General features: G+C 39.3%; 2 protein-coding genes across 2 annotated transcripts in view; both read right to left on the bottom strand.

Moving 5' to 3' along the window:
* Positions 1–26,724: 26,724 nt before the first annotated feature.
* bub3 (BUB3 mitotic checkpoint protein) lies at positions 26,725–53,388 on the bottom strand. The gene is made up of 8 exons (XM_003218582.4): positions 53,244–53,388; positions 48,021–48,215; positions 45,394–45,463; positions 41,915–42,066; positions 40,211–40,369; positions 39,081–39,258; positions 38,464–38,680; positions 26,725–28,273 (listed from the first exon to the last, which is right to left on the bottom strand). Exons 2-8 carry the CDS (start codon positions 48,213–48,215, stop codon positions 28,264–28,266), a joined length of 981 nt encoding a protein of 326 aa, XP_003218630.1. The 5' UTR covers positions 53,244–53,388; the 3' UTR covers positions 26,725–28,263.
* Positions 53,389–61,776: 8,388 nt separating this feature from the next.
* Positions 61,777–72,089, bottom strand: part of hmx2 (H6 family homeobox 2) — an 11,428-nt gene continuing 1,115 nt past the window's right edge. The window contains exon 2 of the mRNA XM_003218601.4: positions 61,777–62,933. Within this exon, the coding sequence (XP_003218649.2) occupies positions 62,353–62,933 (581 nt within the window). The 3' untranslated portion in view covers positions 61,777–62,352. The remainder of the gene's footprint in view (positions 62,934–72,089) is intronic.

Raw genomic sequence — 72,089 nt, 5'->3', positions numbered from 1 at the left:
ACTCCCTCCTCCCCAAACCAGTACGATTTGGGTGATTCCATGCATCAGCTTTCACAGTGAAGGATGCCAGAAATCTCTCTGAAAAGCAAGAAGTACCTTTTATAAGATACATTGGTTCTTATGGAATTGGCTCTGCCACCATTGATCTTGTACAGTGTGTTGATAACTCCTATTTCCCCATTAATACCAAGAAGGGAGATGTCAAAGATAATGTTTGTTAGCAAGGTTCAATGGCAGAAACAGTAGTATTTGCAAGAGAAAGAAGATATTTCAAAGCCTTTCCAACAAATGTGCATTTTCAATATGGTTAAAAATCAGTAATCAACTTACGGAAATTTTCTTGACATTTATATAAGGAAGCATTATATCAACAAGGTAAAGGTAAAGGTTTTCCCCTGATATTAAGTCTACTTGTGTCCGGCTCTGGGAGTTGGTGCTCATCTCCATTTCTAAGAGCCGGCGTTGTCCGTAGACACCTCCAAGGTCATATGGCCACATGTGTGTGCAGTTGTGCACGCGTCTTGACAATGATTTCTTTTTTTATAATATAATCTACTTGAATTCATTCAAATTAAACTAAATTGTATACTTTATCAAAACATTTCTGCATTGTAAAAATCATACAAAGAAAATATTTTCCTACAAGCCACTCCTAAATCACACTAGTTTAATATTTTGTTAAGGCAGAAAGACAAGCCTCTGTTTATTTTTAACTGCATCCTCATTATATTTCTCCTATTTTGTGCTGAACTTCTAATTCATCTCCATTTTGGAGTACAATTTTTCAAACTGCGCAACATTCTTAGCCTGATAAGACAGACAGACTGTCTGCACTAAAACTATTTAATTTGAGCTGGTTGCCCTTTTTGAAAAATGATGTCGACAGAAGATAAGGAGACAGGCACTTCAGATTTGTTCCTTCAGAACCAGTGGCTTGTTATGAAGCTTATTTAAGGCAATTCAAAGCTGTTCACTTTTAAAAGCCAATTGTCCATCTTGAAGACTGTTTGTAACTGAAAAACAGACCAAAATGGTTTATAACAGCATCAGAGCTTCCGCAGGGATGAATGTCATTTGGTAACTTTACTATACGTGCATATTCTTGGATTCCATTTGTTATCTGTTTGACTTCCGGCTTTTGTCAATAGCACTAGGTGAGTGAAGTCCTTCAAATCCTGTTCCTAAACAACTTTCTTTTATTTCTCTAACCATAGTATCTTGATTTGTGATCACTGTATATGTGCATGTGTGCATGTCATACAAATATGTCAAAAATTCTTGTTCCATGATTATGAGTCTCTCCAAATTTAGACAATGTGGCTCCATTCCTTAAATCCCTTTACTCAGTAAAAGTGATGGAATTTTCAGAATAAGGATTTGAAGTCCTGTGAAGAAGGCATACATAGATCCGTGGTGGGAAGGGTCTACCACTTGTTTGGGAGCACTTGGGTGTGTTGTTGTTTTTCTGGGCAGCAACACGCTATTTGTTTCATTAGATCGCAGTACTCAGTGGGTCTCTTCGGGTGCCGGGTGCCCACTGGGAGGGATGAAACACAGGCTGGCACAACAGGCATGTTCATGTGCTGGGTGCTCACTGGGAGGGAAAAGTCTGGGCTGACCACCTCTCACCCCTCCTGATGGGCACCCAGCGCTTGGAGAAGCCTGCTGTGCATTGCTGGTAAACAGCTGTTTTTCTAGGCAGCAAAGTGCAGCGGGCCTCTCCAAGCACCGGGTGCTAGCTGGGAGGGAAAAGTCTGCGGCAGCCACATCTTTCCCCTCCCAGCAGGCACCCAGCACTAGCAGAGGCCCACTGTGCATTGCTGTCTAGAAGAACAGCTGTTTCTCAGCAATGTGCAATGGGCCTCTCCAAACGCCTGGTGCCTGCCAGGAGGGGCAAGACACGGCCGGTGCAAACTTTTTCCTCTGAGCAAGCACCCGCCACTTGGAGCATCCTGCTGCACGTTGCTGGGAAACAGCTGTTTTTCTAGGCAGCAACGCACAGCAGGCCTCTTCAAGCATCGGGTGCTTGCCAGGAGGAAAAAGTCTGCACTGGCCACATCTTGCCCCTCTTGGCAGGCACCCAGCACTAGAAGATGCCCTCTGCGCATTGCTGCCTAGAAAAACAGCTGTTTCTCAGCAAAGCACAGCAGGTCTATGCAATCACCAGACACTGACCAGGGGAGGCGAGACACAGCCGGCACTGACATTTCCCTCCCAGTGAGCACCCAGTGCGCAGATAGTCCTGCTGCACTGGCCCCGGCGTGTGGAGAGGCCCTCTGCACCAGCCCATTGGATAATACAGATAACAAAGACTCTACTGTATATGAATGCAACTGTGACATTGTGGTTTGGGTCACAGAAAATTGCTGTGGAGTGCTGCCAAATCTGAGATAGAATCACAGAATCATAGAGTTGGAAGAGACCTCATGGGCCATCCAGTCCAATCCCCTGCCAAAAAGCAGGAAAATCACATTCAAATCACCCCTGACAGATGGCCATCCAGCCTCTGCTTAAAAGCCTCCAAAGAAGGAGCCTCCACCACAGTCCGGGGCAGAGAGTTCCACTGCTGAACAACTCTCATAGTGAGGAAATTCTTCCTAATGTTCAGGTGAAATCTCCTTTCCTATAGTTTGAAGCCATTGTTCCGCATCCTAGTCTCCAGGGCGGCAGAAAACAAGCTTGCTCCCTCCTCCCTATGACTTCCCCTTATATATTTATACATGGCTATCATGTCTCCTCTCAGCCTTCTCTTCTGCAGGCTAAACATGCCCAGTTCTTTAAGCCGCTCCTAGAATCATAGAATCATAGAATAGTAAAGTTGGAAGAGACCTTATGGGCCATCCAGTACTCATAGGTCTTGTTCTCCAGACCCTTCATCATTTTAGTCATTTTAGATATACAGTAGAATCTCACTTATCCAACATTCGCTTATCCAATGTTCTGGATTATCCAACACATTTTTGTAGTCAATGTTTTCAATACATCATGATATTTTGGTGCTAAATTTGTAAATACAGTAATTACTACATAGCATTACTGTGCACTGAACTACTTTTTCTGTCAAATTTGTTGTATAACATGATGTTTTGGTGCTTAATTTGTAAAATCATAACCTAATTTGGTGTTTAATAGGCTTCTTCTTAATCTCTCCTTATTATCCAACATATTCGCTTATCCAACATTCTGCTAGCCCGTTTATGTTGGATAAGTGAGACTCTACTGTAAGTGGTCTTGGCATGAAAACAGTTTCCACCAGAGTTCACAAGGAAGTAATGGACAGCATATAATCTATACATAATATGGCTTCAATCTCAAAACACAGTCACATGGAGATTGTTCCTAACTCCACCTGTGTAGATTGTTGGTAGTGCACATTCCCAGTTCATAAACCTTCCTTATTCTGAGAAGCATCTTCCCTTTGGAGTCCCTCCACCCATTTTATGGGAGAAGAAGTTTCCAACTCTCATTTATGAATTTCCCACAACGTGCAAAGACCAAGTAGGTCAAAGGCTACCATTTTCTGCAACCAGGACCATGCCCCCAATACAGAAGAGAAATCCTACAAAGTTAGTTGCCATAGCAACTGCCAGACCATATTATAACCCCTTGCAGCACCCAGAATGGCCATTACAGACATCAGTAGCCCTTTATATGGCTAAGGTAAGGGCCTTCGTTGATTTGTCATATATCCTTGGCCTTTCTTATGACAAAGTCTATCTTTTTAAAAGCAGTATAATTGAAGCCCTGGATAAAAGCCAAATCGATCGACATAAAAGTCCAACCTTGTACTTGCTGATGTCAGTAAGAGGAAATTGAAGAGAGCAACTTTGGTCCATGATCTTTCCGGTTCAGATGCCTGCTATTAATTTGGACAGCCATTATTTGATTCAAAAGAAAGGCAACAGGAGCAAGTTAAACAGACAAAGATATATTAACTTATCCTTAAAGTGGGAGACATACCAGAAACTGATAACCTAAATTAGATTGAGGCAGCTCTATCTCTAAGTGGGATCTATCTTTCAGAGCAAGGAAGTGAATTTGTGAGAAAGAAATGAATTAAGAAAGGAAACAGTCCAAGCATTCATTCCAACCAATAATTTGAATTTTTATCCATTTTTTTCTTTAGAGATCTCCTCCTCCTCACTTTCATTACCATGGTATCCAAGAACATCTAAAGCTATCCAGAAGTTTTTTTTAAAAAGTATTTCACTTGAAGTACTGAGGATACCTAACTAATTAGCCAAACGACCTTTGCGTCATTTTCATTTCACATCTTCTTACATAAATATTTCATGAATTACATGTAATCATTAGTAACATCAACTTGAGTGAATTAATTACTGCCAATTTCTATTAATAAAATGCATCTTGTAATAAATAATGTTGGTTTATTATGGAGTATTAGTCTCATGGGCATTCACATATGTCAGTTGTCTTCTACTTGAGGCTAGGAGAAAAGTAATCAAATAAGTGTAATTATTGTACTAAATATATCACCGTTTGTTTAAAATGTCAATGAGATGGGATCGAAGCATTTATAACACTCGAGACTAAATATTACAATGCAGATTAGTGTGGGTGTGCAACAACAAAAAGTGGAATTGAAATACAGGATCAGACTACAAAAACGGATGTCTTGGTTGATTCAAACATGTCAAGACACAGATTGAGGATGAAATACCTTTCAATGTAGTTAACTGTATTGACTCTGGACCCAAACTAGTGGTTTCAAGATCTGGGTCTAGGCCAGGGGTCCTCAAACTTTTGAAGCAGAAGGCCGGTCCATAATCCTTCAGACTGTTGAGGGGCCGAATTATCATTTGAAAAAAAAATACAAACAAATTCCTATGTGTACTGCACATGTCTTATTTGTAGTGCAACAACAACAACGAAAGAACAATACAATATTTAAAAATGAAAACAATTGTAACCAACATAAACCAATCAGGATTTCAATGGAAAGTGTAGGCCTGCTACTGGCCAATGAGATAGTCAAGTTAATTAGGATTGTTGTTGTTGTGTGCCTTCAAGTCATTTCAGACTTTGGGCAAGCCTAAGTCTAAAATTAATTATTTATTTACTGCATTTGTTTACTACATTTATATCCCAACCTTTTCACCCCGAAGGGGACTCAGAGCAGCTGTATGTACATACAATATGTTATATTATTAGCATAGCACAATATTAGCATTATATATTACTATATTGAACTATACCACTATACTATTATATAATATGTAATATATAACATATAATTAATATTATTATATGGTATTATTATTAATATTATACTGTATAACATATTATTATCAATATTATATGTATATACAATATATTATATTATTAAAACTCATATAACATATTATATTATAAAACTGAGGGCGGGGGCCAGGCAAATGACCTTGGAGGGCCGCATCCGGCTCCCGGGCCTTAGTTTGGGGACCCCTGGTCTAGGTCAAAAGTGGACACAAAAGCAACAGAGCTTTGAAAGTTATTTTGAAAATAACTAAGGGCCCTTCCACACAGCCATATAACCCAGAATATCAAGGCAGGAAATCCCACAATATCTGCTTTGAACTGGGTTATCTGAGTCCACACTGACAGTTCAAAGCAGATATTGTGGGATTTCCTGCCTTGATATTCTGGGTTATATGGCTGTGTGGAAGGGCCCTAAGTAATGTTATCATTCCAGTGGTTTCTCAAGTTGCTCCTGACACACACACAAAAATCCAGTGGTGAAAAACAGTTACCATTGTAATTACCTTTCTAAAAAGCAACATTTTAAAATTTCTTTAAAAAGATACTTGGAATAAATACTTGGAAAAAGACAATTCACAATGGTCAAAAGTTGGTCAACAATACAAGGCAACAATATGTGTTTTTGGTTAGATTAAAGGTTTTCCTCTGACATTAAGTCTAGTTGTGTCTGACTCTGGTGCTCATCTCCATTTCTAAGCCGAAGAGCCAGCGTTGTCCATAGATGCCTCCAAGGTTATGGAGCTCCGTTACCTTCCCGCCGGAGCGGTACCTATTGATCTACTCACATTTGCATGTTTTTGAACTGCTAGGTTGGCAGAAGCTGGGCCTTACAGCAGGAACTCACTCAGCTCCCTGGATTCAAACTGCCAACCTTTTGGTCAGCAAGTTCAGCAGCTCAGCAGTTTAACCCGCTATGCCACCGGGAGGGGGGGGGGCAATATGTATTAGTATGTAACAAATAATTGTATAAAGCAGGGGTCCCCAAACTAAGGCCCGGGGGCCGGATGCGGCCCTCCAAGGTCATTTACCTGGCCCCTGCCCTCAGTTTTATAACATAATATTTTTATATCATTTTTAATAATATAATATATTGTATATACATATAATATTGATAATAATATTATAATGTTATACAATGTAATACTAATAATAATACCATATAATAATATTAATTATACATTATATATTACATATAATATTACAGTATAGTGGTATAGTTCAATATATATATAAATATATATAAATATAATGCTAATATTGTGCTATGCTAATAATATAATATATTGTATGTACATACAGCTGCTCTGAGTCCTTCGGTGTGAGAAGGATAGGATATAAATGTAATAAATAAATGTAGTAAATAAATAAATAAATAATTTTGGACTTAGGCTTGCCCAAAGTCTGAAATGACTTGAAGGCACAACAACAACAATCCTAATTAACTTGACTATCTCATTGGCCAGAAGCAGGCCCACACTCCCCATTGAAATCCTGATAGGTTTATGTTGGTTACAATTGTTTTCATTTTTAAATATTATATTGTTCTTTCATTGTTGTTGTTGTTTTGCACTACAAATAAGACATGTGCACTGTGCACAGGAATTTGTTCGTATTTTTTTTTTCAAATGATAATTCGGCCCCTTCACAGTCTGAAGGATTGTGGACCGGCCCTCTGCTTTAAAAGTTTGAGGACCCCTGGTATAAAGAATACTTACTTAGGCGATCCCTCATTGTCCGAGTATGATAGCCTTCCAAGTTCTTGGAAGATGCCTGTGCATGAGTTTCTTTAATGTGTGGAGGTTGGTCCACAACCGAACACACACAGTCTTCACAAAGTGGGGGTCCCAACCAGTGACGTGGTTAACACGATGATGGTGGTTTCTCAACCTGTTGTAGTCTTCTTCCACCTGATCCATCATTGAGGTATTTGGATTGTTCTCAGTCTGGAACCTCTCCTGCCCCCCCCCCCCCCGGGTGGGGGAAGAATTGGTGGTTACGCCTGCAGGTTCATTGGAACACACAAGCCCCCTCACCACCACAAGATAACAATCCATCGAGAACAAAAGAACAACAACTCTAACTACATCATGTCCGTTTGCATATCTCCTTTGACCATATAGATTAGAAAATGATGGATAAGTCCCTAGAGTAGTGTATTGTGTAGGCATGTAGCTACAATTAATAGGAATTAGGCTTTCTAGCTTTCTATTGATTTTTGTGCCCTTGCTGGCGCAGTGTGTTAAAGTGCTGAGCTGCTGCACTTGCGGACCAAAAGGTCCCAGGTTCAAATCCCAGGAGCCGAATGAGCGCCCGCTGTTAGCCCCAGCTCCTGCCAACCTAGCAGTTCGAAAACATGCAAATGTGAGTAGATCAATAGGTACCACTCCAGCAGGAAGGTAACGGCACTCCATGCAGTCATGCCGGCCACAGGACCTTGGAGGTGTCTACGGACAACGCCGGCTCTTCGACTTAGAAATGGAGATGAGCACCAACCCCCAGAGTCCGGTCACAACTGGACTTAACATCAGGGGAAACCTTTACCTTTTTATATCCTTTGTAGATAAGCAAATATTATTTTATACTACCCACAGCAACTTTCCTGGCTTTCTTAGTTTTTTTGGCTGTGACATTCAAGCTACTGTTTCTCATCAAGTAGTTAAAAGACTAAGTAGTCAGCTGCTCACTTGTTTCCCATTTTATTTATTTATTTATTTATTTCAGTATATCTACTCCACCCTTCTTACCCAATAAGGGGATTCGGGGCAGCTAACAAATATGAAACACACATATAAAATTACAATAACATTTCAATTCAATTTAAAATTAAGTTACATTAAAACATTCATGAAATACACATATAAATATACATTTAGGTGCGTTTCAAATCCGAACCGGGTCTGTTATTATATCCTGAGACATATAGTTGTAGTTGATGCAGCTACTATTGTTCAAAGGCCTGATCCTACAGCCAAGTCTTAAGTCTTTTACAGAAGGATAGAAGAGAGGGAGCCTGCCTTGGGAGGGCGTTCCATAGGCGGGGAGTCACCACTGAAAAGGCCCTGTCTCTCTGCACCTGTGAGGCTGGCGGGACCGAAAGCAGGGCCTCCCCTGAAGATCTTAAATTACGTGGTGGGCAAAAGCAGGAGACACGTTTGGACAAGTAAGCTGGTGCCTGCCACACAGCCATATTACCCAGAATATCAAGGCAGAAAATCCCACAATATCTGCTTTGAACTGGATTATCTGGGTCCACATTGCCATATATTCCAGTTCAAAGCAGATAATGTGGGATTCTCTTCAGCTGTGTGGAAGGGGCCATAGTCTATCTTTAAAGCTGCCATTTCTAAATACAATATACATCCAAATAGTGTCATCTAATGCTTCCTAAAATTATAGCAATTAGTTTTAATAATGCATTCAGATAGCTTCATCCATATCCTGTTCATTTGCAGTTTTTAGGCAAACACAGCACTGCCTTCATTTTTGGTTTTGTGCTAGTGGCTATCCTGAGAGATAATTTTTATGCCATTCTTGTACCTTCCCAAAGCCATCTGGCTGCAGTTGAGATGAAAACAGAATGATGACCTCATTAATTTTGCACTTAATTAAGTATACTTGATTACTCGGGAACTAATACAAAATACTGGCTGTAGCCATGTAGATGCCCTGATATTCTAAACCACATGTGTCAAACTCAAGGCTTGCCATGTCACTTTATGTGGCCCTCCAAATGCTGGATTACAACTTCTGTATTCCTTATAAGTTGACACAGAAATGCTTGACCACTCCAACAACTATCATGTCAGACTACACAGAGAAGTCATTGAAATTCACAAGCATGTGGACAACTTCAACAGAGAGGAGGAAACCATGAAAATGAACAAAATCTGGCTACCAGTATTTAAAAAAAACTCAAAAATCAGAACAGTAAATAAGAAGCAACACTCTGAAAACAGAGGAGTTCCAGACATGGGAACCAGGGGCAGCTAATGACTCTGAACAAAGGATGTCCCCAGGCAAGAAGAAGCCAGGAGATGAAGCTTTTCAATGCTAATTTAGGTGATTAACTACAACATTCACACTGCCCTCCTACTGACAAAGAATTCTTCTCTCACCCTGGACTTTCCACAAATATATATAAACCTTCCTTGCTTAGTTTCTCCATACCTCACAACCTCTGAGGATGCCTGCCATAGATGTGGGCAAAACATCAGGAGAGAATACTTCTAGAACATGGCCATACAGCCCGGAAAACATACAACATTCCTGTGATCCCAGCCATGAGTCAGTCCCCTTTTCCTAGTGATCAACTCTTTTTCATACTTAAGAGATCTAATGGAAAAAGCATCCAGAAAGGAACAATTGGTAAGACATGGATCTCAGATGGTCAAGTAGTCAAAGGTTTCCTTGCCTGATTAACTTCTTGTTGCACTCAATGTATTTGAACATCCATATGCCTATCTCTTTGGAGATGCAAAGCTGCCCTAAACAGAGCAATGGATCCATCTGTGTAAATGATCAAAAATAGACTGATAGTCTGTTGAAGACTTAGATCAGCATAAACTCCACTTTATATTTTTGTAAACTCTGGGGGAATCATTGTGGAAAATAAAGTTTTCGACTGACCTTATTTTAGCTGCTGCAGCCCTTCCCCACCACAAGTTCACCTGATGAAGACCAGAAGAATAACTATGTTCCTATAGCTAAATGTGGAGCACTAATGCATCCAGCTAAAATGACAATATAGTTGGATGCTACCATGTTTTCCGAAAAATAAGACTTCCCCATAAAATAAGACCTAGTAGAGGTTTGGAGAAATTTCCAAATATAAGACACCCCCTGAAAGTAAGACCTAGGAAGAGGGAGCCAAAGAAGGTGAAGGAGAAGGGAAGGCACGCCTTTCCCTCCTTCTGTACCCTCCCCAGCGGTGACATCCCCCTTCCCCGCTCAGGAAGGCGAAGGAGGAGCCCTTCTTCACCTTCACCAGCAACGACGGTCCCCCTTCCCTGCCTGGGAAGACCAAGGAGAAGCCCTCCTTTGCCTTCCCTGGCGATGACGGCCCCCTTCCCCACCCAGGAAGATGAAAGAGGAGCCCTCCTTTGCCTTCCCTAGTGGCGACGGCCCCCTTCCTCACCCGGGAAGGCGAAAGAGGAGTCTTCCTTCGCCTTCTCTGGTGGCGACAGCCCCTTTCCCTGCCCGGGAAGGAGCCCTCCTTTGCCTTCCCCAGTGACAGCGGCTCCTTTCCTGCCTGGGAAGTTGAAGGAGTAGCCCTCCTTTGCCTTCCCCGATGGCAACGGCCCACTTTCCCACCCGGGAAGGTGACGGAGGAGCTTTCCATCGCCTTCCCCGGCAGCGGCAACCCCTTTCCTGCCCAGGAAGGTGAAGGAAGAGCCCTCCTTCACCTTCCCAGGTGGTGACGGACCCCTTCCCCAGCGGCGATGGCCCACTTTCCTGCCTGGGAAGATGAAGGAGGAGCCCTCCTTCCCCTTCTCTGCTGGTGACAGCTCTCTCCTCCTTCTCCTTCATGCCACAGGCACCTTCCTTGGTAGAGAAGAGAGTGAAATAAGACATCCCCCTAAAATAAGACCTAACTTGTCTTTAGGAGCAAAAAATAATATAAGAAAATCTCCACTGCCTTGCTTTCCAGTGGCCAGTAGACTTGTGCATGGATTCAGTTTCCTTCGGTACCCACAAAGAAAACAAGCGAGAGCTGGTCTTGGCTCCAATTCCCCTAATCCGCATCACAGTTCAAACTTTTTAGTTTTCCTTTATTTTCTTGATTCTTTTTATTTAGTGGGATTGACTGGGAGTGGGCGACCTTAGGGCCAGTGCACACGCATGAGTTTAGGGGCTTTCAGCTTTTTAGCTTCTTCTTTTTCCTTCCCTTCCTCTCCTTTAGAAAATACTTACAAAAGATATTTTTATTAATAATAGTAATCCCAGAAAACAAAAAGAAAAGCCTACCTCTGCTCTAGAGTAGAAAGAAGAAACAGCTTTAAGGAAGCAAGAGCCCAAGGAGAAAGGAGATTGCCGGCAAGAGAGGGGATTTTTAAGGTAGTCCAGGGAGGATAGCTCCACTGAGCTCCAGGTCATCATCATCGCTCTTCCTTCCCTGGGCCTCCTTATAATGTCTTGGAAAGAGGTGTGGCATGCTGATAGAAGCATAAAATCTGGTCTCCTCCGCTACAAACAGAAGGGAATGGACCAGAAACTTAAGAGTGATAGCTCTGATGCTTTTTTTAATCCAGGTCTTAATGAAAGATATGGAAGGGGAGCTTGTGGGAAGGCCCACCCCCCATAATGAGCTTTCTTAACTCCATTGCTGACACCCAGGCTCCCTTGAAGGGAAGAAAGGAAAGCTCCCAGGGGAAAGAGGAACCTCATAAGTTCTCCATTTTCGCCAATAGGCCAAAAGAGCCACTCTTTTTGAATGCAAAACTAAAATGGCCATTTGGCAGTGTACCCGTTTTCAGGAGGTGCTGGAAAACGGATATGGGGAGCTTATGGTATCTGGCAAACAGAAACAGATGCAATTCACCCGAAATGCACAAGCCTAGTGGCTAGTAAATTAGCACTGAGGTGCATTGGGGAGTGCATTTTGCAATTTTCCCTGTGCAACACTTTCGAATACAACTCCTGACACTAGATCCCTGCCATCAACTCCAGACCAAAAATCTTGAGTTTCTATTTTTAAAATGTCATTTCATCATAATCTTCCAATTGATGTCCCATATCAACATGTAGAAATGTGCTGATCCAACAGATGTGTCTCATAATACTTCACATTTGATAATGTTCTTATGGACTAGAGCAGTGTTTCTCAACCCCAGGTGTTTTGGCCTACAACTCCCAGAAATCCCAGCCAGTTTACCAGAGAACATCTGGGAACCCACAGGTTGAGAACCACTGGACTAGAGCAAAAGTAATTTTCAGAATATGATTTAACGGGAAGGGAAAATTTCCCAGATTTCTGGGAGTTGAAGGCCAAAAGATCTGGGAACCCACAGGTTGAGAACCACTGGACTAGAGCAAAAGTAATTTTCAGAATATGATTTACGGAAAAATTTCCCAAATTAATAATGAAAGCTACCAAATTATGCAATTAAAGCCACAGATTTTTTTTGTTTGCTGTTTTTAACAATTCTCCCACTAGCTAATGAGTTAACATAACAAAAAAGATTAATGTTAGTGATGTAGGAGTGTTTTTGTATACTTCACCATCTCGTTTGAATGTAAGGATTTTGAAAAAGATCATTAATAAAATAAAACTCAGCAGGTATAAGGAAGGTTAAAAGAAAGTGCTGCTTAACTTTACAAAGATAATTAGCTGACAGGACAAAAGAAAAAACGGCTAATAAGAAAATTTGGCTTGGTCGTCATCCAAGGAAATTAAACCCATGTTGCTACCACGCAGCCAACAAATACTGAAGATTGGCAGAAAAACATCTATTTTATTATAAATAATAGCCTGGCAGTCTCAGAAAGACATCAGTAGATGAATAAAGAAGGGGCTGGGGGTGGGAGAATATAGAATCTCAAACCTTTTTCCAAAATAGTGCTAATGCTTCTCTGAAACTTAATTTCATAATTTACTGGCAGTCAAGATGGCAGGAAATAAAATAATTTGCTATATTCTGCACAACAAACCCCACTTTCCTGGGAAGGCTAATTATCCCTTTAAAAAAAGACGACATCTCATATTAAGCTAAAGTCTCATCAAGAAGAGAAAGAGTGCCTCATTACATGTAATTACCAGGGAATTAGAAACATCATTTAACTAAATGAGCGAATAATGCTCAGGATATTGAAGAAACTTGCCTGCACTTCTGCAGAGCACTCTAAGTCCCATTACAAAAATTGCACCTCTTTAATGGAATAATTTTAGGCCTTGTCTGCCTTGCTTTAAAAATAAAGAGCCTGCGAGAGGCAGAAAGAGGCTGAAACTACCATAAACAACTGTTGAAAAGAGCTGCTGAGTAGGAGCAGTCTCTACTGGATACCATGATTTAAAATGACTCATAATCTAACATAATCATGAAAATTAAACCTTAGGACTTGGGAAGGAGGTGGAGGAGTATTACCATTTTTTTATAAAAATACGTATATATAATGTACTTACCGGAAGATGCAATGTGTTTGTGATTCTATATTGCAAATGATGAGGAAAAGATTTTTGAGGTTAAAACTAACTCCTTTTGCATTTGCTTAAAAAGGGGCTGTTGTATGAGAAAGTGTGTTGAAAAGGCCACTGCATATTTGAAGAATGACTGCTACTATCCTATATAGTGAATTTATCACAAGTTCTAACTCTGCTTAGGATTTCCAGCTCAGTAACATCCTATTCCTTGAAATTTCAGAGCCATGCCATAGTATGAGAATGAAGTTCCTTGTGGTGTCAAAGTGGATCACCAGGCAAGGATGAGCAAGTGGGGCAGAATTGCTTCTGGGTCACCTAACTGTGGAAATAAATATGAGAACAACCCGAGTAGCTGGGGCCAAAATTGAGGTGCAGCATAGTTTTTCAGGTAATATAGCAACTCAGAGCTGTGGAGAGAAAGCATGTGTGCACAGTATGAAACTATATCCATGGGGGATACATTCCTGGACAGTGTGGATATGTGAATAATAGTGGATTCTATTGAAGCATTTCTGGCCCAAGAATACCATAGAGTCACATTGAAGGACCTAGGAAATTCCTAGATAAGACATATAAGACATTTTGTTGGAAATATATAAATGAAATTGTAGATATTTATTCTATAGATATGGGAGTTGTACCATATATATGAGGAAGGGTGATGTCCATGTAGGACTAAAAATCCATCTAGTCACTGCAACAATTGTCACTACTTACACTAGGACTTACATCACTTATAGCATTGCCCATACCATAAGTAACATGTGAAAAGTTGAATGTGTTGTTGAAGGCTTTCATGGCCGGGATCACAGGGTTGTTGTATGTTTTCCAGGCTGTATGGCCATGTTCCAGAAGTATTCTCTCCTGACATTTCACCCACATCTATGACAGGCATCCTCAGAGGTTGTGAGGTATGAAGAAACTAAGCAAGGAAGGTTTATATATATATCTGTGGAAAGTCCAGAGTGAGAGAAGAACTCTTGTCAGTTGGAGGCCAGTGTGAATGTTGTAGTTAATCACCTTAATTAACATTGAATAGCTGCATCTCCTGGATTCTTCCTTCCTGGGGGCATCCTTTGTTCAGATATATATATAAACCTTCCTTGCTTAGTTTGTTCAGCAAAGGACAAGAGGGATCCTCTCACCTCTGCAGGAGTCTACCGTATACCATGCAGCTGTGTACAAGTCTACATAGGGACCACCAAATGCAGCACCCAAACATGAGCCAAAGAACATGAAAGGCACTGCAGACTCACTCAACCAGAGAAATGAGCCATAGCAGAGCACTTGATGAACCAACCTGGACACAGTATGTTATTTGAGAACACAGAAATGCTCGACCACTCCAACAATTATCATGTCAGACTACACAGAGAAGCCACTGAAATCCACAAGCATGTGGACAACTTCAACAGAAAGGAGGAAACCATGAAAATGAACAAAATCTGGCTACCAGTATTTTAAAAAAAAACTCAAAAATCAGAACAGTAAATAAGAAGCAACACTCTGAAAACAGAGGAGTTCCAGACATGGGAACCAGGGGCAGCTAATGACTCTGAACAAAGGATGCCCCCATGCAGAAAGAAGTTAGTTTCTCCATACCTCACAACCTCTGAGGATGCCTGCCATAGATGTGGGCAAAACATCAGGAGAGAATACTTCTGGAACATGACCATGCAGCCCGGAAATCATACAACAACCATGTGAAAAGTTTTCTGAAGTCCTATTTTGTTGCTGCTAATAGTGGTGGTGGGACTTGTGGAAGAGTCATTGCCACCAGATAGTGAGGGTTCATACATATGCACATACACTGCCAGCAGTTGTACAACAATGCTCACAATTTATGAGCAACTTCATATATTGCTCATAGAAACATTCTGAACTTTAGACATAAATTAAAAACCTGGCTGTGGGACCAAGCCTTCAGAGAGTAGTCAGTGCAATAGGCGGGCACGAAATAAGTGCATCACGACTGGAATATCTCCTGGACAATGATTTTAGATCTGTGTGGCTTCAACACTTGATTTAAATGTATTAATGTTGATTTTAATATTATGGATTTTGAGGTATGTGTTTATTGTATTTATATGTTTGTTTGTATGGCATTTAATTGTTGCCAATTTGGAAGCCACTCTGAGTCCCCTTTGGGGTGAGATAGAGCGGAGTATAAGCCCCTTGTCCAAATATTTGTCTGTCTGCAGCAATTCCCTGAGACTTCAGCCAACACGCTGAGAGCTCTCAACATATGTTGCTTATTCATTCAGTCGCTTCCAACTCTTTGTGACATTGCCAGAGTTTCCTGTCGGTCATGGCCACCTGCAGCTCCTTCAAGGTCAAGGATACTTCAAGGATACCATCCACCCATCTTCCTTTTTCCTTCCTTTTTCCCCAGCAACATTGTCTTCTCCAAGCTTTCCTGTCTTCTCATTATATGGTCAAAGTAATAAATTAAATGGATCACCACAACCAGAGATATGTCAATATACTATCAGAAGATAGGACTTCTGGCAACACTACTACCAATAAAATTGCCTGCCTTCCTTTGGAAACTCAGAAGACAACTAAGTTCCAATGTATTTACTACAACAGGGAGACACGGAAATCTTTTATTTAAAATAGTATATCCAATGAAATCTTCAACAAGATGCCCCATGTGTTTTTACATATCAATCACAGAACCTTGGGTACTTTAAGCTAGATAAAAAATAATGAAATAGTGCAGGAAGTGATGGAGGAAGAGATATCTGTTTCAAGTATTGTTTACAGATGCAGTCCCCTAATGATACTACAAAATCAGTGCCAATATATCTTTTGCAAAAATTAAGCCTGAAAAGTACAGAAAGAAGCATGGCTGTGTAACGTAGAAAGTAGTTGTGTGTCAGACAGCAAGAGTGCAATTTTACTGATTAGTTGCAGGCATGAAGCCACCTAACTCAAAACAACAAAGAGATAATACTGTGAAAGAGAAAGTGCAAACAAATGGCCAATCTACAACGAAAACTACATTGGTAAATATAATCTGATGGTGTGGATGCACATAATCGGTACACAGTATGTAGTCCTGTACACAATCTGATACAGTCTGTTGGTAGACAATAGAATAATAGTGCTGCTTACTAATATTCCCACTTGATTGTTCCCTATATTTGCCTCATATAAATCTCACTTCCCTTTGGAAGAAAAAATAGCTGTTTACTCAAATGAAAACTAGAAAAATCTGTCTCTGATCGGTGAGACATCTGCTGAAGAGTATAAAAGCCAGCTTCTGAGAGATTAAAGTCATGCTGTCTATGGCTCCTTCCACATAAGATCTAACATCCCACAAATAAAATCCCACATCATCTGCTTTGAATTGGGATACATGGCAGTATAGAGTCAGATAACCCAGTTCAAAGCAGGTATTATGGGATTTTCTGCCTTGCTATTCTGGATTATATGGCTGTGTAGAAGGGCCCTACGTAGCCTCCAACAAGCCTGCTTCTGACTGACAGATACCTAGAATGCTGCTTCTGACTGACAGATACCCGTAAAATGTTGTTAAGAGAGAGGACGAGGGAATCTTTGCTCAAATAGGTTATATTCCTTATTGATACCTAATGTTTAAGTTCCTCTGTGTACTGAGTCTAAGGATGCCAACTAAAAATAAAGCAGCCGACATGAGTCATCTGCTTTATTTTTAGTGCGTTTTAGGAAAATGAAAGTCTCTCTTTCTTTATCTACAAAACCATGAATCTAAGAAATCTGTCCCAAAAATGTGGTTATTAATTGACATGGGTGTCTTAGGAAGGCTGATGTTTGGCGAAAGGAAGGATCTTGAGCCATTTTTTCTTTGGAAAGAGGGCAGGATTGTTTCCAGTGGAAAAAATTAACAACAGAAAACTATGCTTAATGGGGAAATGATTGGGTGCCCAGAGATGATGACTATTAAAAAAGAAAAGGGTCTCTTATGAACTGGGGGTGTTGAAAGGTGTCTTTATCAACTTGACAGCTGTAAGGTGGAAAATGTAAAAAAGATCTTAGCAAGGCTTGGGGAAAGTCTGAGGTGCTGTGACCCAAAGGGCTTCCTTGCAGGAAAGAGACAAGAGAGTGCCCCCTCCTCCTCCCCACACATACACACCTAGCGAGCAACCACGAGAGCTGTATCAGGGCCTTTGTTAGAGGCACTCAGTGTTAATCTTTATGGGGAAGGCAAAGGGGGCAGGAAAGGGAAAACAAGAATGAGAAGGTGGGTGGGAGAAGGAGGAGGCAGTGGCGGAGCCAAGTCACAGCGTCAGAGGATCTCATCTAGCAACTGTGGGGAAAGAGATAGCAAGGCAGAGAAAAAGAAGTGAGGAAAGGAAACAAAATCTTTTACCATTGCAAAAATTTTGGAACTCCCATTTTCAGTTATTGCTGGAGCCCCTGGTGGTTCAATGGGTTAAACCCTTGTGCCAACAGGACTGCTGACTGAAAGGTCAGTGGTTCAAATCCAGGGAGTGGGGTGAGTTCCCGTCTGTCACCTGCAGCTCCCCATGTGGGGATGAGAAGCCTCCCACAGAATTGCAAAACATCAAACATCGGTGTGTATTCTGGGCAACGTCCTTGCAGACGGCCAATTCTCTCACACCAGAAGCAACTTGCAATTTTTCAAGTCACTCCTGACACGACAAAAAAAAGGTATGGCCACTCCATATGGGGTTGTGACCAACAGTTTAATAAGCTTTGTACTAGAGTACAAAAAGAGAACACATCTCTAGGGCTCTCTAGATCCTCCAGTGTGGTTCTATGATCAGCTCCCAACTACACATTACTAGACAGGTGTTTTCTCATGTAAAAAAAAAATCAGTTTTGTCACTTGTGGTTTTTCACTTTTATGCGGGTCCTGTGCCCCTAATTCCAGCAAATTGGAGGCTTGCCTGGTAGTCATTTGGCCAATAGGACATATTATTCCTTGATTTCTGCAACTGCTAACTGATCTACGTACAAGTGCAGGGCTTGGTTCAAAACAATCTGCTTCCTTTCAACCTCATTAAAAAGGTTTTGTTTTGCTAAGGTTGACTTTTGTTACTGTTGCACTTGTGTTGTCACTTTGCACTTCTTGTTAACATAGTTCTTGAACACAGAGAACTATGTTACGGTTCTGGCCCAATCTACTTGTTTGAATGTATCTCCTATGAGCCAGCAAGATCCCTAAGATCATCTGGAGAGGCCCTGCTCTCGGTCCCACCTGCCTCGTGGAACGAGGGGCAGGGCCTTCTCGGTGGTGGCTCCCCGGCTGTGGAACACTCTCCCAAGATATTCGACAAGTCCCAACCCTTTTGGGCTTCAGAAGCACCCTAAAAACATGGCTATGTTCCCAGGCTTTCAAGGAATAAATGACAAAAATGACAAAAATGACAAAGACAACACAGACTGACTTATGGATATAGCATGAGGTTTTTTGGACGAACTGATCTGATCATATGTTTTTAAATTTATACATTGTATTTTATATTGTATTTAATAGTCTTAACTGATTTTATGTATTGTTTGATATCGACTTTGTTTAGGCATCGAATTGCTGCCATTGTTGTAAGCCGCCCTGAGTCCCTTCGGGTGAGAAGGGCGGGATATAAATGCTGAAAATAAATAAATAAATGTTAACACAGAGAACTCTTTGCCAGCTTCACTCTCTACTCCATTCAGAAGTTCACTTGACCTTGAACTGAGAACTCGTAAAGCAGGTCCAGATATTTTCTGCTGTGTTTACATTGCCACTTTAGCTTTAGAATTCCAGGTTTGATCCTCAGTTCTGTCCTTTTGACTTTGGTAGCATATTTATTTATTTATGACATTTATATCCTGCCCTTCTCACCCTGAAGGGAACTGAGGGCGACTTACATGGGTGGCATTATTTCATGACCGAACAATAACATTAAAAGCTGTTAAGCAACTCAAAACAACATATGTAAACATTAGACTACTATTGTGCATAGAGCCAAAGCCAGATAATCAGCTAATCATATTCATCAATCCAAAGCCAATTCTAACTATATTGCACAGGTAATTATGCTGGGCCAAATGCTTGCTCCCAAAGTCAGAAAATGGCAGGAGGGAAAGGGCAAATCTATTCCCACTAGAGAGGGGTTTCCACAGAGGCCACCACTGAGAAGGCCCTGTCTCTCATCCCCACCAGTTATGCCTGAGAAGGTGGTGGGCCGAGAGCAGGGCCTTCCCAGAAGATCTTAACCTCCATGATGGTTCATAGATGCATAGCATCTCTGCCAAGAATTACAGTTGTATCCTGTTCTGAGGTCATTCCAACTTACAGTTGTATCCTGTTCTGAGGTCATTCCAATATTCCAACAATATTATCTTCATTTCTACTCCATGGAAGTAATACTTTGGCTATAGAAATCTCATCAAGCCTTCTTTTGACATCTATTGTTTTGAGACATGTAGGAAGGATTCTTTTCTAGAATTATCAGATCCTCTTTAATGGCAGTCATTTTTGTCTCTGTGCCAAAATGTGCAATAAACAATGAGTTTTCACAATTTTTAGAAAAAGACTATGCCTGCCCCTTGAAATCATAAACCCAATGGTAAAAAGCTTTTTAAAGATATATATCTTTTTAAAAGTATCACTTAGTCCTAAGCCCATTACCTGCTTAATTAAGTTTTGGGTGTTTAAAATTTCTAATCACATCTTTTGGGAGATTGTACATTTTAATCACAATTATATGATGAATATTTTATGATATATATCTTTTGCGTATAATTAGGAATAAAATTTTAATCCCAAAAAGATGTTTAATAATTTATACTTCTTTGGGGTTGATTAAGGACATTACAGGGCTAAGGGAAATGATTTAATTATGGCCAGCTCAGAAACTTTACGCACACACTTGTTTCTTCAACTTAGAATTCTAGTTTTCAAAACTTTCACTTTTGAATATGATAGATGTTTAGTTTTTGAGAAGATAAATACCTCAGTTCACTTAAAGGTTTTTGCTTTGCACATTTTACATTATGAGATATAATCACAGATTTCTTTTTAGAGCAGGAACTGGCAACAGTGATCTTCTAGATCAGAGCTTCCAAATATTTAATGTTGGTGACACACTTTTTAGATATGTACCATTTCACAACACAGTAATTCGGTTCTACTAGCAAACTGGAGGTTAAATTAACCCCTTATAAGAGATATGGACACAACTAATCCCATGAAAACCATATATATATTAAAATTAGCTTATTCCATGCTGACTCCAATGGTTCACGTTATGTTCACGTTTGCAACATGCCAACACACTGCAGCTGACACACTAAAATGCTGCAACACAGTTTGGAAAGCTCTGCACTAGACGCTGATGAATTGTAATTGTCCTAATCATTACTCTTTTACTATAATGACTGTGGATGATGGGAGCGTTCAGTAACACCAAGGGGGTTACAGTTGCTAACCTATTTTGATTTAAACTGTATGATTGTGTCCACAGTCATGAGGGTCATCACAAAACAGACTAAGGAAATGGACAGTCATCAAATATTGGGAGCTCCAACCAGTGTCAAGAATGCCAGAAATTTTAGTCAGAATTCTGCAAAGCCACAATTTCATAAACGACAAACATTCTATTTGACATGTATGGATATATATGTAAACATCTTAATTCGTTTACTATCGTTATGAACAGAGGAAACTGGTTTATACTGAATCCGACCATTAATCCATCTAGTCCAGTATTATGTACTCTATAGTTTTAAGCAGGATAAACTTCTAGCCCTACCTGAAAATCCCTGAAAATCTCTTGCCCAATTACTAACAAGGCCCAACCATATCAAGCTAGTGAAAATGGGCAAAATCAGGTGACACTCAAATTCATCAAAGTGGCCCAGTCAGATTTCCTGGTTAACCAATTAGAAAATACAACTGATTCTTCCATACTGTGTGTGGCTGCCTTTGGACAAATGCTAAGGATGCATTTACACCAGTGGTTCTCAACCTGTAGGCCATGTGTTTTGGCCTACAACTCCTAGAAATCCCAGCCAGTTTACCAGCTGTTAGGATTTCTGGGAGTTGAAGGCCAAAACATCTGGAAACCCATAGGTTGAGAACCATTGATCTACACTGTCAAATTAATAGTTTTGACACTAACTGCTATGGTTCAATGCAATGGAATGCTGGGACTTGTAGTTTGATAAAGCACCAGATCTGTTTGGCAGAGAAGGCTTATAAGACTCCAACTTCCATTATTCCATAGCATTGAGCCATGGGATTAAAGTGGGGTCAAACTGCATTAGTGTAGAATGCAACTGTTCAGTTCTTGTTTGCAACCATTAAATGTTTGTTTTTGTACCGAAAGAACTTCACCAGCTTCAAGCCTATTTATAAACAGAAATATTTATAAACAGCCCCTTATGATTTAGTAGGAGTCAGGTACCTGAAAGGACTGGTGCAACATCAATCTGTATACTTAATAGTTTCTGCTCAGGTGCCGCAATCGGCAGGTTAGGCAGCTGGTGACCAGGGAGAACTTCCTGTGTGGCAGCATCTTATTTGTAGAATTCCCTTCTTGGAGAAATCTGACCGACACCAATCCATCCAGCACGCAGTCAAGGTATTATTAATTTCCCCATGTTTTTCAATATGTTATAATGTTGCTTTTGATACGCTGTTACATATTACATTTTATTGTTGTAAGCCACATTTAGTTAGGGAACTACACCAATTACAATTCAAGCTTCACATGGCACCACCTCCTGCTCAATTTGCTTTTCTAGAAGCAATCCATTTAGCTCATGGGTAAGCTGGCAGTTTTCTGTGTCTTGAAATGACGCCTTGAAAGAGAGAAAAAGCTAACTTTTTCTGAAGTTTGACAGCCATGGGCAATATTCTTACAATTCACATCACATAGTATGCTGCAGAATTTAACTCACCCTGCCTCATTTTGTTTTTGAATTTCTGTAGATGTGTTTTACCTTGCTTTCGATGTGTTTTGGTATTGTAATGTGATTTTTTTCATTTTTTAAAATTCGCAGTTGTCCATTTTTATCATGATTCTGTTTCAAGGGAAAGATTGGATATTAATCAAACAATCAAATAAATGGCTGCTATGATTTAAGGATAGTAGTCATTTGACAGAATAATATAATATAAAAACATTACCATCAATCTAAAAATTTGAAAATACTAATAAGGGACTCCAGACAATCTAAAGACATTTTTTAGAAAAAAATCTAAGTATTCACCCATACTTTCATTCCCAAATGCACACACACTCCTTTTCTCTGCTGGGCAAACTGGAGCAGTGCAATTTTCTAAAGCTTCACAAAGTACAATGTGCAGCGCTGTCATTTAGTCAGAAATGCTGCAGTCAAGATTCTCTTCTTAATGATGTTTTTTTCCTGACGTATTTGATTTGTGGAGGACTACCTCTCCGCCCTTCCTTTATAGTATCAAATAGAAACGTCTCAGAAATAGAAAAAAGGAACAGCAGCTTTCATCTTTTAAAATATGTAGAGAAATGCATGCTGTTACAATTCATGCAGAATTCTTTTTCCACTCTGTAGAGTCCCCCCACATTTCCGTGGCAGCCGACAACCAAGGCAGAGGCATGGTTGCTTTGCACGCAGTCAGTCTTGGGTTTCATTCCGAAAAATAAGATCTTGGAAATCATTTAACAAAAAGAAAAAAAATGTTCAAATACATTTTCAACTGTTTTATAATCTGAACAATCATTGTGCCACTGCTTTTTCTTTTAGTGCTAAAATTAGTGAAAATATTCATTTCAATAGTATCCAGACATCACATGCATTTCTTTGAGTCCGAGCACTTGCACAATAAAAGCCTCATCTGAGTATGTGCGTATCATTGTTTGCTCACAAAATCCTTCAGTCTTGTATTTATTTTTTAAAAACATTCCAAGATCCTTTAAATCTGAACCTAGTTTGGCACAAATTTCAACTACCATATTCGATTCTAAGATGCCATTGATTGTAAGATGCACACTAATTTCGGTACCACTAACAGAACATATATTAAAAAGCACCCACGATTCTAGGATGCACCCCATCTTTAGAGATGTTGATATGGGAGAGGGGGACAGTGTGTCTTAGAAACAAAGAAATAGTTTAGAATTACAAAATACTGCTTTTAGGGCAATCCTAGGCACACTTATTCTCACAAATTGATCAAGACAGCATTTACATCTCATGTCAAAAATATAGCACCGTCATCTTTAAGGGCACAGGTGCCATTTGACTTTTAATATGATAGCATCATAACCCTTTCCTAAGAGACATCTTGGGACTTTTTATTCTTGCATGCAGCCAAGGATGATAGATGAGTCTATTAGGATGATGGCTCTGACTCCATGTTTCTCTGGAAGGCCCTCAACCATTCAGCAAAAAGCAATGACTTAAGGAGCTTTTTAGAACTCAATTACACTGATCAGGAGTCTGTATATCCTCTTTGTCCGGCCATTTCTCACACGGGAAAAGGAAAGCTCATTGCATACGATTTCTTCTGGCTCCCAAACCTTTGCCTTTTATCTATATTTCTAGAGAAGAGCTAATAAAAGAAAGATTAATTGCCTCCTTATAGAAGGAATGCCTCTATCTTTACAGCATATGTTCCTGTCTCAAGTCGCTAACACAATTGTTGTATTGCTTCATGTTTATCATTCTGTCTTGTGCCAGACTTACTGTATTATCTATGTAGGTCCCTGTTTGTTTAGTATCAATATCCTCACTACATCTATAAATTGTGGCCATATGAATGCTAGGTAGGAGAAATCCTTAGCTGCTGAGATCTGCCTTAATTGTTTGAGTAACATTTTATGTATTACTAGCTGTGCCCGGCCACGCGTTGCTGTGGAGAAGTCTGGTGGTATGGGAAATAAAGTATTGAGGAATTGGTGGTAGTTAAGGTAAAGGGTAAAGGTTTTCCCCAGAGATTAAGTCCAGTCGTGTCTTACTCTGGATGTTGGTGCTCATCTCCATTTCTAAGCCGAAGAGCCGGCGTTGTCCGTAGACTCCTCCAAGGTCATGTGGGATGACTACATGGAGTGGCGTTACCTTCCCGCCGGAGCAGTAACTATTGATGCACTCACATTTGCATGTTTTCGAACTTCTGAGTTGGCAGAAGCTGGGGCTAACAGTGGGGGCTCTCTCCGCTCCCCCAATTCAAACCTGTGGCCTTTCGGTCCAGAAGTTCAGCAGCTCAGCGCTTTAACACGCTGCGCCATCAGGGGATATTATTTCCTAAAGGTTGTGAATATACAATATTTCTGATTGGTTTTGTTTGTTTGTTGGAGGCAAGTATGAATGCTGCAATTAGGAAAAATGATTAGGATGTAATGGCCTTGCAGCTTTAAAGCCTGGCTGTTTCCTCCCTGAGTGAATTTTTTCTTGGGAGGTGTTAGCTGGCCCTGATTGTTTCCTGTCTGGAATTCCCTTGTTTTCAGAGTGGTGTTGTTTGCAATATTTTATGTGCTTCTGCTGTCTGTGGCCCTGAGAAAACAGAGGATTTTCCAGACTTTGATGATGGGAATACTTTGTTGGGAGGTGTTAGCTGGCCCTGATTCTTTCCTGTTTGGAATTCCCTTGTTTTCAGAGTGGTGTTGTTTGCGATATTTTATGTGCTTCTACTGTCTGTGGCCCTGAGAAAACAGGATTTGCCAGACTTTGATGATGGGAATACTTTGTTGGGAGGTGTTAGCTGGCCCTGATTGTTTCCTGTGTGGAATTCCCCTGTTTATTTACTGTCCTGGTTTTAGAGATTATATTGTTCTGCATTATTCTATCCCAGTAATTATTTTATATTAAAGAAGAATCTCACTTATCCAACATTCGCTTATACAATGTTCTGGATTATCCAACGCAGTCTGCCTTTTCATAATCAATGTTTTTGTAGTCAGTGTTTTAAATTCATTGTGATATTTTAGTGGTAAATTTGTAAATACAGTACAGTAGAGTCTCACTTATCCAACATAAACGGGCCGGCAGAACGTTGGATAAGCAAATATGTTGGATAATAAGGAGGGACTAAGGATAACCCTATTAAACATCAAATTAAGTTATGATTTTACAAATGAAGCACCAAAACATCATGTTAGACAACAAATTTGTCAGAAAAAGTAGTTCAGTACACAGTAATGCTATATAGTAATTACTGTATTTATGAATTTAGCACCAAAATATCACGATATATTGAAAGCATTGACTACAAAAATGCGTTGGATAATCCAGAACGTTGGATAAGCGAGTGTTGGATAAGTGAGACTCTACTGTAAATACTACATAGCATTACTGCGCATGGAACTACTTTTTCTGTCAAATTTGTTGTATAATATGTTTTGGTGCTTAATTTGTATAACGATTACCTAATTTGATGTTTAATTGGCTTTTCCTGAATCCCTTCTTATTATCCAACATATTCACTTATCCTGCCAGCCTGTTTACATTGGATAAGTGAGACTCTACTGTATATTTCTAATCTTATATTATCTGCTCAGAACTGGATTATATGAGGCTCCTTCTTCACAGCTGTATAAAATGCACTCTGAAGTGGATTATATGGCAGTGTGGAGTCAAGATAACCCAGTGCAAAGCAGATAATATAAGATTATAAATGGGTTATATAGCTGTGTGAAAGGGCCTTGAGTCTACACTGCCATATAATCCAGTGCAAATTAGATAATCTGTGGAAGAAGCCTAAGTGAGGCCTAAATCTGCCTGTCCCCTAACTGAAACCTGGCTGTCCCTTGGTTGCTAGGCAACCAAGTGGGCAGAGATTAGCCCTCTAAACTGGCAGCAATTGGATAAAAACAATTATTGCTCTCCCTCTAATTAGGACTTTATTTTTCTTTTCTTTTTGTTGTATCAACCTTGAGGCGTGTATGATGGGTTGTGTTGTCAAATTTTGAGGTTGGGGGGCCTGTAGTTTTGTTGTTTTGTGAATGGCCGTGATGCCATCACTCTTTTATATATATAGATTATATATAGATCAATACTAATTCTACATTCTACAATGTTCTTTTACAATTGTTTCCTGCCATTCACTTTATAAGGGTCTGCTTTATTACTTAAATCTATTTAAATACATTGCACTGAAATTCGTTCCCTTCGTTCCTTCCTTAACCTGTACATATTTTCTTAACTTCTCCACCAACTCTTACTTTGCCATCCCTTCATGCCTCTAGTGCATAATATAAAGGCCATCTATTCATATATTGTAATAACAATATTAATTCTCTACCTTAGTATTGCGAGATTGGCAGTTTCATGGTTCTACAGCAATAGTGAATTGCTGTAGATATAGGATGCATTAATTTTTATATTAGTCATGAGGAAAATATCTATTCCAAACACATTTTTACCAAGGTTTTATTGTTCTAAGCACATGACAGCAACACGCTTTCATCAGTTGCGGATTTCAGCTACAGAATGGGGTAGGAGCAAAACCAAGATACTGCACAATAAAATATACTTAAGTGCTGATATTAGAACTATTTGTGTGAGAGTAAATAGAAATTTCTCTACTCCCCTTTAAAAACGCTTCTGAAATGAAGAGGATCTAGGAATGCCCCATAACCACACACAAAACATACCACAGACATAAGCTGCACCATCTGAAATTACTCATCAATCATGGCATTTGGACTATCATGAAAAGAAGAACTAAATAGAGACCAAGCAGCCCTGAGAAAGGATGTAACTTCCAAAGAAGGGCATCGTAGTGACACTGGAACGATGTGCATTTTTGAAACAGGCCACAAGAGATATTGTCCCACAATAGCAACTGATCCCTAAGCCCAATATTTGTGGTTATGTGCTAAAACATCTGAAAACATTCCTGAAAACCTGACTATCAATCTCGTTCCTATTCAAGACAAGTCAATAAGAGAACAAGCAGCAGCAAAGATCCACTGTGTGCTCCCAATATGACTTACAGAAGGATCCAATGATTTCCATGTTTTTGTTTATAGTATTGTATAATTCACATCTGCAGAATACTATATACCAATAAATACTGGATAAAAGCATCCAAAAGCCTTTAGTGAGTATGAGCTCTAAGTCTAATGTACGAGCAATGTCTAGTGAAATCTTAAACGATACAGTAGTCATGAGGTTTTTTCTAACCTCACATCATGGCTATAGAAAGCAGAGATTGTGCACAGAAAATATGCAAATCGTTTTTATGATATTATTTACATATCCTGACTTTGTCCTTGTACAATTCAGAGGCCTCAATAGATGGGTATATCTCACCTCTTATCTCCTTGGGATAACAGCAGACTTCACCATGAATATTGAGTATTATCATGGAATTTAAGTGTGTTTGAAATAGAGTCTATTGAATAGATCATGCCTGACAAAACATAAAATTAAAGTGTTGTTTTCACTATGAAAGCTGACACTGAAAATGTATAACATATTGCTGTCCTAGTAACAATATTTGTTTTGAAAATATTTATTCAAACAGTGAAACAATTATTAAATCTGTACAAAATTTCAATTACAAAATGTAAAGTTGCAAAGAAATAAGCTTTTCTTACAGAACAGTTTATTCATATGAAGAAAATACTAGTTCCTGCATAAGCTAAAATAATGATAGAGAGCAAAGATGGGGAACATGTGGTCCTCCAGATGTTGTTGACTGTATCACTCACTGCTGGTTATACCAGCTAGGGCTAAAAAAAACACTGTCGTTCAACAGTATCTGGATCAACATGTACTCATCTGTGATAAACATACACAAAATTATTACACCAACACTAAATTCAGTGAAAGCATCATATTGAAACAGATTTTCTTTCAATCCAGGGATTTATTTTAAACAAGTCTTGTCGGAACTCAGTAGAGACATCTTTTGAGAGGGAAAGATTTTGAAGCTTTTTGGCCAGGGATTAAGTAGACCTGGAAATAAAAGAAATACATTCAGACAACTGTTTATATTTCTGTAACATTCCAAAAGAACCTACAACAAGGTGTCCAACAAGTAATTTTCATACACTAGATGATGTTAATACACTATGGAGATGTTTACTCTTTTCTAACATTTCTAAATTTGTCAAGAGTAAAAAAAATAATTATAACAATTTGCAAATAACAAGATTGCTTCCATGGATTACTACAAGAATTTCAGCATCTGGTTGAAGGCTGGCATAAGCAACATGTTCAAAAAGCATATTAATGTTTCAGAAATTCATTTAAAGCCAGAAACAAGTCCAAAAAGATGCCTGTCTAAATGCATTGCAATTACGTTACAATTAGTTTGTAAATACACAGATATGCTCTGCCTTGTCTCAGCTCATTACCAATTCAAACAATTTGCCCTTCTGGGATCAATTGTTTGCTAATAAATAATTGTTTGCAGCCACAAAATGATATTAAGTACTATTCTTATTAGTTTTGCTCCTACATCCTGTAATAAGATTCTGAACTAACGAATTCCCAAGAGTCTAACCTTAACCTTGCTGTGTTTAACAGCCCAGGAAATGATGAACCATCTGTTTCAGAAAATAATGGACAGCCAAGAGGAAATATTGTTTAATTGTAGATTAACCTCCTCAGAAAGCAGAACGAAGCATCTCCATAATTAGAAAACACAAAACAATGAGAGAAACAGCTGAAGTCAAAATGATAGAGTCAGGTCTTCAATCCACTGATGGCCATTTTCCATGTTACAGTTCTCATTAATGTAAACTATTTGCAGGAGCACACCATTTCAAAAATGTAATATTAGAAATGTATCCAAGTATTTTTAATACAAAGAATTTTCGTGACTGAATGTTTATATGTTTAACTTATACCAGCCCAAAAGGCTCACACTTTCCAAAAAGCGAAAAGGGAAATGGACTAAAAATCTGAAATATAAACAAGCTCTAAGAAGGACTAGCATCAAATATGTATTATGTTATGGAATTACAATACTATTTATACAGAAATCGTGTGTTTTTGTTGTTTAATTTAAAAGTTCAGACTGTATTGTGTTATAAATTGCAAATGTAATAAAAATGATAAAAATTTGAAATACTGAATTTTTTTATGTTACAGGTCATAAAGTTAAGAACACCTGGATAATCAATTTTCCCTCGTTGGAAATCAAATGTACACCCCAAAGCCTAAAGTGAATATGATTCTGATTTCATCAGAATACTGCCTGAAAAGATAAAGTGGGGGGGTGGGTCTTGTCTTAAAAGGCAATTGGGTTGTTGTGTGTTTTCCAGGCTTTATGGCCATGTTCCAGAAGTATTCTTTCCTGACATTTCGCATCCGCAGAGGTTGTGAGGTATGGAGAAACTAAGCAAGGAAAGTTTATTTATATCTGTGGAAAGTCCAGGGTGACAGAAGAACTCTTGTCGGAGGGCAGTGTGAATGTTGTAGTTAATAACCTAAATTAGCATTGAATAGCTTCATCTCCTGATTTCTTCCTGCCTGGGAGCATCCTTTGTTCAGTCATTAGCTGCCCCTAGTTGATTGCTACCCTTGAAGGGTTTCAGAAGCACACATACAAAGCTCCGCTTCATGCAAGAACCATGTCAAAAAAAAAAAATCCCCCCTAACCTATCCAAAACCCTACCCTCTCTGAAATATCTTTCCTTTTACTCCATTTCTCATTGAAAAGGATGGGAACAAGAAGTGAATGATTTCCTTGCACTATTTTTGGAAAAATTGGGAAATAAGTTATTTTCGCACACTGAGAAGATGCAGCCCATGGAGGGCTGGGGAATGGAAAACTGACTTCAACTTTTGCTTCAAGTTGTTCATTCCTATTTTGAAAGTATTTCTTAAAGTTATATTTACAAAAAATTATAAAATATTGTCCTGTTGGTATCTCCATGCAGATTGAATATGCAATCTAAGAGTGTACTGGACACATTGTCAGCTCTTGAAAGCTATAGGATTCAAAGCAGGCTCACACAGGCAGCTCCGTAGAAACGCTTTATTGAGGACCTTCTTTACAAGATGAAAATGAAGCTAGAACTGACATATTCCCGCCAAACCCCGAGTATATCCACCTTCTACCTTCCCCCCTCCCCACATTCACACGTATCTGTTATAGGGTCCTTTCCCAGGCTGAAAAACCAGAGCTGGCCATAAAACCTATCCCTGGCCAGATGGCTCTTATCATTTAGGTTATCTCCCCGCCACCCACCCACCCCCCTCTGGCAGGATGTGGAGAGTACAGTTGTTATGAATGTTGGGCTTTCACATCCTGACATGACTCCCCACCCTGCAAAAATGACCCTCTGTGAAGACGACCCTGTGGAGAGAGGTAAAAGATGGGACAAAACAATGACATCATCAACAAAAAAAACATAGTTCACAGTTAGGGTCCAGGTTTGTGGGGGAATCGACTGTGAAACAGTTTTATTAGTCTCGGGGCCTTAACATGTTCAGCCACCACCCACTCAGGATGTAAGGTTCTTGAAATCCACTGGACTAAGTAGGACAGTTTCTCATGAGTCCTCTTGGAGTCTAAAATGTCTTTGATTTCAAAATGGGTATGTGCTCCCACCATGATGGGAACGGGGTCTGAATCTGGCTTATTCCATTTGTGAGTGGAACATGCTGGTTTCAGTAGGGTAACATGAAATACAGGGTGTACTTTGCGCCAACTATGAGGCAGCTGCAGTCTTACCGCCACCGGGTTCACCATGGCCGAGATAGGGAAGGGCCCAATGTATCTTGAGCTCAACTTCCAGGATGGTTGGGTGGGTTTCAAGTGTTTGGTAGACAAATACACTAAGTCACCCACTTTGAAGTCCAAGTGCGCTACCCTCTGTTTATCCGCATATTTTTTGTAATCCAACTTAGTCGAATGCAGTGCCTCCTGGATCGAAGGCCAAGAGGCAGCAATCTTCTCGCCCCAGTCTCCCGGCTTTGTGTTGGTGGGTGGACCCTTTTGTAACGTGGGAAATGGCGGAAAGTCCCTGCCGCTCACAACTTTAAACGGTGGTCTGAATTATTAATGCAGTATTCCGCAAAAGGAAGAAAAGAGGACCACTGATTTTGTTGGTATGTGCTGTAGCAACAGAGAAAGTGCTGAGGGGTCTTTTAGACCCGTTCTGTGGCTCCATCTGTCTCCGGATGGAATGCTGTGCTTAGGGCCCTTTTGGTTCCTAAAAGGCCCAGGAAAGATTTCCAAAATTTGGATGTGAATTGAGGCCCCCTGTCACTTATGATTTGCTCAAGGCATCCATGTAAGTGAAACACATGTTGCAGAAACAATTTGGCCAACTCAGGTGTTGTTGGAAGTCTTTTAAGGGGAATGAAGTGGGCCTGTTTGGAGAACAGGTCAACAATAGTCCAGATAGTGTTGAAACCGTTACTATCGGGTAAGTCTACAACCGTTACTATTGGGTAAGTCCATAGCTATATCAGTCCATGGCTTTGAAGGGTTGGCCACCAACTGCAACAACTCCGAGGGCTTGCCCACTTTTTGTTTGGCCTTAGCACACACAGGACATTCCTGTAAATAGTCTTTCACATCTTTGCGCATGGTTGGCCACTAGAATTGCCTGTTTAACAACTTTAAGGTTTTAGTAAGTCCAAAATGGCCAGAGTTTGGAATCATGGCCTTGGGCCATTACCTTCCCCCGGAGGCTTTCCAGCACATAGTATTTTGAACCATAAGTCCATAGGTCCCCTTTTTGGGACAGTTCATCTCTATGGGACTGAAGCCAAGAGTCTGTATCATCAGCTGATTTTAACTCCTGGGACAGTTCTTGAATTTGGCCACTGGGGGAGGTTTGTCCTTGATTGTGGCCCGGGTTTGTACCAACAATCCCAGTTGTTCTTTTGTGAACACAGGTCCGACTTCTCCCAGGGCCGAATAGTCCGTATCGGGCATGCGTGAGAGCGTATCCGCCAGTCAATTTTGCCTTCCCGGGAAAAACTTCAACTTAAAATTGAATCGGCTGAAAAATTGGGCCCACCGTAGTTGTTTCCCGTTCAATCTTTGGGGGATTTGTAAAGCCTGCAAATTGTTATGGTCAGTCCACACCTCAAATGGAACGTCTGTTCCTTCCAAGAAATGGCGCCAATGACTTAGGGCTGATCTCACTGCAAAGGATTCCTTCTCCCACATGTCCCATCTCTTCTGAGTTTCAGTGAACTTTTTTGACAAATAGGCACAAGGTTTTAAGTTACCCTCTTCATCAGCTTGTAACAGGATTGTCCCATAAGCCACCTCTGAGGTGTCGCAGTGCAACACAAAAGGTTTGTCTAGCTGGGCATGGACCAAGATGGTGAATCTCTCTTTTAGCTCCTCAAACACTTTTTGGCACTCAGGCGTCCAGACTAGTCTGCCGCTCGGTGTCTTTGTCTTACGAGTCTAGTCTCCCCCTTCCCCTAAGTTTTTAGTAAATCTGTCAGGGGTAGGGTCAACTTGGCGAAGTCCTTTATGAACTGCCTATAGAAATTGGCGAATCCCAGGAACCCCTGTAACTGTCTTCGGGTTTTGGGGATTTCCCACGCGAAGACAACCTGCACTTTGGCCAGATCCATCGCTAGCCCCTTTGTGGAGATCCGAAACCCCAAATAGTCTAACTCAGTCCTGTGGAACTCACATTTGGAGAGTTTGGCATAAAGCTGATTCTCCTTTAGGATTCCTAAGACCTTAAGGGTCAAATTGACATGGTCGTCCAGAGATTGGCTGTATAGGAGTATGTCATCAAGAAAAACAATCACCCCTTTATACAATAGATTGTGAAAGATCTCATTAATAAACTGCATGATTACTCCTGGGGCGCCTTTTAAACCAAATGCCATGACTTTATGTTCAAACTGCCCCAGGTGGCAATTAAAAGCTGTCTTTCAATAGTCCTCATCCCTTATTCAAATTCTATAAAAGGCTTCTCGCAAGTCCAGTTTGGTAAAGATCCGTGCCTTCCCCAGTTGGGCTAAGATTTTGGACATTAGTAGGAGTGGGTACGGCTTTGAGGTGCATATTGCGTTCAGGCCTCTATAGTCCACCACTAACCTAAGACAGCCATCAGATTTCAGATGGAAAAAGACCGGGGCTGCCATTGGGGACTGTGATGGTTCGATGAAACCCCTCTCTAAGTTCTTATCGATGAATTCCCTGAGCGCCTTCTTCTCGGGTTCCAACATGGCATACAGTTTTGGCTTTGGCAGCTTGGCACCTGGCTGTATTTCAATTGCACAATCAGTTTTTCTATGGGGGGGCAACTGGTCACTCTCCTTCTCACTGAAAACTTCCACAAGGTATTGGTATACCTTGGGTATTTGTCCTAGCGGGACATCCTGTGATGTGGCGGCCACCACCCCATCAGACCTTAGTTCTTTTATGGGTCTCGGGGTGCTCTTGCACCCACATCCCATCCTTGAAGGTAAAGGTTTCCCCTATTCAATCAGTTTGCCAAGGGATGTCTAATATGACTGGCTGATGTACCATAGTAGGAATTACAAACTGTATAGTCTCTGAGTGGGTGCTCATAGTCATCCTTAAGGACCCCGTTTTTTCCCCTTACTGGGGCCCCATATGCTGCTGTTCCATCCAGCTGTGAGAAGACTACAGGTGTCTTTAGGGGATATGGTTCACTCCCAGCTTCCCAGCCAATTCGGGGATGATTAAGCATCTAGTGCACCCGCAATCGAGCATAGCATCCGTCTCTACCTGAGTTTTGGTTTTGGGGTTTAGCAATCTTACTCTAATCCTCACAATGTCACAATTGAGGGTTTTCGACTCACCTACGCTCTCCGCTGATTTGATTTGTTTCCGGGCGTTTAAAACAGATCCCGGTCGTTTCCCGATGAGTCTAGGATTCCTTCTTTAGTGGTAAAGGTGAGCAGGAGTTAGCTACTGCTGATTGGCTATGTGTCGCCATGGTAACGTAGCTGCTTCTTTAGAAATGTAACTATTTTGAGGCTAGCAAGAAAGGGGCAGAGCTAGCTGGATGAAAAAAAAGGAGGGAGTGTTTTAAAAAAGAGTCAGTTATGTTCAGGTTCTAGCGAGGGGAGCTAGAAGAAAGATATCTGTGTGTTCAGTTTAGTTTCTAGCCTGTGTGTTAGAAAGAAGATATATGTGTTCAAGTGTGCAACTACAAATGCTGTGTTGAAGTATAAAAGACTAAGTTAGGTTCATGTTTCCAGCGAGGTAAAGCTGAGGAAAAGGAATACCGTTGAGACAAAGTTTCAGTCAAGTGGTTGATGTTAAAGAATGAAAGATATTATCTATATTATATACGAATGAAACTGAAGAAGGAAACCTTTGCAACAAGTTACGCTTTTTGGGCTAAAGAAACCACAAATAAATATTTCTTTGTTTTTAATAAAGACAGTATTCTTGAGTGGTGAATTGCTCTACATAGTCAGCGGAAGATTTGTCTCACATTCTTCCCCTCAGTGTCACATCATCTCATACATGCACATGCACAGGCTCAAGTGTTTATAACTGGCACTGGCTGGGATCCTGAAATAAGGATCGCCCCCTGCCATAGTGGAATTTGAGAGATCCCATATTAAAAAGGCATGGCAAAGGTGTGGGATATTAAGAAAAAGATTCCCTCAGCCTAAATGTGAAGGGCTTTGGGCTAGGTGTCTCACATTTAATGGTGGCGGTGGTTGGGATCTGGAAAAAAGATATTTCCCCCCTGCCTGTTTGAGAAGCCTCTCTTGTGCCTTTTTGAAGTGAGCCTCGCAGTGAGCTTTCGCCCTCTCCTCCGCTAGAGGGTCCTCAAACCTCTCGCGGAGAGCTTTCAGGAAATGCTCCAAGCTCCTCAGCTCGGGGGCATCGGTGTCATACATCTGCATTAGCCAGTCTGCGACTGCTTCCTTTAGGTTCGCCCCCACAGTGTGGATTTTTGTGCTTTCTGAGGAAAATTGTTCCCCAAAATCTTGCATATCATGTCTTATATTAGTAATGAAATAAGACAACTGTCTTGGATCCCTGTTGAACTTCACATGGAACTTCCCCTTACTCGGTGTCATCTGACTCCTCCCTGACAGGCTCGTTGGGAAAGACAATGTCCCTTGCAGCTGTAAGTCATCCTCATCGTCCATGAAGCCCTCTCGACCAGGGGAACGGGACATGGTAACCTTCATGGGTTGGGCTCCCCTTTGGTCTCTCTGCTCAGCTGCCGCCATCCTGGATGTGGCCATCTCTTGACACATCAGATTAATCAGTCGAGACTGCTTCTCCAATGCCCTCTCCAGCACATCCATTCTCCTCTCGAGTCTCCTGGTTCCCAGGGCCTCCTCTCCGACCTCCTCCGGGTCATCCCTCACATGGATCTTTCGTCTCATCGTCACTCCTCCGCCAGCGGATATCTGGGTGGAAGTCAGTGATCTCCACGACGCGTCCACTCCCCCCTCACTCAACGCAGGCGACAGATTTCCTTCATTCCCCGGATCTCTGGCACCCCGCGAGCTCGCCTGGTACTCCTCAAGGAGCGCGAGCTCCAACGGGTTGTCGTCTGTGATGGAGTTCATGCTTTCACCGACAAGGATGCTCCTCACAGGATGAGCAGGAAAAAGAGAGTTCTAGCTTAATGTCAGCTCTTGAAAGCTATAGGATTCAAAGCAGGTTCACACAGGCAGCTCCATAGAAACGCTTTATTGAGGACCTTCTTTACAAGATGAAAATGAAGCTAGAACTGACGTATTCCTGCCAAACCCTGAGTATATCCACCTCCTATCTTCCCCCTCCCCACATTCACACGTATCTGTTATATGGTCCATTCCCAGGCTGAAAAACCAGAGCTGGCCATAAAACCCATCCCTGGCCAGATGGCTCTTATCATCTAGGTTATCTCCCACCCACCCCCATTGCTCTGGCAGGATGTGGAGAGTACAATTGTTATGAATGCTGGGCTTTCACATCCTGACACACATGCTGGCACTGTGGAATATTGCCAATGGATTTCTGTCAAATGTTCTGAACCTATCCCTAAGGCAGGAAATGTTTTGAAGGATGTAAGTAATATTGCACTCCTATACATACTTTTCTGGAACTAGACATTCTAGATTTAATAACAATTGGCTTTTTGAACACAAACATTTTACTACTGAATATAACTTTTGAAAAAGCCATTTAAGAAAACATCCTCCCCAAGAGAACAGAAACAAGCAATAAGTAATCTATTGGAGGCCAGCTTCCATACTGTACTAAGCCAGTCATGGAAAACAAATAAAATAATAATCAGCACATAAGGATATGACCTTTCAATGTATCAAGGCAGTGGAATACAATATTATTTTTTCCTGAAAGTACCCTTCATAAGGAATTATCAGAAGTCCAGCTAACAGGAAAAGAATTCTGCAGGTGGGAAAGGAACATGGTCTAGCCCCGCAAATTATTCAGAGTTCATAAACTCTTTTTTCTTTTTACGTGTCTGGAGCAACGTGAGAAATTGCAAGTCGCTTCTGGTGTCAGAAAAATGGCTATCTGCAAGGATGTTGCCCAGGGGACATCTAGATGTTTTGATGTTTTTACCATCCTTGTAAAAACTTTTCTCATGTCCCCGCATGGAGCTGGAGCTGATAGAGGGAGCTCATCTGCGCTTTCCCTGGTTGGATTCGAACCAGCAACCTTCAGGTCAGCAACCCAACCTTCATCAGTCCTGCCGGCACAAGGGTTTAACCCACTGTGCCACCGGGGGCTCCAAATCCTCTGAAACACATTCTTCATAAGTGTGGTCCTCTGTAACTCTCTGGCACAGTAGGGCTGTGATAGGATCTCCTCTATCAGGACTTCTGGAAGAAATCCCATCACAACTCACTCTAACATGTTGCTCCTCTGCATTCTAATTATTAATGTTTTCTACTCAATACTTTAAGCAACCATATGTTAAGGCTCTTTAAAAAGGGGAAATACGTATTTTGAAATTTAACAATTCTGCACACAGGGACACTGAATGTTTGCACCATTTTGTCCGATGTGCAGTATGCTGCTGAAATGACTACTCTTGCAAAATGGATACGGGAAGCATTAACCACTGCTTTCTGTGGTATCTAATAAAAGAATACTACTATGCAAACACTGCATGAAGCAAATTTCAAATTTTAATAGGCAGTAATACACAAGGTGTTAAGATTATACCTTCTTCCTCCAACAATTGTCTTGCAGAGGTAGTTCAGTCTACACTAATTTTGCATGGTCACATAAGCTACTATCAAAAGCGTGAAAAGAAAATCCCCAACATATATTTTATACACACAGTAAAGGCCACTTCAGACAAGAGTTTGAATTGGAGACAACATGGATGCATCTCACTTTCTCTCCAACACAATAAGAATACTTTCCATTGCAATGTTTTGTGTCCTTGCCATTTTACTAATATGCACATAAATAATATAATAAAAGACCAGGTTTTTTCTCTAGATACAACTGTACTCACATATTTGTTCCACCTCTCATATACTAGTAGTAAGCAAGGCTGACAGGGCGGCAGTCAGAACAGCTAATACACAAAGCTTCTAAACACAATGTGCACATAGATTTTCTTGCTACTTTGATACAATGTAAGGACAAAATGAAATGTATGTGTGGCTAAGGGAAAGGATTTACAAGGCGTCCAGCTTTAGCCTAGATTCTTTAGCTCTGGGCAACAAAAAGACAATGTTTCCTTTGCCAGGAAATGTAACATAACCCTGATCATCAAAGAGATACAAATAACTTTAAAATTATTTTCTTGCCATTTATGATTTCTATATCCAGTTCAGCCATGGCATATTTTTGCAAATAGCTGAAACCTACATGCACAGACTGCCAATAGTTTGAAATCTTAAGGATCCAATATAATTAGATTTGCCCATAGGAATTATCCAGAATTCTTCAATTTAATTTTAAAGCAATGAGTTAGTAATAACACTATGCCTTCATATAATAGTGCCTATTCAAGAAGAATGAGAGTTTGAAATTCTTCTGCTTCAAAACAAGTAGACAGTTTTATCCACCAGTCGTCCATCAACCTACGGATATTGAAAGCTTGGGGAGAACAAGATAAAATCAACTCCAGTCCTACTGTCAAGCAGCACTATCTACCATGAATCAATAATGCTATTCATGAATTTAGGAAAATTAATAAATCCTGGAATTAACGATATAAAAATCTTAAACACAGGCAAAGCATACTAACTTGGGTTTTGTTTCAGCATCTGTCACTTGGCGAATGTAGATACCATCTTCAGGATGTTCAATGTCATCCATTTCATACATATACGATGATGCTATTGCCAGAGTGGTTCCATCATTGCTAAAGGCTAACGATGCTATACTGGTTGGATAACGATGAAACTGGCAGAGTCTCTTTTTATTAAATGGATCCCAAATATTGACAAATCCATCAGAACCACCTACAAATAGATTTATAAAGATTAGGGCATACAATCACTATTGTTGTAGTTTCTCACCATTAAGCCTGGACAGTAAAATCCAAAGCATTTTGTTCACAGCACAGACCACAATTAATGCAGGTTAAGAATTTCAATATTGACTAAATTATTATAGAATATTGCAAACAAAACGATCTTACCCGAGTTACTAATATGCAAGCCAAGTACAAAGTAGAAATTTCATGTTCCAGATCATATGGAAATTATAAATGTAGGGTTATTTAAAAAGAACTTGTTAGAAGTTCCTTAAGAGAAATGTACCTTTCACACGCAGTTGAACAATGTAACTGAAGAATCAAATCAGATGTCAGTTAATAGCAAAAAAAAAAAAAAACCCTGAGTAATTATGCTTCTATATTACCTGTAGCAAATGTGTTATGGACATTGTGGAAAGAGATGGCATTAACTGGATATATCTGTTCAATATTATTCTCCTTCAGTCTATGGCATTTGAAAGCATATTTTTTCTTCTGCACTTCCAGACTTGGATCCAAATATTCAACTGCAACACGGCCTTCTATAGAACTTAGCACATAGCCCTACAGGACATAAAAGTTATTGCTAAGGTTAAATTATACTTTTTACATAAATATCTGTACTCATACAACATGGATAAATCACACACAACAATTATATATCTCACACATTAACTACTGAGATGCACAAGTGCACTGGAGTCCGAGGGATTCATATAAATTAAATGTCTTTAGAGAAATGAATTGTACTTTATTAATTGTACTCTAATATTCCCTCCTCACACAGAAACATGTATTCTAATTCCAAGATTACAGCTCATTTATGAAAACAAAGAGTATGCACACTAGGCCTTTTAAAGAGAGAGATGAAATCCAAAGAGACTTCTTACTGTGAGACATTTTTACTTGTAAATAATATCAGGAGAAATGTGGGTTCAATTAACACTTCCTCTGCATGAGACAATTCTACATCTTACTATTTACTATCAGGAAAAGTATGTAAAGTTTTTGTTTTCATTTTCCTCCACCTCAGGAAGAGCATAAAATTATGGCTAGACATTACATTATACCTCAGGGAAGGAAATGATGAAACAAAGACTCCCTTATTCAGATCTTAATTCTCTTTGCACCTTTGATAGGTTCAGGAACAGAGCCATGCCTGGCCCAGAAAGGACTCCCAAGGAAACAATTTTATGTAAGACCTATAATAGCATTTCCCAGAACATGAGTTTTCCTGGAACCTAGCATCTATGCTAATCTAGTGTTCCTGCATAATTCAAAACTCTCTGTGAGTTTCATAATTAACACAATAATAAAGTTACTATAAATTTTCAACCATTATTAGCAGCTCGAAATCCCATGAAAAAACTTAATATAGTTTTATTCTGTCAACAACAAAACAAACACAAAATAAACTTCTGATCAAGTCAAGGATAAATCTCAAGATCTAATACAATGGAGATCATTTTTCCCTCACACAGTATTAAAATGAAATTCTGCAGCACAATTTGGGTACCTGTTTGTTAGGAAATGCTCTGATACATCGGGTCTGGTATTTTAAGCTTGATTCTCTTCTCTGTTGAACATAACCCATATTCCTTAAGTCCCACACCAGAACTCTCCGACCAGCTGTTCCCACTATCAGTCTGTCACCAGACACAGACAATGTATACACCTTGGGAAAAATACAGAAAACAATTCATCAAAAGTGTACTTGCAGCCACTTCTGGTTATTTTTTATTTATTTGGGGGGGGGAGGCAATAATCTTATGATTCCTAGGGGATTCTTAGGAAGGACCCCCCCCCCCCCAGCAACTCATTCCTGCATTACAAGGGAAATGTGGAAAACTGTTTGATTTAACTCTCCACAAAATAAAAAAGGCTACAATTAGGCTTATGACCTCATAATTGTTTGGTATCACATTTATAATTGTGGCTCCAAACCCATTTTAAAATCCAGACAGCTTTACTGAGGGACATAATTCTACAAAACTAGTGAGCAGGCTCCTATGGCTCCAACTCCCTCAAACCAGCAAGTTATGGTGCGCAAAAGACTGCGCTAACATTTGTCACACCATTGCTCACTGCTGGGTGAGAGTTGGAGCTTTGTCCTTCAGTACACCTGTCTAATTATAAGTTTGGATTTGGGTATCATATCACAAGATGGAGCATAGCCACATCATAACTACCTGTCCAGTGCAGAATCTTGACCTATATTTTGTAATACGCCCTACATGAGACTGGTGCACATCAGAATACTGAAGTGCTATATACAAAATCAACATCAAACATGTTCAGCCAAACTAAGAATTTAATCGACATCTGACAAAAAACGTTCAGAGTAATAATTAGCTCTTAAAACTTGGTTAGTGTTCTCAAATTATGCCACTGTTTACAAAAAGCACAACTTCTAATAATTCTATACAATTAGCATCCAACTTACAAACAACTCATAGTTAAGAACGAGTGTGAGAAAACAGGAAGTGAGAGAAATCTACCCCTAAGCAGGAAAATTCACTCTTGGGAACATTATCATGGGGAAAGGGAGTCTCCACTGAAGCTCTACCTCTAATCCTCGTTTCCACAAGTTGAATTTTCAAAATCCAATTATCACAGGGACAGAAAGTGCAGTGAAATCTTCTGACCAAGGGCACAAACAGCAAAAGAAACACCACAGGAACCCTTCCCTATGCTATCCAAGGCTGAGTTTTGGATGAAGTTACACTTTAAAAATGTACCTGTTCTGACTTACAAATTAAACTTAAGAACAAACCTACAGCACCTATGTTGTTCATAATTTGACAACTGCCTGTACAAAATAGAACATAAATTGTAATTAAGAACAAATCAGAAACAGGGACTCTACGTCTTTTCCTGCTCCTAACCAAACATGGGTTGTTACTGTATCATTAGGTCAATAGCAAAGATAACCAAAATATTAAATTGGTTCTGATTTTTGAGCTTATTGATACTGGTTAAACGGGGGGGGAGGGGCTTAAGTCTGTAATTTTGCATTCATGAAATCTTTTCCTGATTAATTCATTGACTGGTTAAGTTAATAATTGGAAATATATTAATCTTTAATTGATCAAAATATATTCCACAATCATGTTATTTCGACAGCAAAAACTCGTGACTCCTGAGAAGTTCCATTCTATCCAGAAAATTTAAACTTAGCACATAGGTGTAGAATTACAACCTAAGTTGCTTAAGTACAAACCTTTTCAGGCTGAGAAAATGTTCCTGCATTACAAGGTGTTCTGGGATCCCATAACTTGACTGTTTGATCCCAACTCCCTGTCACCATTACATTCACCTCTGGACAATATTCCACACATCTGATAGGAGCATCATGGGTGCCAACAAGATTTTCTGTTAAAAGGAAGAGGGGATTAAGACACATAGCTATGCTAGTCTTATTGATAATCAAATTTAATGAAAAGAACAGCAATATCTGTACAGCAGTAACTAGGCCTGTGTGTCACTCACTAATGTATGTGCACACTGGGGCATCTTTCAAAGGACGCTTGATCCTCTAATCTTTGCAATAGATATACGCTTCTAAAGTGTTAAATGTAGACTAATAGATATCAACTCAGTATTTCAAAGAAGCTTAAGGAGAGAGCTGGTACCCATGCAGAGACTTTCAAGCAAACAAAAGAGATTTGTGCACCTAACTCTGCTGGACTCCTCTGAAAATGCTAGCCATGAATGACATGCTATAAAGATCTAATAATTGGTGAATGTGGCATGACCACATTAGTTCATGTCTTTTCCTCTTATGAGTAATCAGCCACTTTCAACAAAAGATTGTCAATAAAACCTCCATTCCACATCATCATTCATTTTATCTATGTACCATGTAGTATTAAACTGTTTTAGAAGCTTTTAAAGTGACACTGAATACTTATCCCATAATACCTTACTTTCTTTCTTCAACCTGGGAAAGAAACAAATTACTAGACTTTTAATCCTCTACTGGTTATTTTAAATAGCTTTTTCCTCCACAGTAATAGTCCAATTCTCCAATATCTTTAGTCTGAGCATTTCTTAAACCCCTGACAATATCACAGCCATCAAACCTCGTCCTATAAGGAATCTAAGCAGCTCTTCTGGTATGCTACTAGATTACTAATATCCAAATGCTGAAAAAGGACAAGGAGTACATGTCCAACAGCACAGGGCCTTTAGAAAAGGTGATAAATGCTGATATGGAGCAGAGCTGTAACCTGCTTTAACTGTAGCTTCGAAATCAGCCTCAAGAACTGCACCACACAGAACACATCACAGTTGTTGTATAACCTATTTATCTACTATTTCCCAGTACCAGCAACAACATACATTTTTTATCTTTGAAGCAAATCTGTGGATGAAGGAGATAGCATGCTGGCACACTTTTATATTATGTACTCAAGCAACAGCTTTCTCTCTCACAACCTCCAAGAACTTTTTAAAATCTGAACATTTTGAAAATTTTTATGGAAAAATAAATGTTTGGCTATGTGTCTTATTTTCACCCGTTTCGTCTTAAGTCCCACGTTAAATTTTTTGAACTCAAAGAACTCTGAAGAGCAGTTTAAGAGATTGGGATTAATGCTAAAAAATATTCCAAATACTAGGAGACATCCTGAGATGGTATGAATTTAGCACTCCTCTGATAGTTTGAAAGCAGAATTATGCCCATCTTCCTGAATAAAGTAAAGATTATAAAACTATGGGCATCTAAATTGTCTACAAATACATTTCTAGAAAAGAAAACACAAATGATGCTGTCAAAACTAAACAAACTATTGTATGCAACACATCATACGAACAAAATTGATAGTGTCCACTCTCTCCTTTTAAATAAAAGGATTGTTTATAAATAAACAATTCATTGCATATGCTTTTATAAATTTAGATAGAAAGAAAGCCATATTTTTATTACAAAGCACTCACTTTTCCTCCTTAACAAACTAAAAATGTGTACTGACTAATAAAGCATTAAATGCACAAAATAAAACCAAGAGGAGCACAGCATGGCAATAAATGGAACCACAAAGACTGCTCAGACAAAACCATATGGCATACCGTGTTTCCCCGAAAATAAGACCTCCCCAAAGAATAAGACCTAGCAGGGGTTTGGGGGAATTGCCAAATATAAGGCCTCCCCTGAAAGTAAGACCTAGCAATTAAGGCTGCAGCAGAGTTCCATTGGGAAGCATGGCTACAGGGCAGAAGCAGCACTCATTCATACACACCGGAGGGAGGGAGAGAAAGTGCTTGCTGGCCTTGCCTTGCCTTGCCTGTCCCCCAGCCTCCGTGGCTGCTGCTGCGCTGCCGTTTCTTCCTTCGGAGAGAAGGCTCCGTTCCTGGCCCTGCTCCCTTTGCCCCCATGGCTTCTGATTGGCTCCTGGAGCCAGGGCAAGGGAGGGTGGGAGGGAAGGAAGGAAGAGGGCTTTCCTGCTCTTTCTGTTTCTTAAAGGTACAGGACGCATAGGGATTCTCCTCTCATCCTTATTCCAATCCTATGCCATGAAACTGATTATTTTATACTATTATTCTATTACCATATTATTATCATCATATCTGTTACTATTATTATATCCCATTATTATATTATCCTATTAATATATTTTATATCATTATATTATATTTTTCTATTATTATTATTATATCATATTATTATTCTATTATTATTCTATTATATTTTCATATTATTATATTATTCTGTTATTATTATATTCTATTTTATATTATCCTATTAATATATTTTATATCATTATATTCTATACTATTATTCTATTCTATTATCATATTTTTTTTATTATTAGCATATTCTGTTTTATTATTATATTCCATATTATATTATCCTATTAATATATTTTATATCATTCTATTCCATTCTATTATTCTATTATATTATTCTATTATTATTATATTATTATGCTATTCTGTTATTATATCCCATTATTATATTATCCTATTAATACCATATTATCATATTCTGTTATTTTTATATCCTATTATTATATTATCTCATTAATATATTGTATATCATTATATTATTATTATATTATCATATTATTATTATAGTATATTATATTATTCATCATTCATGACTACATTGAAACTAGAATAGAGAGAAATCAGCGTGGAAACCTTGTGAAACCTAAACTGCAAGAGGTACCATAGATTGTTGCACATGTAAATAATGGTAGTAACAAGAAATTCTTGATAGGATTCATAGTTTGTCTGGTTATGCTGGTTTGTGATGACAACTACTTTACAGTATATAATAAATGTTCATTTTGTTGTTCAACAATAAATGTGAGCTCTTCTTCATGGAAAAATAAGACATCCCCTGAAAATAAGACCTAGTGCATCTTTGGGAGCAAAAATTAATGTAAGACCCTGTCTTATTTTCGGGGAAACAGGGTAGTAAATATCAACCTCTACAACTGCAGGAAAAAGAAAACATTTTTTTACTTTAATATTATGTCTACCAATATCTGAAGAAATATAGCTAACCATATCTTTCTATTTCTACTCAATATTTTTCTGTTTCATGTTTCAGCACAACCTTATACATGCTTACTCCAAATTCTATTAATGGGGCTTACTTTCAGGATGTGGGTGTAGGCTTGCAGCCCTGTTATTGAAGAACGGTGTGTTTTATCCTATTTCAATAGACGTTATTACATTTCAAAATTAGTTTACCTTGATCAGTGTTCAAATCATGCATTTTTAACTGTCGATCTAATCCTCCACTCCAGGCATGTGTTGGATCCTTCAAAGGAAGAAAATGTTTATATCATGTACCTATTGCTGAACTAACAATTTTTAATCAAAACTTGCTTTTAAAAATATTCCTTCTGCAATGTAACTCAGAGATCAATAAAACAAAAAATGATTTATCACTAGCACACCTCTCTCCCAGTCTGTACATGAAAAAAAAATTGGGAAAAGGGATTGGCATTGCTCACCTACTGGTTATCAAAAACTTTCTCCCCATTTCCCTTTAAACATCAGGAGAGAATACTTCTGGAACATGGCCACACAGCCCGAAAGACATACAACAACCTTGTCCAGTGTGTTTGACACAACACTCCAATATTCACAGCTTGAAAAATAATTAATCTAGATGAGATCCTGAGGCACAGAAATAATATAGGGGCTACATGGTTATACATGAAAATAATATAATAATGAAAAAACTATGTGGCTGATTTCCCATATTTCATTATAGGTTTTCACTAAAGGCTATTTTTAGGAAAGACTGTTGATTTTTTTTTAATTCTGACAAGCCACCTGTCTGACTAACATCTACATTTTAACTAAGCTATTAAGTATAAACATTTTAGTATTATTTTAATTGACTTTTTGGCAGGTAGATCCCTGAAGGTAGGAATACAGTAAAAAAAGTATAAAAACAATAATGATAGACACATGTTTAAAAAAGGAATCCAACAGATCCAAGATTAGACCTAAACTGCACACCTGATTATTTACATGCAATACAAATGTATCCATAGAAGGCCATAGCCCTGGTTCTCCATTTGCTTTTTTGATGACCAATAGAAGTCACTTTGGGTCTCATAATGGGAGAAACTTTGGATATAAAATAAATCGTTTTTCTGCCTTGTTTGAATTAGGCTTAAATATTATCACATGGAATTCCTCACTGCATCCAAACAGTGATTCAAGACATCCAAAACTTCCAATTTACTGATAAAACCAAACTTCCTAATTCTAAATATCTTCCCTCATAAAATTTGTGCAAATGTTATAAAAACATAAGATATTGTTAAGTATACAGAAAATGGGGTGAGTTTTGCAAAGGACCAACACCAAGGTAGGAGCAGATATATGTGTTAAGAAAAAACCTAATTCTGGTGGTCATTATATACAGGTGTTCATTAAGGTCGGTAAGTTTGGGACACACCCAGTGGGGTATAACTGGGTGTGTTTCAGGATACATGGTACTTCTCTCCCTTGCTCACTCTTTGGGGATGATGGGAGTTGGAGAAGCCATGCTCTCTGTGTTTATGTGATGCATATAAGAACTATGTAAGTTTTGTTACTTTAAAGGATTTGTTTTTGATGCAATGCCACAAAAGTTTATGTTTTTGACTCTGCTGAACGAAAGTAAATTTATGTTTTCTCTTTCATCTGTGTGAAGCTACTGTATCTTTGATGGACTATTTTCCGCATAAACCACAACGGATAGATACAACACTGATTTTTTGGGGAATCCTATAAATTAGCACTTATGAGACCAGAGTCTCCCAGGAATTTTCAGCCAGACAGAACCATAACAAAACAGTGCACCAAAGTCCCATATGAAAAGAAAGTGGTAAATTCCAATGAAAGTTTAACAAAAGTCTCATAACAACTTCCTTTTAGTAGAAGAGGTACACTATCCTTTTTTTAAAATTGTTTACAACAACTACTACAGCCTTAGCCACTCTTATTAGCCAAGCTCTACAAGTTGTTGATAGACACTTTTGAACTCTGGTGCTGGAGGAAAATCCTGAGAGTGCCTTGGACCGCAAGAAGATCCAACCAGTCCATCCTCCAAGAAATAATGCCCGGCTGCTCACTGGAGGGAAGGATATTAGAGGCAAAGCTGAAGTATTTTGGCCACATCATGAGGAGACAGGAAAGCTTGGAAAAGATCACAATGCTGGGGAAAATGGAAGGAAAAAGGAAGATAGGCCGACCAAGGGCAAGATGGATGGATGGTATCCTTGAAGTGACTGGGTTGACCTTGAAGGAACTGGGGGCGGTGACGGCCGATAGGGCGTGGACTGGTCCATGCGGTCACGAAGAGTCGGACACAACTAAACGACTGAGCAGGATCAACAAGTTGTTGGCTTCACTCCTTCAAGAAATCTGTGTACATAATCTACTTGAACAAACAAAATCTTATAAATCTAAACTGACCCAATCATTCTCTCAGTAAAATCTATGCACCTCAGAAGAGATACAACCAAATGAATATGTTGTATTTGCTTATTAACAAAAATCTGAACTATATATTTTTAAAAGAAAACTAAAGTAGCAATAGCAATTATTTCCCTTTCTCATACTACATAAAACAAAACACCACTTTCACAACAAATTCAAGACACATCAGTATGCTCCAATCATTCAACAAAGGCAAGGATCCAGAAAAACCCATGATCAACTGGGGGTTGAGGTCATCTTAAGCAACAGCCCCGTGCTAGAATCAATAAAAATGGAATCCTGCCTAAAGCTATATCTACCAGGTGAACTAACTGTATTTTCTATCTCCACTTCATACTTATAGGAGTCAAAGCCACAAAATGGTAAAAAAAACTTACATAGAAGGCACAGTCAAGTACAGCTCCTGTATGTTGATATTTGAGCCTCATGCTATTGGCAGGAACATCAAACAATCGAACAGAAGTGTCCCAAGATGAAACAAGCAAAAATTGAGATGTGTTGGGACTGAACTTCACTGATGAGATTCCATCTTCCGGTGGTTGGTTCAACTTAAATTCATTTGATCCAGTCATCTGAATAAGGGTTGTACAAAAGTTAATTCTAGATTTGGAAAGTATTGTCTGAACAGATCTTTGTCTAAAATTTCTAAATAGGCAAGTTTATAAAAGACTAAATTATACCAACATGTTTATCACAAAAGTTCTACTAAATACCATACTTTGACATTTTTTCTAATAAACTACTTATAGCTTGAATCAAAAGAAAAATGTTCAAAAATTCAATACATACTATTGATGCTTGTTAATAATTTGGTATTGTTGTTCTGTGCCTTCAAGTCGTTTATGATTCGTGGCAACCCTAAGAAGCAGCTCAGGGTTTTCTTGGCAAGATTTGGACAGAGGAGGGTTTTCCCTTTTTCTACTCTGAAACTGAAAGAGTGGGTTCCCATAGCCATGTAAAGACTCAAACTCTTATCTCTAAAGTTGTAATCCAATGCACCCCCCATCTCAATCAGGTAATGTTGAATTACAAGGGAGCTTTTGCTCACAAGGTGAGATCTGGCCTGGCCCAATGAATACTTATTTAGAAAGAAGCCTGAATGGTGCTTCCAAATTAAGTATACACATATATATGTATGGGGTCAATTACCCTGAAGGCAGAATATTCACTCTAATCTTGAAAGCCAACAGGACTGGCTCTGGTTAATACTTGAATGGGAGACCACCATTCAAATACTATATATTTTAGAGCAGTATTTCTCAAACTGTGCTCCTCCAGGTGTTTTGGACTCCAGCTCCCTGAAATTCCAGCCAGTTTACCAGCTGTTAGGAACTGTGGGAACTGAAATTTTAAAAATCTGGAGGAGTAGTTTGAGAAACTGTTAGAGTGGCCTTCCACACAGCCATATAACCCAGAGTATCAAGGCAGATAACCCATAATATCTGCTTTAAACTGGATTATCGGAGTCCACACTGTGACATAATCCAGTTCAACGTGGATTGTATACAGCTGTGTGAAAGGGGCTTTAGAGAAAGGAACAGACAAAAATATATCTTAGTATCAAAGCCTAAGAAAACCTTATGAAATTAACGAGACCACCATAAGTAAACACTTGTAGGGACTATATATGCACACAGACACACATCTATCTGTGCCTGATTTGAAGGCACATATAGAGGTGTATGTGTATATAGTCCCAGAAAATGTATACAGCCATATAATTCTAAGAAAATTGCATTTTTCAAAAGCTTTATACACCCTTAACAGGATAAAAGATTCAAATAGGAGAAAAGAGTCATAAAATCACAAGAGAAACTTGAACTGCTATTTGCAACTTTGTGCTTAAACAACATGCCTGCTATGCAGGGATGACAATTTATACACCACACATAAAATTGCAGTTTATGATAGTATTTTTAATTCTGGATGAATCATTATTATAACATTAATGTTTAGTACATAAATGTACTGACTTAGCTTTTAAACACTCACCATAGCGACCACCTGCTAAAGGGTTGATACATTATATATGTGTGTTAGCATAGGTGGAGTGTTCCATATAAAATTCTTGGGAACAAGTGTTTTGAACCTTGGAATACCTGTACAGGCAGTCCCCAAATTATGGACAAGATAGGTTCTAAAGTTTTGTCCTTAAATTGAATTTGTTTGTAAACCGGAACAGGTACATTTTAAAGTGTAATTCCAGCCACTTTTAAACCTCTGAATTGCATAGGAAAGGTTTAAACCCCTGTGGTGTTTTGCTGTTTGTGCCCCTGTTCAGAAGATTTCACCTCACTTTCCATCCCTGTGATAATTGGATTTGGAAAAAAATGTTGCTTACTATGGAAACAAGGATTGGTGATAAAGCTTTAGTGGAGACACCTTTTCCCCATGAAAAAAATATTTAAGTGAATTTCCCTTCCTGGGGTAGATTTCTCTCACTTCCTGTTGTCTCACCCCCATTCTTAACTATGAGTCGTTTTTAAGTCAAATGTTTGTAACTGAGGGACTGCCTGTATATGATGCTGGACCACCTAAGCCTTGAGTATGGTCTAGTATGCCTTCTCTTGTATTCTCAACCATCATGTTCAAAATGGTCATATACCTGACAACATAGAAGGTATGCAACATATATATGTTCTAGAATGCCTCACCTAAATAGTATGGTACGAGCCCCATATCTGTGGGGGATTGCACTGGTTTACGCAGAAATGCAAAACCATGGATGATAGTGAACCCTGTTAAAATGAAAGGCCTCTGGTTCAAGAATACAGCTGGAAGATCTAGAAAATACCTAGAGGACATTTTTTGTTGAATGTGAATAAATAAATGAAAGTGTGGATATTGCTCCCGTGAATACGGGAGTGTTGGAAAAACAACTAAGTGCCTTGCAGTACAGGCAGTCCCCAAGTTACAAACAAGATAGGTTCTGTAGGTTTGTTCTTAAGTAGAATTTCTATGTAAGGCAGGACTGGTACATTTTTAAGTGTAACTCTAGCAATATATATAGGTCCTATCCTATCTGATTTGTCGTCTATCCAAAATATACATTACTGTGCTTTTCTTTTCCATTTCTGGCCAAATAGCTTGACCATTGGTTTGTCTCATCAGATACAAGGTATGCCCAAGGGCTGCTTGTGATCTCTTGGTATCCAGTTCATCAGTTAGCTTTTATTTGTGCTATATGCCCTGCCCATCTTTTTTGCCTCATAGATTTCATTGACCATGTCACGTAACCCGGTTCTTTGACACAGCTCTTTACTGCTGACTTTATCTCTTATTGTCATGCCACACATCCTTCTTTCCATTGCTCTGAGTACCACTAGGTTTTCCTCCTCTAACTTTGTTGTTGCCCATGTTTCAGATGCATATAACATTGCCAGTAAAACTGTAGTGTTGAGGATATCTGCTCTGGCCTTCATTGACAGCTTATCTGTTAGAACTCTCTGGTTTCGATTAAAAGCTGTCCATTCTGAAATTACATGTGATTCATTATGCAATGTGATCTTTATTGATATGTGACTGTTGTTCTAATCCTGGAACAACAGCCTTGGGACTAACTGCACTGGCTCAATGCTATGGAATCCTGATGCAGTATTTGTAGTTTGGTGAGACACCAGCACTCTTTTGCAGAGAAAGCTAAATATCATGTAAAACCGCAACTCCCATTATACAATAGCACTGAGCCATTGTAGTTAAAGAGGTATCAAAATACATTGATTCCACAGTTCTAGGTGTATCCCTGGATATTCTGTGCTCGTTTTAAAATTAATTGATCTCATCAATAATCCTAAAGATTTTTTCTTTACTAACCCTGAATAATAGGAGAATGTGTGTGTGTGTGTGTATAAAAGAGAGTGAGAGCTAGAGAAAGCATTTTTAGATTCAAAACAGAAAAGGGAGACTTAAACTTTCATACCTAACATATGCATATGATATGTGACTGTTGTTGTCATTGTTCTAATCCTGAAACAAGAGCCTCAAAGACATCTTACAAAAGTTAAAACTGTTAAAGTAAAAAGTATCCATGGGAGGTACATTGAATCCAGTTCAAAGCAGATATTGTGGGATTTTTCTGCCTTAATATTGTGGGTTATATGACTGTGTGGAAGGGCTTATAGAATCATAGGCCCCTTCCACACTGTCCTTTATCCCAGGATTTGATACCAGATTATCTGTTTATCCTAGGTTACCTGGCAGTGAGGACTGATATATTCCAGATTAAAGAAGAAAATCGAAGATCAGATCCTGGGATAAAGGGCAGTGTGGTGGGGCCGTTAAATATACACCAGAAAACAGGGTGCCATCAGATCAACTTGGGCTTGGCTGAAAACTTGTTGCTAATTCACACTGAAAAAGTCTTGATGTAACTTATCATGATAAAGGAAATACAAGAAGAAAACATGAAACTTCTGCCAACTGTGGAAACTATTGTCCTTTGTGGCCAACAAGAACTGAGAGTCTTCCAGGCATGCTTTACATCCCAGATTTTCTGCTTTAAACTGGATTATATGAGTCCCCACTGTCAGATAATCTGGGATAAAGAGAAAACCTGGGATCAGATCCTGGGATATAGGACCCGTATGATGGGCTCTGACTTAAAGAGGGAGCAATGATTCAGGACCTATTACCTGTGAAGAACCTTTGCACAATGATTGTAATTTCAGGGCCTTGTTGAGATCTCATACCAGATCAGGAGACAGTGGCCTGAAGTCATCTCTGAAGGGAAAAAGTTGCAACCCCTCCCAAAATATTTTTATGGCTATGAGCTTGGCCACTGTTGCCGGGTTTTGGTCTAAAATTATTTAGTTGCATGTGTTCCTTTTATTTTATCAGTTTTATACTTATTTATTTATGCAATGCTTTTGACATGAAATAAAAAAAACTGCTATATAAGCCTGGGATTTGTACTTGAGAGAGGTACCAGTCCCCTTTGTAGATTCCTCCAGGGCAGTGGTTCTCAACCTGTGGGTCCCCAGGTGTTTTGGCCTACAACTCCCAGAAATCCCAGCTAGTTTGCCAACTGTTAGGATTTCTGGGAGTTGCAGGACAAAACATCTAGGGATCCACGGGTTGAGAACCACTGCTCCAGGGATTCCACAGCATTGAGCCATGGCAGTTAAAGTGGTATCAAACTGCATTAACTGTACAGTGAGGGCCCTTTCACACAGCCATATAACCCAGAATATCAAGGTAGAAAGTCCCAAAATATCTGCTTTGAACTGGGTTATCTGAGTCTACACTGACATATATTCTAGTTCAAAACTGATAATGTGGGATTTTCTGCTTTGCTATTCTGGATTATATGGCTGTGTGGAAGGGTCCTGCAGGGATGCACCCAAAACGTGAATCAAGGCAGGAGGAGAGGGAAGAGAGAGAGAAATAATGGGCGTGGCCTGTAAAGGACCTGTGTAAATAACAATCGATGAGGCCCTTAAGAAATAAAGCTGGGAATGCACTTCATGTTGTCCTTCATAGGCCTGCAAATATCCGGAGCCGCAGGGCAAAGCACCATAGCTCTCCCCACCTTCCTCCCAAGCGAAAATAACAGCAAAGGGTGGGGAAATAGAAGTTATTAAGAAGGGGGAGTCGGCCATTACCTTGTCCTCCAGGGTTTCAAAATTTAGAGGCCTGCCTCACTCACTCACTCGCCTCGCCGCCGCCTTCTTCCTCGACCAACAGAGCGCGCGCAACCAACTCCCACCAACCTCTGAACGCCGCGAGAAGGGATTGGTTGGTTTGAAACTGCTCGCGCAGGCGCACGCGCTGACTGGTGCGCGGTACCGCCGTCACCCGGGCGACACTACAACGCCCGGCATGCAACGGGGCTCCGATTGGATTTCCCCGGCCTTCGAGGTCTGCAGCCTCATCCTCCCACATCCTTTAATTTTCTTTTTTCCAGTTTCTACATTTTGGTGACGTTTTGCCGTATTTCTCCTCTCCTGAGTTTGAAACAGGCTTTTGGACTTCAACTCCCGGAAACTTCAGCCGCTTTGGCCCATGATTGGGAATTCGGGGAGCTGAAGTCCAAAACTCCTGAGATAGGGAAATACTGGGTTATATTCCAGTTCAAAGCAGATAATGTGGGATTTTTTTCAGCTGTGTGGAAAGGGCCCCAAATTGTGTTGGGTTACCACCCAACCTGAAGAAAAGGGTCAGTGTGGTATATTGCGTTGATTTTTGGATCATGACTGGATATCTGGATTTGAATGGAAACCCACTCAGTGAGCTTTGGCAAGTCATATACTCTTGGCTTCAAGAGTTATTTATTTATTTAAAACATTAAAACATTTATTTATTAAAACATTTATATTCTGCTCTTCTCACCCCGAAGGGGACTCAGGGCAGAGCACCACATATACAGGGCAAGCATTCCTTGCAGGGGCATAAATAAAATAACTATAAATACAGTAGAGTCTCACTTATCCAACATAAACGTTGGATAAGCGAATATGTTGGATAATAAGGAGGGATTAAGGAAGAGCCTATTACACATCAAATTAGGTTATGATTTTTACAAATTAAGCATCAAAACATCATGTTTAACAACAAATTTGACAGAAAAAGTAGTTCAATACGCAGTAATGCTATGTAGTAATTACTGTATTTACGAATTTAGCACCAAAATATCACAATGTATTGAAAACATTGACTACAAAAATGTGTTGGATAATCCAGAACGTTGGATAAGCAACGTTGGATACACAAACATTAAAATCAGTTATATGACTGTGTGGAAGGGCCCTAAGCGTGGATGACTTCTACGGAAACAGAACAGCTTCCATTATAAAAGAGTTTATCCAGAATAACATAAGGTGCATCTACATTGTCGAATTAATGCTGTTTGACACCACTTTAACTGCCATGGCTCAATACTATGGGATCCTGGGAGTTTTAAAAAGCCTTTAGCCTTCTCTTCCAAAGAGTGCTGGTACCCCGCCAAACTACAAATCCCATTATTCCATAGTAGTTAAACTGCTAAGTTTATGGTGTAAATGCTTCCAGAGACTTGTAGAGAACCAGGCACCGCCCCAAAGTATTGCATTGCAACTCCCATCAGTCTCAGCCAATTTAAGGGAGCTGTAGTCTGCTTTGATAATCTGGATTATATGGCAGTGTAGAAGGGGCCCTAGATATCTACCTCTATGTTATGATTTCATGTTTAAAGATATATTGTCCAACCTGAGAGATGAAATATGAATGGTTAGACTGTTTCATGGGAGTTCATTGCTGTTTAATGCAAAATCTGTCATTTCTGATGCAAATCAGTCAAAACTGCCTTTCAACTAATCATCTGGCCTAGAAAAGATGAGCATCTTGGAAATTTAAAATATTCCAAAATCATCCTCAGGGGTGACTGAGGCCTCTTCTACGCTGCCATATAAATCCAGATTATCTGCTTTGGACTTAATTATATGGCAGTGTACAAGGGGCCTGTAAGAGTAGCACCTTTGGTTTCTACTGATTTGATGTATATAAACTTTGTTTAGTGTACAAAATCACCTAAAATGATCTTCAGGTTTATTTATTTATTGATTGATTTGCGGCATTTCTACCCCACCTATCTCAATTCCGGTGGGGACTCAAGGCGGCTTTACAACACAGGCAATAATTCAATGCCTTTAAAAACAGCGTACAATAAAATGACAATTTAAAATTAATAAGATGCAATTAAAACTATTAAAAGCATTTAACACAATACATCAGAGTAATTCACATGATCCATAAGCATAGTCTGGGCCTTTCCAGTAGTTAGTTGCACATCTTTTGTATCTGTTATTGCACCAGATCTCCAAAGGCTTGGTCAAAAAGCCACATCTTCACTTTTTTACAGAAGATCAGGAGGGAGGGGACTGATCTAATCTCCCTCTGGAGGGAGTTCCACAACCGAGGGGCCGCCACCGAGAAGGCCCTGTCTCATCCCCACCAATTGCGCCTGCGAAGAAGGTGGGACTGACAGCAGGGCCTCCCCGGACGATCTTAGACTCCGAAATGGTTTGTAGAGGGAGATACATTCAGACAAGTAAGCTGGGTCAGAACCATTTAGGGCTTTATAGACTAAAGCCAGCACTTTGAATTGTGCTCGGTAGCAGGCTGGCAGCCAGTGGAGCTGGTGCAACAGGGGGGTTGTATGCTCCCTGTGTACACAGCTCTGGTAAGCAGTCTGGCTGCCGCCCGTTAGACCAGTTGAAACTTCCGAACAATCTTCAAAGGCAACCCCACGTAGAGTGCATTGCAGTAATCTATTCGGGATGCAACCAGAACGTGGACTACCGTGGCTAGGTCAGATTTCCCAAGGTACGAGTGCAACTGGCGCACAAGTTTTAATTGTGCAAAAGCTCCCCTGGCCATCAGTTATGTGTAAAAGGTGTATATGAAGCATAAGTAATGCGTTTATTTGGGGGATTTTCAAGATATCTCATCATGTAAGTACATCCAACCACAGGTATATTGCAAAATCCAAAATACTTCTGGTCTCATGCATTTCGGATAAGGGACACTCAACCTATATCTCCTGTTGGAACAAGGTGTATAACAATCTGCAGACCTGGTTGGCAAAATAATTTTGGGTGCAGGGGTTCCTTCTACATAAAATACTGTTTGCTTTGTTCTGTAACACATAATTAACACTGATATAGGTACGCATCTTTCTGTGGCACTGACATGAATCTATACTCTCATAATGGTAGGAGGAGGCAGCATTTAAAATTTGATGAACTTCCACTGCCATAGGCCCCTTCTACACTGCCATATAATCCAGATTATCGAAACAGATAATCCACATTATCTGCTTTGAATTGGATTATATGAGTTTACACTGTTATATAATCCAGCTCAAAGCAGATAATTGGATTTTATATGACAGTGTAGGGCCCTTCCACACAGCCAAAATATCAAGACAGAAAATCCCACATCTGCTTTAAACTTGTTTATCTGAATCCACACTGCCATATATTCCAGTTCAAAGCAGATAATGTGGGATTTTATTCAGACATGTGGAAGGGGCCGTAGATGGGGCCATAGATAGATAGTTTTTGTGTTTTCATTGGTGAACACACATTTTGGTGCCTTAAATGTATATGGGTATATTTGACCTGCTGATTCCAAAAATGGCACCAGTTTTCACCTATCAACTCTAATTTTTTTAGATACATAACATATGCAATCTATCTGTCACCATCTGCTGGCCCACAGAAATTCATAATCACGAAATGAAACTAGAGCTGATGCAGTCTATCCAATGCATTTTTTTCTGAATCAGTGCCCCAAATAACCCCAGGAACAGGCCTAAAAACCAATATGCTTAGGCCCCTTCTACACAGCTGTATAAAATCCAGATTGTTTGCTTTGAACTGGATTCATATAATCCAGTTCAAAGCAGATAATGTGGATTATATGACAGTGTAGAAGGGGCCTAAGAAATTATTTGGGGGGAGGGCTGTGTAATCAGTTAAATAATACTGAAAAACAAACTCAAAGTCTTACAAATGCTGAGTCATAATGATACTATGATAAGAATCCAACAGAGGCAATAAATCACTTCATTTTTCTTAAGACCCTTGCAAATACTTATCTTAATCTTCAAACTTTTAAAAAGTTCCATGTGTATTTTTAGGAACTTTATTCTATCAAGCATAATGTCAACAATATATAAATATTTGGGAATTATTAACATCCTGTCTAAGGCTGTCTTCAGTACAGAAGTATAACTTATGGACTTCAGTGAGTACAACAATACCTAAAGACTATGGACTATTGATTAAGAATGATACCCTGTGTATTCAACACATAAAGAACTACATCCTATCTATAACTGGACTTTAATAAGAAATGTGCCTGTATGGTAAATTCATACAAGATGTTTGTGAGTCAACAAGATTTAATTTATTTATTTACAGTATTTATATTCCACCCTTCTCACCCCGAAGGGGACTCAGGGCGGATCACAATGTACACATGCAAGGCAAACATTCAGTGCTTTATTAACATAGAGACATAGACACAGAGAGACACAGAGGCAACTTAACATTCTTCAGCTTCCAGCTTCCTGAGGGTATGCTCGATTCTGGCCACAGGAGGAGCAGGTTATTCATCATCCACTGTGACATTTTGATGGATACTCCTTTATTCTAAATGGCAGCTGGACGATTTTTCATGGTGTCATAAATTAGTTAAATTTGCCTCCCCGCAAAGGGGTACCTAAATTCCTACTTGATAGATGCAACTATCTTTCAGTTGCTTAGGTCAACAACAAGCAGGGGCTATTTTTCATTTTTAATTGTCATGTGCTCACTCCCACACGGGCTGGCCTCGAACTTATGACCTCTTGGTCAGAGTAATTTATTGCAGCTGGCTACTTAACCAGCTGCGCCACAGCCACAGCCACATGTTATTTTTCAAAGAAGACTTCTTTTTTATCTCTGAGTGCATATTTTAAATAAGAGGTTTCAAGAGACTGTATATCTTTTGGGCAAACTGAAACTGCAATTTCAACTTCAAAGAAACAACCACCCTCTGCTAACCAAATATATTTTTATAGTAGTATGTGTTTGTCCTTGGCAGTTCAAAGACATGGTTCTTCAGTTTAACAGCTGAGTTATCAGTGTGCCATTACATGAATGCTTATGAATATCATTTGTTCAAAGGGTTGACTTCTAGAAAGGTCATGCTTTTTTTGACTAGTGGTTTTCAAAAGGTGGTCTCCACATGTTCATTTGCCAAATGGATATGACATCATTTTTCCTTTTCAATAAGGATATCTGCCCAGAGACATGAGGCCCTTCCACACAGTGGTCTCCACATGTTCATTTGCCAAATGGATATGACATCATTTTTCCTTTTCAATAAGGATATCTGCCCAGAGACATGAGGCCCTTCCACACAGCAGAAAATCCCACAATATCTGCTTTGAACTGGAATATATGGCAGTATGGACTCAAATAACAAATTTCAAAGCAGATATTGTGGGATTTTCTGCCTTGATATTCTGGGTTATATAGCTGTGTGGAAGAACCCTGGGTGCAGTTATTTCCAGTACCACTGCCATATAATCTGGGACAAGAAGATAATCTGAGATCAGTTCCAGCAATGTAAGGATAGTGTAGTAAGGGCCTGTGTGCATTTGGTCTGATATTATTTCCTTGCCTTTGAGCAAATGGCTGGAGAGGAATCATTTCAAAAATATACTGGATAATTGCTCACTCATACACACACATCCCAACCATATGGGGTGTAATTCTTCCCCTCTTTTTCTGTTTAAAAACATATAAAGGTAATTTTAGCTGTTTGGCGGTAACTGATTGCCTTTTGAATAGCCTCTCTCCCTATTAAGATCCTGCGCTCAGGAAGGAACAGGTGGCTGTGATAAACCAGGCAAAGGCGCCTGCAATTTAAATAACACTTGATGAAGTATTTACTTTGTGTCTAAACGATTAGCTTCCTCCTTTGGCACAGGTGGGACTGCAGATCGATCCTGGCTTGGTTATTATAATGCCACCTTTCTAGAGAGCTGCTTGTTGCTAATAAGTCTGGGAGAATAAGTCTCATTGAAATTAGTGGGGTTTAAACTCTTGTGTCCCATAAATGTCTGGGAAGAAGCCTCCTGGAATTCAGTGGGATTTAACTCTGTGTAACAATGCCCCACAATATGGTAAATCTTACCAATTCTGTGTAAAATTGTCCCCTAATAAATCTGGGAATAAATCTCCTTGAATGCAATTGGCTTTAAGTCTGTGGGTTTTTTTAAAGGGGGTCCATAATAAATCACACCCATTTAGTGGGATTCAATTATGTGTTTTAAAAAAGGTCCCTAATAAATCTGGGAAGAAGTCTCCTGGAATTCAGTAGGGTTTAATTCTGTGTAAAAATGCCCCATAACAAGTCTAATTGAATTCTGTGTAAAAATGTCCCAAATTAGGTTGTAATTGCTGTAAAACACAATGGGTCTTACTCCTCACTGGTCTCTGTGTGTTCCTCGCTTTCTTTTTCTCTTCACCTTCAGTCATCCTGTTTTAATCTCAACTTTAAGCAAGGCATGTTTGGGCCTCAAAGATTAAACTGTAGGCATCTTGAAGAAACTGTAATGGACTCCATTCCTACCTTTTCTTCTGATCAATGCTTCAGCCCACTACTCCATTCTCTTTTCTCTTGACACGATTTTGTCTTTGCTTGGATGAAGCTTTGCTAATCCTTGAGAGTTTCAGATTGGAAAAGCCAGTGGCTGAAAAGGTTCAGGCTTTTCACACCTAAAAGTCGAATATATATAATACTAGCTGTGCCCGGCTACGCTGCTGTTGCTGTGGTGAAGTCTGGTGGTATGGGAAATAAAGTAATGAGGAATTGGTGGTAGTTAAGGTAAAGGGTAAAGGTTTTCCCCTGACATTAAGTCCAGTTGTTTCTGGCTGTAGGGGTTGGTGCTCATCTTGAGTCTATACTGCCATATAATCCAGTTGAAATCAGATAATCTGTATTTTATAGACAGTGTGGAAGAGGCCGGATTGAAGTGGCCCTGGGCTGAGTGGGTTGCTAGGAGACCAAGTGGGTGGAGCTTAGCCTTCTAACTGACAGCAGACCAAGTGGGTGGAGCTTAACCTTCTAACTGGCAGCAATTGGATAAAAACAATTATTCCTCCCCCTCTAGTTAGGACTTTATTTTTCTTTTCTTTTTGTTGTATGAACGTAGAGGCATGGATGAGGGGTTGTGCTGCCAAGTTTAGTGTTTCTGGGATGTGTAGTTTTGTTGTTTTGTCCTAGGTCGAAATTTCATTACCCTTTTATATATATAGATACATATATATGGAGAGTGTAGGGGAAAAGATAGGCAGACACAGTATATATATTTTGTTTTACATACAACATTTATACTATATATATATACACACACACACACACACACACAAACACATATGCATACATAGTGTAAGTGTATATATATGTTGTATGTGTATATAGATACACACATACAACATATATATACATATGTGTATATGTATGTATATATAGTGTGTGTATATATATGTTGCATGTGTGTATCTATATACCCATGCAACAGATATACTCTATATACATATGTATGTGTGTACATGTGTATACACATATATACACATACATGTATACCATATAATGTATACATAAATATATGTATATATGTATAGTATATATGTGTTGCATGTGTGTATGCATACACATAAAACTTATATACTATACATGTGTGTATATGTGTGTACATGTGTTGTGTATATAGATGCACACAACATATATACTATATATACATGTGTGTATATGTATATATAGTATATAATTTTCATGTGTATATATAAACAAAACATGTTCTATAGATACACATATATGTATAGTATATATGTTGCATGTGTGTACACACATATACACATACAATATATATATATAGTATATATATATATACTATATAGTATATATAGTATAGTATATATAGTGTACATATATATATACTTTATAGTGTATATATACACATGTGTGTATATATGTACAATATATATGTTGCATGTGGGTATATACACATTAACCATACATATATTTTATATACATTCATATATGTGTGTATATGTGTACATATGTATACACATACAACATATATACTATATAATATACATGTATGTATGTATTATATATACTATAGATACATACATACATGCATATATGTATAGTATATATGCTGCATGTGTGTACATATATACTATGTATACATGTATGTGTATATGTGTGTACATGTGTGTGCTGTGTATATACACAACATATTATATATATATATATGTACATAGTATATCTGTTACAAGTATGTATCTATATAAACATATGACATATATACACATATACACACATACAAATATATACTATATACATACACATCTGTGTATATATGTATTATATATATATATATATGTTGCATGCTGGTACATACACATTAAACATATATATGTACTATACATGTTCACATGCATGTTTTGTATATATACACACAGATACAACATAAATACTATGTAGTACTATATACTGTATATACACGTGTGTGTGTGTGTGTGTATGTATGGAGACTGTGGGAAGAGAGACAGGCAGATTGAGAACATACCAGCAAACCGACCCAAACTACCAACGTCTGTTTAAAACGCTTTATTTTATGTTTTTTCATTTAAAAATATTTACAGATCTGAAATAGGCTCCTTTTTGGTGTGTGTGTGTGTTTTATTTTTCGCACAGAAAAATCATTATTCCGCGGGAAATGTAACGGAAAGGGCTAGGAGAGGAAGAAAGCCTTCCAAAAAAACAAAAATACTAAAAAAAAATTGGAAGGGTTTCCCCTACCTGAAGACCCCCACAAGCGCCGGGCATTTGGGGGCAGTTGTGTTTTTCCTAAGTTGTGTTTTGGTGGAGCTTTTTCCTTGAAGTTCGGCATCAAGTCCATTTCTCTGCCAAGATAGAAAACAAAAAAGGACCCCAACGAAACCAACCCAGAAAAGGTTTATTTTATTTTCCCCATAAATATTTTTTTTCAAAAAAATAGATACTATATATATTTCATATAATATATATATACATATTGTAACAGGAATGAATACACACAGTGTATTTCTTTAAAAGGGGCCAAGGAGGGCGAAGTCTGTCCACAGCGACACGGACGATTCCAAAGGGAATCCTGGAACAAGTGCGGGTTCAGTCAATGTAGTACGAGTCCTAGTAGTCGATCTTGTTGTAGAGGTTGTAGAGGGGCAAGGCGGAGAGGCTGCTGCTCCCTCCGGGGTAGTAGAGGGGCGCCGGGAAGGCGAGGGAGCGCGGCACCGGCACCCGGAGGAGAGCATTGTCGCGGAAGACGAGCGGCATGCCCACCAGCGTCTGCGCCGAGGCGTGGGCCATGTTGGCCGCCTCCAGCTCGGCCGAGAGCTGCCGCTTCCACTTGTTGCGCCGGTTCTGGAACCAGGTCTTGACCTGAGTCTCGGTCAGCTGGAGGCTTGAGGCCAAGCAGGCCCGCTCCGAGCTGCTCAGGTAGCGCTTCAGGTCGAAGGTGGACTCCAGCTGGTAGACCTGGCTGCGGGAGAAGACGGTGCGGGTCTTCTTCTTGGCCGAGGAGGCCTCGCGCGGGCCGCGCTCCACCCCCAGCAGCGCCGGGGACGCCGGGGAAGAAGCCGGCGCGAAGGGCCGCTCCTTCTCCTCCTTCAAGTCCGGCGGAGGAAGCGGCGGAGGCGGCGCCGAGGAGAGGAACGACGGGCCCCGCTCCGAGGAAAGCAGCGGCGCCCCCACGCCCTTCGCCGCCGTGCCTTCGGAAGGAGAAACAAAGGAAAACGTATCACATAACACAGAAAGTCAAATGCCTGGGCATAATGATAGACACTGCACTCCTTGCACACTGTGTCTATATCTCAGTTACCTGATCCCAATTGGACACTCAGGCCTCATCTACACAGCCCTATATCCCAGAATATCAAGCCATAAAACCCAGGATATCATGGCAGAAAATCATACAATATCTGCTTTGAACTGGGTTATTTATTTATTTATTTACAGCATTTATATTCCGCCCTTCTCAACCCGAAGGGGACTCAGGGCGGATCATATTGCACACATAAATGCAAACATTCAATGCCATAACATAGAACAGAGACAAGACGCAGGCACGGGCTGGCCTCGAACTCATGACCTCTTGGTCAGAGTGATTTGTTGCAGCTGGCTTGCTTTCCAGCCTGCGCCACAGCCCGGCCTGCTGTTATCTCTGCTTTGAACCCAGGATATCAAGGCAGAAAATCGCACCATATCTGCTTTGAACTGGGCTATCTGTGGGTCCTTCCACACAGCCATATAACCCAGAATATCCAGGCAAAAAATCCCACAATATCTGCTTTGAACTGGGTTATCTGTAGGCCCTTCCACGCAGCCATATAACCCAGGATATCAAGGAAGAAAAACACACAAAATCTGCTTTGAACTGGGTTATCTGTGAGCCCTTCCACACAGCCATATAACCCAGGATATCAAGGCAGAAAATCCCACAATATCTGCTTTGAACTGGGTTATCTCAGGGCCCTTCCACACAGCCACATAACCCAGGATATCCAGGCAGAAAATCCCACAATATCTGCTTTGAATTAGGTTATCTGTGGGTCCTTCCACACAGCCATATATATAACCCAGGATATCAAGGCAGAAAAACACACAAAATCTGCTTTGAACTGGGTTATCTGTGGGCCCCTTCAGACAGCCATATAACCCTGGATATCAAGGTAGAGAATACCACATTATCTGCTTTGAACTGGGTTATCTGAGTCCACAATCAAATAATGTAGGGTTTTCTGCCTTGATATTCTGGGATATAGGGCTGTGTGGAAGGGCCCTCAGGTCCTTTCCACACATCTGAATAAAATCCCACATTATCTACTTTGGACTGGAATATAGAGAAGCCTCCCACAAGGATGGTAAAACATCACCAATTCTCTCTAACCAGAAGCAACTTGCACCTGACACAAAAAATAATTGGAATATATGGCAGTGTGGACTCAGATAACCCAGATCAAAGCATATATTGTGGGATTTCCTGCCTTGATATTCTGGGTTATAGGGCTGTGTGGAAGCCTCTCAGGCCCCTTCTAAGATGCTATGTAAACCAGTTATAGAACTCCAATATGCTGATGATAATGTGGCCTGTGCTCATTCAGAAGATCTCCAAGCCACTCTAAATACCTCTGCAGAAGGATATGAAAAGCTTGGCCTCTCAGGCCCCTTCCACACAGCTGAATAAAATCCCACATTATCTGCTGTGAACTGGAATATAGAGAGAAGCCTCCCACGAGGATGGTAAAACGGGTCTCCTGGGCAAGGTCTTGCAGACAACCAATTCTCTCACACCAGAAGCAACTTGCACCTGACATGGAAATAAAACTAGAATATATGGCAGTGTGGTCTCAGATATCCCAGATCAAAGCAGATATTGTGGGATTTCCTGCCTTGATATTCTGGGTTATAGAACTGTGTGGAAGGGCTCTCAGGCCCCTTCTACACTGCTATGTAATCCAGTTATAGAACTCCAATATGCTGATGATAATGTGGTCTGTGCTCATTCAGAAGACCCACAAGCTACTCTAAATGCCTTTGCAGAAGGATACAAAAACCTTGGTCTCTGACTGAACATTGAGGGCCCTTCTACACAGCCATATAACCCAGAATATCAAATAAATAAACTTTATATATAGCCCTATCTCCAACATATGGCAAACATTCAATGCCCAAAGAAAACCGTACAAACAGTTTACATCAAGACAAAGCAAATTAGAAAACATAACCATAACTTATTAACAAAATGATGTCAACTAAAATAAAGAATAAAAAATGAAAAAAGAAATAAAAATAAAATAAAACATCATAAAATATAAAAACACCAATAACCCACAATACCTGCTTGGAAATAAAATGTGGGATTTTATTCAGCTGTGCAGAAGGAGCCTAAGGCCCATTCGACACAGCTGAATAAAATCCCACATTATCTACTTTGAACTGGAATATTTGGTGATGTGGACTCAGATAACCCAGTTCAAAGCAGATATTGTGGGTTATTCTGCCTTGATATACTGGGAGCCCTTCCACACAGCCATATAACCCAGAATATCAAGGCAGAAAATCCCACAATATCTGCTTTGAACTAGGTTATCTGAGTCCACACTGCCATACATTTCAGTTCAAAGAAGATAATATGGGATTTTCTGCTTTGATATTCTGGATTATGTGGCTGTGTGGAAAGGCCCTGGGTTATATGGCTGTGTGGAAAGGTTCTCGGGCTCCTTCTACACTGCTATGTGATCCAATTATAGAACTCCAATATGCTGATGATAATATGGTCTGTGCTCATTCAGAAGAAAGAAAACATATCCTTCAAAGCTTTATCTGGAAATCACTGAAATAAAACACAAGACTGCCAGTTTACTAATGCTGAAGATCTCTAGAAATAAGCTTCACCAACAGATGTGCAAGTCAACAACAAGAAAAATTGCTATGAGCAACTCCTTTTCCCAGTTAGTGAGATCTGAAGTACAGTGAGAAACAGAAGGAGAAACTTAAAAATTCTGGAGTAGATGGCTCATGGCTGAATAGTATGGAAGGGATCCCAAGCACTTAAGAGGTAGCTGCTTCAAAGCAGCAGGCTCAGAGGAAAGAGAAAGGAAAATCTGTTCAGTCTCTTGGTCAGCAAGGAGGTGTTAATGCTGCCAATGCAACCAATCCCTCTTTCAGCAGAATAAGGCAGCTGTTTCCTTCTGGGATTCTAACCTGTGCTATCCTTGAGTCCCCCACAGAGTGAGAAATGCAGGCTATAAATGAAGCTAATAAATAAGAAGATCTACAAGCCACTCTAAACCATAGATAAAAGCTTGGCCTTTCACTGAACATTGAAGGCCCTTCCACACAGCCATATAACCCAGAATATCAGGGCAAACAGGAATGGCCTTCCATCCTACTCTGACAGAAGTGATCCCCAAAGATTATGATGATAATCCAGATTATCTAATCAGATAATCCACATTTTGAGTGCAACAGATAAGGATATTCTCCATAATGGAGAATTGGACTCCATTAAGCAGAAGTGTTCATTCTTCCTCCCTGACATTGTAAGTCTAGAAATCGCAACAGTATTCATAGAATAGAATCTAGAATAGAATAGCTTTGTCATTGTGCTATTGCACAATCCCACACACACACCACAAAACAACACACCCATCCTTCCATGCTGCCTACCACAATCACCACACAGCCCCCACATCAGAGCAAAACTAACATAGACACAGTTCGAGGAGATAAACTATCCTTCAATCTGTTTGGCCCCTTCCAAAAACTTATAGTTTTATATTTCACTAATTCATCTGCTTGGAATTACTTTATATTTAGCAGTGTCACTAAGGACCCTTCCACACAGCTGAATAATATCCCACATTTTCTGCTTTGAACTGGAATATATGGCAGTGTGGACTCAGATAACCCAGTTCAAAGCAGATATTGTGGGATTTTCTGCCTTGATATTATGGGTTATATGGCTATGTGGAAGGGCCCTTTGTCACCCTGTAAGTCTACCAGCTGGAATTATAAAATTCTTCCAAAAATGGGATTAGCTGTGCAACTATGGTGACCCTTGGGAGCTGCAGTTTCCCAAAGGTCTTCCCTGACAACAGAGGCCCCTTCTATACCACCACATCATCCACATTATCAAAGCAGATAATCCATATGATCTGCTTTGAACAGGATTATCTGAAGTCCCTTCTACACTACCATATAAAATCCAGATTATCTGCTTTGAACTGGGTTGGTTATATGTCAGTGTAACAACAACAACAACTTTATTTTTGTATCCTGCCTCCATCTCCTTAAGGGACTCGGGATGGCTTACATGGGGAAAATCCCCACAACAGTTAAAATGTGATACATTAAATTCAAAAATATGAGTGTAGACTCATATAATCCAATATGCATTATCTGCTTTGATAATATGGATTTTATAGCATCAAAGATGGGACTGAGTCTACACTGTCATGTAATCCAGTTCAAAGTTAATCTGGATTTTATATGGCAGTGTATAAGTAGTCTCAGGCTTGATCTTCACTGCTCTATAGCCAGGATCTGATCCCAGATCATCTCTATATTCCAGATTATCTGACAATGTAGACTCATATAATCCGGGATCAGATCCTGGGATATAGAGCAGTGGTACATCCAGCCTTAATCAAGGGAGTCTGTGAGTGGTTTACACTATAACATGTTTTTTGTTCCTGGGTTATAAAGCTCATCTCCTAATTGGTTCTATCATAAAGAAAGCAGGGGCAAAGTTTATTAAGATGCCAAATTTGGGGTTTTGCTGTCTGCACATTCATTCAGGAAATCATTCAAGAAAATTACAACTAAGTACTTTGAAAGTAAGAACTGCACAATTAAACAGGAAGTAACACTTTCAGGAACATAATATTTTTTCATATTTTGTTACATAGTGGAGCCTATGGGAGTGTGCCACTAAGCAGGCAATGTAGGCCAATCAGGCCTACATCTTTCAGGGCCCAAGGAAGGGGCCTCATATTTTAACTAACACATTAACCAGCCTATTTTGTCCTGAATCCAATAGCTACAGCTACAGAATTTCCTTCTCCAGGCCATCCAACAATCCTAATGCAAACCCAATAACCAACTGGTTTGCAAGGAAATAGTTCTTAGCTTCACTATCCTCCAAGATATTTCCCTCCTCAGCCTCCTGGGAAAAAAATAAACCAAAGCTCTGTTTTGGAATCACTGGGTTGCTGTGAATTTTCCAAGCTGCATGGCCATGTTCCAGAAGCATTCTCTCCTGACGTTTCGCCCACATCTATGTCAGGCATCCTCAGAGGTTGTGAGGTCTGTTGGAAACTAGGCAAGTGAGATTTATATATCTGTGGAAGGTCCAGGGTGGGAGAAAGAATTCCCACAAGCATCACAAACTACTTTGCAGAAAAATACTTCTCCTAGGCTTGTTTATTCTCCAGTCTTTGGGGGAAAAAATCATAAATATTGAAACATCTTGGAGTCTCAGGTGCAAATGGTATTCACTTCCATGGGTGTACTTACAATAAATATGCCCAAGCTTGCTTTGCAGGGAAATAGTTTTCCAGTGCTTGACTGTCATCAGCTCTCATCATAACAAACTACTTCCGCAGGAAAATAGTTCTCTTAGCCCCCCCCCCCACCACCACCACCACCACCACCTATACTGTCCATTTAAAGCAATTCGAAGCTAGCTTCAAAAGACAGCAGCGAGACAACAAACTCCCACAAAAGTGTGCGGGAAAGAAAGCCCAGAATGAGTATCAGGGCTCTGTGTTTTGTTTGTGTCATCCTCCAAACGGATTCCAGGATTTCCTAGTATGTAATCATAGGCAAAGGGTATAATATGCTAAAGTTTTCGAGCTGAAATCATGGAGCCCCCGTGGCGCAGCGAGTTAAGCCGCTGAGCTGCTGAACTTGCTGACGGAAAGTTCGGGGTTCGAATCCCGACAAGAGGAAAAACCTTTAACCATTACCTTAACCATACACAGCGAATACAGGTTTGAAGCTGCATTGAGTGGTCAGTCAGTGTATAGAAGAAAATAATGAAACTGAATAGAAAAGAAATAGAGACACAACTCCTGAGTGTGTTGTTCTGTTCCTTCTTCATAATCCTAAACTAAGTCCCTAAAACAAATGACTTAGCAAGGAACTAGTTCTCATAGGCTGGTTCTACACTAACACTTGTATTGCATTGAACTGCATGATAACTAACTAAGTTTATCCATCCTCTGTGAAGAATAACACATGGAGGGAAGGCAGCTCGAAAACCGGACGATATAATGCACTTTGAAAGGTGTTTAGATCAGCGTCAGGAACTGGATTAAGCTTTACAATGGGATAAACCAAGTCTTGATGCTCCCCAATAGGGCCAGGAATGCACATGTAGGTGTAAACACGCATAGACAAATTAAAACCCTATGAAGCCGCGGATGATGTGGATCCTGGCACCAGGTATAAACATCATTTACGCCTTAGATCTACACTGGTTGGATCTACACTATCAAATAATGCAATGGTCAAAGTATGTCCACAGAAAGCAGTTCAAACTGCATTATTGGGCAGCGCCAAATAGCAAACTGCTTTGCAGGGAAATACACATCCATTCCAGTTCGCCTGTGCTTAACCATCCTCTGCGATATGCGGGTATGTGTGCCTACAGATCAAATCCCTTCCTGTCTTTGAAATATTTTTTTTAACTCTCTTCTTAACTCGAATCCGTTTTTGTTTTGTTTTTTCGTGTCTTGAGACACTGCAGTTCGCTTCTGGTGTGAGAGAATTGGCCGTCTGCAATGACAGTTGCCCAGGAGACGCCCGGATGTTTTGATGCTTTACCATCCTGTGGGAAGCTTTTCTCAAGTCTCAGTGAACCAAACAATTCGGAAATCTAATCCTGCTTTATAATTCTAACCATAAAGTGTTAGAATGGCTTTAGAATTAAGGTCCTCGCACTGGCCCCGTTGTTGTGGATGGGGCTTGCTCTCTCGAATTGCGTTACAAAGCGATACTTTTCGGCATACTTGCCATGGCAGAAAATGAAGTTGCCATGTAATTCTATTTAACTTAATTCTGGGGTTAATAATGCACAAGTAAATTAGGGTCAGATCTTTCCAAGAGGCTTTTCCACTCCATTGTTTTGTTTTCATTTATGTGTCTCAGAATATAAGGTCATATATATATGTGTGCGTGCACATACATACACACATACTATATATATATATACACACACATATACACATACACAAACTACACATATATATATGTATGTGTGTGTGTATATATATATATATATATATATATATATATATATATATATATCTGAGACACATAAACACAAACAGACTAGAAAAGTGTATTGGAAGGATACATACACACACATGTATACATACACACATACTATATATATACCCTACAAGCACACATACACAATATATATGTATATATATACACACATATAATATCTGAGACACATAAACACAAACAAACAGGCTATAAAGTATATTGGAAAGATATATATACACACACATACACAAACGTATATATAGGATATATATATAGAGAGAGAGAGACATACGCACACATCCTATATATACACACACATACACAAATTCTCTCTCTCTCTCTCTCTCTCTCTATATATATATATATATATATATATATATATGATATCTATATCTATCTATCTATATATATATATATATCATATCTGAGACACATAAACACAAACAACAGGCTAGAAAAGTATATTGGAAATATATATATACACACACACACATATATATACACACACATACACAAACTATATATATGTTGGACACACACACATACACACACATAATATAAATATGCACACACATACACAAACTATATATGATTATATCCGAGACACATAAACACAAACAAACAACAGGCTACAAAAGTATATTGGAAAGATACACATCCATATATATATACACACACATGCATGCACATAAATATATATGTGTGTATGTTTGTATATATATGAACACACACATACATACATATTCATATACTGTATCTGTACCTACTACATACAGTGTGTGTGTGTGTGTGTGTGTGTATATATATATATATATATATATATATATATATATATATATATATATATATGAAAAACAGGCCAGTATGTATGTGTGTATATCTTTCCCTTTCTTTCAGCAGATCTCACTTGCTCATTCCGGTGGATAACAGTGACCTTATCTCCCGCTAGAGAGAATTCGTGGAATATATACAGAAATATCGATATGTAGAAGTCCTTTCGCCAATCACCCCGGGGGAAAAAAACTTTTCCTTCCATTCACCGTTATCTATAAGAATTAACAAGTGATGCCTCCAGAAAGCAAGGGAGAGGCAAATAAAAATATATAACTATAACTATATATGTGTGTGTATACACACATTTTTGGAACATATATATATTAAAAATGCTTTTAGTTCTTATCCATATTACTGAGAGCAGGAGGCTGGATGTAGTCAACTATTCAAAGAAAATGGGAAGAAACATTTTTGGAATCTGTACATATATATATTCAAAACTATTTCCAAATATATGTGTGTCATATATTTATATATAGATATATTAAATGTCTATCTATCTAGACACACACATATTTTGGAAACATTTTTGGAATATATGTATTATATTCCAAAAATGTTTTTAAAATGTATGTAAGTATGCATGTATATATATTATATAAAATTATAGATATAATATACATACATATACATATATATATACACACACACACATATATTTTGAAACATTTGAGGTATATATATATATATATATTCCAAAAATGTTTCCAAAATGTATGCATGTATGTGTGTGTGTGTATTATAAAATTATATATATAATATTATACATATACATAAATATACATATATGCACACACACACACACATATTTTTGAAAAAATTTAGGTATATATCTTCCAAAATTGTTTCTAAAATGTAGGTATGTATGTGTGTGTATATATAATATACATATCTTATATAATAAATTATAATATTATATACATACACATAGACATATATATAATATACTCACACACATATATACACATATTTTTGAAACATTTTTGGTATATAGATATACAGTAGAGTCTCACTTATCCAACATTCACTTATCCAACGTTCTGGATTATCCAACGCATTTTTGTAGTCAATGTTTTCAATACATTGTGATATTTTGCTGCTAAATGCGTAAATACAGTAATTACTACATAGCATTACTGCATATTGAAATACCTTTTCTGTCAAATTTGTTGTATAACATGATGTTTTGGTGCTTAATTTGTAAAATCACAACCTAATTTGGTGTTTAATAGGTTTCTCCTTAATCTCTCCTTGTT

This window comes from Anolis carolinensis, chromosome 3 (genome assembly GCF_035594765.1).
Source record: "Anolis carolinensis isolate JA03-04 chromosome 3, rAnoCar3.1.pri, whole genome shotgun sequence".
Lineage (NCBI taxonomy): Eukaryota > Metazoa > Chordata > Lepidosauria > Squamata > Dactyloidae > Anolis > Anolis carolinensis.
This window is presented reverse-complemented; position numbering and strand designations above follow the sequence as displayed.

What these genes read in the sequence shown, in the direction of transcription:
- bub3 (XM_003218582.4), bottom strand. Translation starts at nt 48,215, where the DNA reads ATGACTGGATCAAATGAATTTAAGTTGAACCAACCACCGGAAGATGGA. An exon ending in TACTTGACTGTGCCTTCTAT is followed by an intron (nt 45,464 to 48,020) that starts GTAAGTTTTTTT and finishes CTTCCTTTGAAG; the next exon opens with GATCCAACACATGCCTGGAG. An exon ending in CCATAACACATTTGCTACAG is followed by an intron (nt 38,681 to 39,080) that starts GTAATATAGAAG and finishes ATCTATTTGTAG; the next exon opens with GTGGTTCTGATGGATTTGTC.